Raw genomic sequence first — 52941 nt, 5'->3', positions numbered from 1 at the left:
TTCACCCTATGACATGTTTCCATCTTTAAGTGCTCATATTTAATGATATCCACAAAGTTAGCATCCAGTGCCTGTATGATCTCACTTTGTAATGTCATATCAGTGGACAAATGGCAGGGTATGAAGGGGTTAAAGAAAAAAACGAAAGGGGTTATCAGAAAGATCATCCCATATTATTAAGATAAATTACACACAAGTCATTGCCACAAGAGGGAAGCAAAACACTAGGAAACATTGAGCTTACAATTTCAAGTCCAGGCACTGCAGCAGGTGGAAAATCTCTTTATTTACCATCCAATATTAGAATGAGGTAACAAAAACAAAGCAAAAAAAAACAACAAAAAAAAAAATAACAACAACAAAAAAAAGCTTAATATGGCATCAAATGATTTTTTTTCTTAATCCTCAAATTTAGACTTAGTCAAATCAGGTAAATCTGGTTTTATTTTTAGTATACAGTGTGTCAGTGTAGTGAAGTAAAGTGGTAACTTTCCCTTTACTAAACAATTCAACCCAGCTAATTTAGATCATTTTACACTTTTACTAATCCGGAACCACTAATCTCTCCCAGTGCAGCCAGTATCATTTGTGCATCCGCCCTTTTAAGAAGTCTTTCTATTACAATGGATGTAGCTGTTGATGAGTTCAAATTATTGTTGTTGAATAATATATTGTATCTCGGGTAATAAAAATGAAAGTGTCCTCAGAGAGGAAGTTTTCTTTGGTATTTCTAATGGATCTGTACAGATTATGTACATAATAATAATTTAAAAAAAAAAAAAAAAAAACACGCACTTGTATTCTGTGTCAGAGAGGTGCAAAGTGTCAGATTAGATTCCTCATATCCCCTATAAAATACTATAGTCAGCCCTATCTACTGTACTGCAGAGTTTGGTTCCAACTCTAATCTAATTCACCTGATACTGAGAATCAGATCCTGGGAACACTGGGTGCTGGTTGGGAACGCACCCTGGACACCAGCCCATCACAGGGCACCATGAACAAACACATTCACACCTAGGGGAAAGTTAGAGTAGCCTGCTGTGTAGCAACACTGCCTGCTATGCCACTGTGCCACCCCAGCGCAATCGAATGCTTTGTAATCATATGTATATGTATTGGTTAATGGAATTCACTGTTCACTAATGAAATATTCACTCTTTAGAAGCCTTTATTTGTCACATATACACTACAGTACAGTAAAAGTCTTTTCTTTGCATATCCCAGTTTGTTAGGAAGTTGGGGTGAGAATGCCGGGTCAGCCATGATACGACAAACTCTGGAGCAGAAAGGATTAGGGGCCTTGTTCAAGGCTGGTACAGTGATAGTAATCACACCCATACATGCTTATTGAACATCCCATTCCAGATTTAGTCCCTATTTGCTCTTACAATAGCCTCCCGTCTTCTGAGAAGGCTTTCCACTAGATTTTGGAGCGGTCGAATTTGCCCATTCAGCCACAAGAGCATTAATGAAGCCGAGCACTGGTGTTGGACGAGAAGACCTGGCATGTAGTCAGTGCTCCAATTCATCCATAAGGTGTGGAGTCTATGTAAGTTTTTCCACACCAGTCTTGGAATACCATGTGTTTAAGGACCTTGCTTTATGTTTGGGCCCCTTAGTTCCAGTGAAGGGAAATCTTAAAACTACTCTATACAAAGACATTCTATACAATTGTGTGCTTCCAACTTTATGGCAACAGTTTGGGAAAGAACCACATATGGGTATGATGGTCAGGTGTCCACATTCTTTTGGACACCTGCAACAACATGAAATATAGTAATACCAGAGGTATAAACATGCCAAGGCAGCACTGTAAGTATAAAAAACATGCCATAAGACAGCACTGTAAGTATAAACATGCCATAAGACAGCATTGTATGTAAGTGATAGGTAATGTTGAAGACCTACCCGTCTGTTCAGAGATGATTGTTCCAGACACTTGTCACACACCTAATCTGAATCACACAATGTTTACAGAGAGCATATTTCCCAACCAGTACAACAGATGTGTCAAGACATCTATGTTAACAGAGTAGGTGAAAAAAATAATTAGCTAAGCTGCATGTTTAACACAATTTAATTCCATCATTCCAGCTGGATTTGGTTGTGGGTTTGCTGTTGATGGAGGCAATATGGAAAATAATTAGAAATGGCTCATTTGTGCTACTGTTACTAGTGACTCATTGGTGAGTTGAGTGGTGAGTACACTCATAGGAAAAAGCTTTCCTTTTTGTGTGGTTAATGGTTCTTGCTCTCTAAATAATGAGTCTTTATTGGTCACATGTACAGTAGAGCACAGTGAAATTGTTTTCTTCTCATACCCCAGCCTGTCAGGAAGCTGGGGTCAGAGTGCAGGGTCAGCCATGAGCTCAGCAGTTATAGAAATACTCAAACCAGCCTGTCTGGCACCAACAATCATGCCAAAGTCAAACTCACTGAGATCACAATTTTTCCCCATTCTGATGGTTGATGTGAACATTACCCGAAGCTGTTGGCTCGTACCTGGATGATTTTATGCATTGCACTGCTGCCACACGATTGGCTGATTAGATAATTGTATGAATGAGGAGGTGTAAATAAAGTGTTCAGTGAGTGTATGTTTGGTCAAAAGCAAAAGCAGAACTTCTGGATGGAGTGAATAAAAATGTATTTATTTTCAAGGATGACAATTTCTTTGCATTTATTAAAATATTCTTTAGGAACATCAACATTCTCTGCGTGTATTATTTATTTATTATTTTTTTTATTTTTTGAGAGAGAAAATTATATTTGTTATAGAAAACTGTTTTGACTGGAACATTTAAATGACTTGCGTGCGTGTCCATGTATAAATTTATTCTAGCCTATTCTTTTGAAAGGTGTGGATAATACTGGAGTTAACGGTACTATCCTACAGAATGATGTGCAACACGTAGCATACCAGTAGCCCACTGTGAGATTCTAATAGTAATGAATAAATGTCACTTATATATGTTTCCTCATGCTCTGCTGAGTGCATGTCAGGTAGGCGATGTTCAAACGAATGGGTGCGTCTCGAGACTTGTACGCCTGCGCGCGCGTCTCCAGCACACACACACACACACACACACACACACGGTATGAGGTAATTGTTTGGTCACGTGACTTCTGCAGTAGCTGTCAAAAGTGATACAGCAGCGCATCCCTACCCAGCCCACCGACTCCCAGCTGATTGGACTGCAAGCAGGAGTTAGGGATCCTCCACAAATTACACTGGTCACAGATTGCCAAGACTGAAGAACAGCCACTGGAATTTTAGAAAAATGAAGATAAATGAAACCATGAAGCACAAATTAGCATCAAAATTGTGGAAACATTTTAAAAAGCTAACTCAGGATAAAAATAGTTAATAATACATTCATTGAATTCACCAAAATTATAAACTCAGATATTATGGTTTATTAACTCTGAACATCTTTTACTGGTGAACACTGGCCACAGTTAAATATGGCAAACACTCCACTGCATAACTGCTGAAAAGTGTGTTCTACATTACCACTCTGAATGTCTAGACTGTCACCTGTTTGTTTGAGAGAGTGAACACTGCTAGCACAAGACTTATATAAAATTATTCACAAACTGCATAATCTGAAGGCCATGCAATTACACCCTGTTTAACAACCAGATAAAAAACCTTGATTTGGGAATGGTTAGCACGTTTGCTTCGCACATCTGGGGTTGGGGGTTCAAATCCTGCCTCTGCCCTGTGTGCGCAGAGCTTGCATGTTCTCCCTGTGCTTCAGGAGTTTCCTCCATGTATTCTGGTTTCTTCCCCCAATCCAAACCCATGTGCTGTAGTCTGATTTTCATTTCCAATTTGTCTGTAGTTTGTGAATGCATGTGTGATTTTACCCTGTGATGGGTTGGCCCCCCTGCCTTGTGGCCTGAGTTCCCTGTTATAGGCTCCAGGCTCTCCCATGACCTTGTGTAGGATAAGCAGTATGGAAAATGAATGGATGGACCTTGAACTGATTTTTAAAATTCTGTGAATTACATGAATTACAATGAAACATAACAATGATTCTCTGGTGGACTAGTGGCTAGCATGCGTCACTCTTATCACCATGGCCCAGGTTCAATTCCAGGTCAGGGAACCAATCCCAGCCACTGGAGGGTTGCACAAGCCAGTGTACTCTCTGTTACTTACCTGTCCCAAGCCCGGAAAATGGGGAGTGTTGTGTCAGGAAAGGCATCCATTGTACAACTGTCAGTTACACATAACAATGAACATGCGCAAAATAAATTTTCTTCAAAATGAATGTATTCCAGCTTTTTTTTTCAACCAAGGGATGATTAGAAAAGGGAATAGTATGCAGGAAGACGCAAATCCAAAAAGAATAATGTTTTCTGCTGCTCTAGAGCAAGACATGTACATTCTAGAGAGCATGTCACTGGATAGACACAAGACTAGGATCATAAAAAAACATTGTTCTGGAAGTGATGATGTAAATGATTAAAAGAAAATGTATCCAAAAGATTATTTTGTATTTCTTTTAGATATACTCTCTTATGGGTGTCTATAAAACTAAGGGACAAGTACAAAAAGCTCTGAAACACAAAATTCGTTTTCAGGGGCACTTTAAGCACTGCCCCATTCAGTACGTTTACATGGACAACAATACTCCAATAGTAACCTGATTACGACTATATTCTGATTAAGAAACTACCATGTAAACAGCGATTTCTGATTACCTTAATCCGGCTAAAGTCATACTCGTAATAAACACAAATCGAATTAAGACGTGGAGTTTTCCTGTTTTAGTCGCATTATCAACGTGCGTTACAGACATGTAAACACTTTAATCACACTATTAACATCGTGTGGGAGTTTTCACCGCATTGTGAGACAGGACACGATCACACACGGCAGTGCTCAACTGTTTGATGGCAAACAAGAGAGCACGGCTGCGTCCGAAACCACGTACTTTCCTGCTATATAAGTAGGTGAAATACATGTACTTCGACTACTATATAGTAGGTAAGTACGCGGTTTCGGACGCAGCCCACGGCTTCAAGCAGTTGTCTATTTGCACGTATAGCATGACAAATAATTAACTACACGTGAAGCTTTCGTAAAATTAAGAATGAAACACCCAAAACTGAATACGGTACCATAACGAAGACAAAATGTATGTTGATACCTGAAATTCTGGAGGGAACGTCTGACGGCGTGGGGACATAATGACGTGTGCCGTTAATCTCTCTTCTATAACATGTAAAACGGGAAAATGAAAAGAATATTCTAAAAGCAACTCATGTAAACACCTTAATCACAATATTATCTTATTCAGAATAAGGTCGATAATTAGATTACTGCTGTCCATGTAAACATAGTCAGTGATATTTTTAAGAAGTAGGCTGTCTCTGCTCACAACAGTCTCTGCGTTAAATCTGTTGCGCTCCAAAGTAAGACTTGTACTTTTGCCTCGATCCCTTGATCGGGATTTCTTCCCCCGCCCATGTGTGGAGAGTGAGCTGAGCTCGTGGAGTCAGAAGAGACCGATTTTTATCTTTAGAAAGTAGGCAAAGTGGAACAATAGAGAAGGTGTTGAGAAGCACAGAAAGGGTTGGGGATAGAAGGGGTTTAGAGAGCACAGGGTGTGTGTGACTGGAAAACGCAGAGGGGAGGAGGAGAGACGGCGTGTCAGGTGGTGAGTCAGGCTGGAGCTGCTCTTTAACAGCGAGGGGAAGCGGATCCGGAGCTGAACATGATGATGATGGTGATGATGATGATGATGATGTGCTGTGTGTCATGGCCAGCGGGACCGGTGCGATCATGTTGAAGTGTGTGGTGGTCGGCGACGGCGCCGTCGGCAAAACTTGTCTCTTGATGAGCTACGCCAACGACGCGTTTCCAGAGGAATATGTGCCCACTGTGTTTGATCATTACGCAGGTAAGTTCAGGATCAATGCATGATTTGTAGTAATGCAGTTACATGATGTTTCTTACCATGCACGACCTTCTTTCTGTCTGTGCGTAAAAAATGCTGAAAAGAATCAGTGTATGCGCGCGCTCTCGCGCGTGTGTGGTGTGGTGTATTGTGGCTTCTCATTGTCTCGTGCTTCCTCTGATCGAAACCACCTGTGGGCTTCAGGGAAGGCAGCTGATGTGTTTAGCCACACTTCCTCCCTCACATGCCAGTCACATCATTAAACCTCATGACACATTACAGTATGTGGATCATCACATGTTGTAGTAAAGTAACTGTTGCATGTTTTGATTTTGCAGTGAGTGTGACAGTTGGGGGAAAGCAGTACCTTCTTGGGCTGTATGACACTGCTGGTCAGGTATGAACAAAATCCATCTCCCTGTCTCATTATTTTATCTTCTTCTCTGGTTACATTTAAATAAGAACAATACACTGTTATGCACATCTGTGTGTTTAAACCTGGCACCTTATACTTTGTTAAAATGGTGCAGTCATGAGTCACTCAACAGCTGATGCAACTTTATTTATACAGTCAAATTATTTTCAACAAATCGGTCATGGAATCTTTTCCTTAAAATATAATCTCATGAATTCTGGTGTTTGGTTTCTTTCTCTCCTCCTCGTCATCCTCCTGTATAGGCTTAGTTGCATAGTTGTTAAGCTGTTGCTTTTTCTAGTCAATTGAATAGAATAAAATTAATTTAAACATGAGTAATTTGGGAAAAGGTTAATAGGTAATGTGAATCTAACTGCAATTTGAATAAAACTAGCTATACACAATGTAATGTGAGGTAGGGTTGGTTCAAGAATAAAAAATTTTTAAAATCTGGTGGCTCTTATTCCTAAATGTGATTGTGTAACCAACACCAATCAGCCGTAACATTAAAACCACCTGCCTTATATTGTGTAGGTTCTCCTTGTGCCACCAAAATAGCTCTGACCTGGCGAGGCATGGACTCCACAAGACCTCTGAAGGTGTGCTGTGGTATCTGGCACTAAGACCTTAGCAGTAGATCCTTTAAGTCCTGTAAGTTTTGCGGTGGGGCCTTCATGGATCGGACTTGTTTGTCCAGCACATCCCACAGATGCTTGATCAGATTGAGATCTGGGGAATTTGGATGCCAAGTCAACACCTTCAACTCTTTGTCATGTTTCTCAAACCATTCCTGAGCATTTTTTGCAGTGTGGCAGAGCGTATTATACTGCTGATGGAGGCCATTGCCATTAGATAATACCATTGCTATGAAGGTGTGTACTTGGTCTACAACAATGTTTATGTAGGTAGTACATGTCAAAGTAATATCCTTATGAAAGCCAGGATTCAAGGTTTCCCAGCAGGACATTTCCCAGAGCATCACACTGCCTTTGCCAGCTGGTCTTCTTCCCATAGTGCATCTCGGTGCCACCTTTTCTCCGGGTAAGTGACACACGCACCCAGCTGTCCGCACGATGTACAAGAAAATATGATTCATCAGACCAGGCTACCTTCTTCACTGTTCCATGGTCCAGTTCTGATTGTCAGCTTCCCATTGTGTGTTCTGACACCTTTCTATCATAGCCAGCATGGACCTTTTAAGCAGTTTGTGCTGCAGTAGCTCTTATGTGAGATCAGACCAGAGAGGCTAGCCTTTGCCCCACATGCGCATCGATGAGACTTGGGCGCCTATGACCCTGTCACCGGTTCAGCACAAGTGTCCTTCCTTGGACAACATTTGGTAGGTACTAACCATTATATACCGGGAACACCCCACAAGACCTCTAATTTTAGAGGTGCTCTCACCCAGTAATCTAGCCATCACAATTTAGCCTTTGTCAAAGTTGCTCAGATCCTTACGCATGCCCATTTTTCCTGCTTCCAACACACCAGCTTCATGAACTGACTGTTGACCTTCTGCCTGATATATCCCACTCATTTACAGGTGCCACTGTAATGTGACAATCAATGTTATTAATTTCACCTGTCAGTAGTTTTAAGGTTATGGCTGATTGGTGTATATTTGCATGTGGATAATATTCATACAGTAAATCTGTGGAGTGATCATAAGGAGGTCTGGAAGGATTTGCTTTCATGTGTGTTTTGGCGAACTAATTCAGTCACATTGGAAAAACAAATATAATTAGTCTTTGAGTGTGAATCTAGAAAGTTAATACGCTTATGGTGTCTTACTGGATTGAAAGCAAAAGAGCAACCATGTGATCCAAAATGAGGATCTAAAGGAGTGAAACAGTTGAGCGCACTAATCATGAGCGCCTGCTCTCAGAGTTAGAGAGGAAGCTTTTTTCCGTTCTTAGAAGGTGGTCTGCTTCAGAGAAACGGATCTCTGTGGGTCTGACCCTCTAATGAGATGGCTGAGGAAGCATGAGCTGTGTGAATAGAAGCAGATCTGCTGCGTTGTGCTGAGAGTGCACTATAAGAGGAGCTCTGAGACCCAGGCTTTTCTCCAGAGCAAAGCCGAAAGCTGGATCCGACATGGCTGCTATTTTTCATTCAGAGCACTTTAAAGGGTGCTGGAAATGAAGGAATGAAAATGTGAGGAGTGGGCCAGATGTTGCAGAAGGGTCAGGAAGGGCCAAATGCTGGGGTTTGATTTCAAAGCAGGCGAAATTTAAAGTCTTCCCTGTGCGCGCACAGCTGGGTTTGGTTTAAAAACACTACAGACTTTGTGATTGATCAGAGCTCTTGTTTAGATGAGAAATGAGAGGGTGTGTCTGCAAACCTGGCCGTGTAACTCTGATTGAAAGAGAGCAAAGGAAATTCTTTGTGTTAATGTATTTTTGAGTATATGTAACTGTCTAGTGTGTTTACACAGAGAAATTCAAACAAATATAGTAAGCTAAAAGATGGATTATGGACTGTATTTGACAAATAAATGAATGGTGGAGCAACAGAGTGCTGCAAAAATGAGTCCTAAAGTCCGGAAATTAGTTATTATTTTGGCACTTCCGGTTCCGTCGTTCCGAAGTCAATGGGGTTTTTAAATGGGATGTTGGTTAAATGCCTGAAATAAGGTCTGTCGTTAACACAAGCTCAAGATATTTTCACGTTTTATTCTATGACAACAAATACATCAGTAATACCCAACTCGTGATTTTTGGCTGTTGGCTTTTTGTCAAGGGAACCGGGGTGATGCTAACTTCTTGGTTGGCCTACTAAAAAAAAACATAATTTTTGCAGCAGTTATAATTATAGCAATTATAAAGCAGTTTTAGTTAACAATGACAGTGGTAGAAAGTTTCCACAGAAATGTTACACTTCCATAAAAAAATGCATGTAGTACACCACCTTACGTTGTAGGTCAAGTTAGCTAGGTAACATCAGCTAGCAGTAAATGTGGTCTGGTAAGATCAGTCTTATGCTCACATGATCAGCTTCTCATATCGACTGTCAGTGTTGACATGCGTCTCTGCACAAAAATTGTTAGCATTTCAGGAATACTAGCTCACTAATAGCTTGGCTAGCAACAGAGCTGCCTCACTATGTGCATCAATGAGTTTGTTTTTCAGCTCCGCTATTGGTGAGCTTTTTCAGTATGGAGGTGGTAGTGAAGCTGCTTTGTAAATTAAGTAGCTTGTTTTTTCTTGTTATTTAAAGTATTTTATGGACTGAGAAGCTCTAATGAATGCTACTATATTTACATTGTATATTTTAATTCAACTTAATTCAACATCTTGAGAAAATGACTTGCTGAAGTTAATGGCTGCTAACAAGACCAAATTGTTTGTCAGCTTCTTATGATTAGCTTTTGTTTATTAGCAGAAGATTAGACAAAAATTATCGATGTACCTCCGTTTACCTTATAATAAATTGTAGCTTTCACCAACTGCGTGAAATCAACCAATCTTTCTTTCATATAGATTTTATTCCTTACAACCCACTTTGCTTGACATTTAAAATGTCTGGAAAAAAATGAGACTTTATGGTCCATTTATAAAAAAAAGTTCTATGCCAGCTAACGTTAGCTAATTCTTATAATATATTCTTCTCCAACCTAGCTACCTACAACATTTCAGAGATCAACATTTTGTGTGAGATTTGTTTGAGATTAGTTGTATATATACTTTGTGGTGTGTGTGGAAACTTCTTGAGCTTTAAAAAAAATTCCATTGCAGTGACATTATTATTAAAATGGTAAGCATTCAAATTTATACCACAGCACTGTCGATTTCTCAATTCTGATTGGTCAGAAACTTTCTGTAGCGCTGATGGCAAATCAAACTCGTTCTAATACGTTATCAAATACTTCTAATACACTATAATGTGTATTATTATATTATAATAATCATTTATATTTCACAGTGATTTTGTATGGTGGGAAAAATGTAAGCCTTACAATAAAACGAATTTAAACGTGAAAAAAAGTGTTATTTACTAAACTGAAATATATACTGTTTGCGACAGGGAGGCTTTCTGTAATGAAGCATCTATTTAACATTTATGGAAGGAGAGTTGCTCCTTAATAAATAAAAATTAAATTGCAGTGGTTGTAATGAATAAAATACTTCACACCAGCCTGTTGTTGATCATTTTCCCATAACAGCAAAGTGTTTTATTCCTTACTTAAGAAACGTCTCTTGTATAAACTGACTTTAGAATGTTCTGTATACTTATCTAGAAGATGAATGTGATGTATATACTTGTAAGTTGGGTCAGAGTACATGGTTTGACTCAGCTGCAGAGTTTGCTCGTGGAGTGATCAAAGCAGCTGGAGGTTTTGGCTTGGGCAGTGTAATGCAACTCGCTCTCTCACTCATACACATGCTCGCACACACATACAGACTTCTTGCACACATCAGGACACAGGATAAATATCTTACACAATGGTGCTTTATTTTGTTTGGCTCAATCTTTCCAAGTTTATATTTTAGTTGCCAAACTTTTCTTTATTCATTTCCATCAAAAGCAGCTTGGAGTGAGTATGCTGCCCAGAACAGTGTTTGAAAAATGTATTTTATGGTTCCTAATGCGTTTTTAATTGCTACTGATTTCACTGTACAATGTTTTTCTACATGAAAGTGCCTGGGAAATCATATTGGGGGGTGGGGGGGGTTAAATTTGTGATGCAACTTGTGGATTTTTTAAAAAAAAAAATTTTGTGGAAAACTACTTGAATTAGCAAAATTGCAAATGCACAAAATTGTTTTGCAAGGCCTTTGCCAGTGTTATTTTTTTTCTTCTGGTAAACGAGACCTTTTAGTTGTACTCCTGTTCGACACACGTGAATCGAAGAGGGCTTTGTCTGAATGATCACACATGACACGTCTTGGCCCAAATCTGCGGAAAATTGCAAGTCCGTCCCAATACTGCGGAGTTGGCTTAATTTTGCATAATTTTTAACTTTTTATTATATGTTTTAGAATTTGCATTTCTGTGATCGCAAAGTCACGAAATCCTGGAGGGACTGTATAAACAGCTGTATTACTGTATACAGGGGTTCCCCTGTGCACTCCTGTCTCGTCCCCCAGTCTAAAGCATTGTAGGCTGAATTGGCATTTCTAAATTGTCCGTAGTGTGTGAATGTGTGTGTGATTGTGCCAGGCTGTCCCCTGTCTTGTGCCCCGAGTTCCCTGGGATAGGTTCCAAGCTCCCCTGTGACCCTGTGTAGGATAAACGGTATGGAAAATGGATGGATGGATGGATGGATGGATAGATATTCTACTATTAGTCTGATACTCAGCTCAGGATACTGTCTGTGCAGGATTATTCTCCCCGTGTCCCTCCAGGTTCTTTGTTTTCCTCCTACCTCCTAAAAACATGCCATGGATGGATTGGCTATGCTAAATAACCCCTTAGGTATGAATGCGTGTGAGCATGGTGACCTGCAGTGCCCTCCATCCAGGATGCATTCCCGCTTCATGTCCAGTGTTCCCAGAATAGGCTCTTGATACCGATGATAAATGAATGAATGATATTTTCATTAAAAAAATGATCAATTCTATGAAAAATGCCTGTACTTGGTTGTGGGTATAGTGTTTGTATCCTTTTAATCCTGTCTAGAATAATGATTGCTTATGTTCCTTCACCATAAATACAAATTATGCCAGTTATCAATCGATTTGTTGGGAGTGTGGTGTACTCTGTACTCGTGGGCGTGCATTGCATTAGCGTCCAATTAAATGCTTTCTTGAGGGCTTATGTTCTGTCTTTATAAATATACTGTAAGTTATGATGGTTAGTAGTTGATATGGCAATAGTTCAAGCTCCTCAACATGCCTCCAACCCAGGGGTATAGGAGCGATTTTGAACCTAAGGGTGGATGCTGAAATGCTAGGGGGTTTCGGGAGCATTCTCCCTCGAAATGTTTTTGTTTGTTTTTTTTCCAAATAAAGCACTTAAATTTCTCATTTCTAATGACTTTTGGGAGCAGAATGTACTAATTTGTGTGGTTGGAAGAGGGTATTTGCAGTGATAGAAGATTGAGAATACTCAGATTAGGGAGGGGAGATTATAAAGACTCGGGTGCACAGTCAGAGAGATGGACTATAATATAACTAGAATGAAAACTACTATATACCATAAACTGCATAATATCCTTTATTTTATTAAGGACGTTTTCCAGAATCACGACAGAAAATGAAAACACACAGTCTCCAACTCGTAGCTCCAACTCACCAACAGTGGGAGCACTCCTCACACGATGGCGCCCCCATCCCAAACATCCAACATGGCTAACTGGTAGCTATCCATACAATTTACAAGCTCGTCCTCCTCAGTCTTTTCTACTCCTGTGACCTTCTGTTTATCCTCTGCTGTCCTCTTCCTCTTCAAATATTGTAGGATGCTCATCTCTTTACGAACATTCTGACTAACATTACCATTAAATTGTTTATGGACACGTACCAATAGCACATACACACAATTTTGGTGTGCTAGCTAGCTTACAAACATATGCATATTTGACAGTTTCATAGGATAAATAAGCATTTTGACAACAAAATTGTTGATCAAAACCAGCAAATAATCAGCAATTTCATGGGCTGGAAAAGCTACGATATCCTACCTCAAATACAAAGTGGTAAATCTTTCATCTGTACGTTAGTGTGCTCAAGAGCATCTGATTGCTGTGTCGTAACCGCCCTCACCTCATGACGAGAGTTTTTTTCCACGGATGGTCACGGAATATTCTCATCATCTCTAAATGAATCCATCCCTCTTTCATCGCATAAGAGTAGCCACCTCTCTGAAAGTCCATACCAGGTTTCGCTTGTTACCTTGCAGTGATGGACACTTTGCCCTCGTCAAGCTAGGCAAACGGTTCAGCGAGCCCTAGCTACTCGAGTCTCAACCCTGTGCATATTATAGCGGAGGTTTTTGTTAACTTTTTTTTATTGAATTATGTTTCAGAATGGATTCATTTGGAGACAGTCCAACTCAGAAATCCTCAGAGACAGGCAGGAAATGCGAAATAAAATTTGAGATTAGGGGGGAAAAAAAGGGTGGGGTGGGGGACACGACAAAACCTAGATTTTGAAACGTGGCAGGCAATGTGAGCCATTATACATGCCCCCCCCCGTGTATAATCATTCCCATGACCATGCTTCAACATAGCCCTACTGTTTCAAATGAAAATACACCAGCATGTGGAATCAAATCAGCACTCTCAATCAAGTCTGTGTTGACCAAATGCCTCTGATATGGTAGCAGACACTTATAGTGCTACATTTGCTGAAAATTTCATACAAGAAACCTCATGATTTTTGCAGTATTGAGTGATGTGTGTAGTAGATCTAAGCGTTTTTATCTGTGCTGTGTGTTTCTATGGTGCTCATTTTCAGTATGCATGTCTCTGCTTCTGGGCTTGTTGTTCCTGTTAGGTGGTGATGGATGAACTGTGCTATTCTCTGCACTCCATCATATTCCCACAGCCAGCTGATTAAAAAACCTCAGACAGACCTCATTTTATCTCACAAACTCTGCACTGCTGTGCTGAACCCAATGAAACTGTCTGTTACGTGCTGAACAGAGCTCTGGAGCTAAAGGAAAACACAAACTGATGATTATCTAAGCAGCGATAGTCCAGCTGGCTGGGATCATGTTAGAAACATCATGTCTTGCTCATCATTTCTTGTGTGGATGGAAACAGAGCTTCACATAGCTCGTTAGACTTGTGGATGTACGACTTCATGTACACTGCCTGATTGGTTGTGACATGTAGAGCGCTCCAGCAGCGAGCGTGCTGAGAAATGAGGGAGGTGAATCCTCTCTTTAACTCAGAAGAACAGAAGAATGAACTCCAAATTATTAGTGGCGACAGTGTTCATAGTGTCCTGATTTCAATTTCTGCCTTCACTTTCTCACGCTCTGTCTCTGTTAGCGTACTGAGATCTGAGCAGGCTTACCGTCACTGCGCATTCAAGCTTCGCTCTCTTCTTTGGAAAGTGCATTTTAAATGTAGTTGTTTTTAAAGATTTAGAATTTGGTGTATTATTTTATGCTTCTGTAATAGTAATAGTTATACTATGTACTTGTATTGCATAAAGATGAAAGATTTGGCTTTCTTCACCAAAGCATATCGCAAGGATTATCACAATATTATAATTTTATCATCCACTTGATTTGTTTTATCACACCTATATAGCTAGATGATGCATTTCTTAGACTACTCCAGAACTGAAAAATCCCCCATCTTTAACTGTTATTTAAACTTCCTTCAAATCCCAAATGGCTTCCTAGTGACTATATATGCTCACTACATAGGATTTAAGATTCAGCCACATAAAAAGAGTGAGTCAAGTAAAAAAAAAAAAAAAATTAGTTTGCTTCCAATTACTCATGAAAGTCAGGACATTTGGGGGGAAAACATATGTTGATTTCTTTTTATGATGGTAATTGCCTTATTTGCATACTTTAATAAATATATATTAAAAAAAAAAACTATAATATAAAAAAACTGTTCTCTGTTAAAAGGTTAAGTTTCACTTTGGTATTAGTAAAGGAAAAAATATCCCATTAAGGTTGTGGTTTATCTGTACATTCAAGTCCTCATGGGAAGTTCGTATTTATGAGTTGGGAAGTCGTAATTACAACATCAGATGCGTTCAAGTCACTTTGGTCAGAGCAAAATGGAGGTGTACCTTCTCTTAATTAAATACAAAAAAATACAGCAAAGTTTTAAAAACTCTACTTTTAGAAAATGAAGAACAAAGAATGCTCACTAGGTGTTTAGCTTTTTTATGTTTTAAATCAATTTATGAGCCACTGCAAACTTTACCGTTACATATTATATCAGAATTGTACAGTGCTGTCATATTTTGTGCAGGCAATTAGCTTTCAATAAATATACCGTCAACTACAGACGTTGCATCAATTGTTTCCACCATGTTCTCTTACTGTCATGCCCCCAACTTGGAAACTGGGCTCACAGAAAAAGAGTTTCCAACTAGTATTTGTGATATTGTGGTGCCATTCGTGTGCTTAAATACGATCTTTCCGACATGACTCGAACCCACCATATGGCCTTAATTAAAAAATAAAAAAAATAAAAAATCCCTGATACTTGGTTCTATAAAAAAAAATGAAATACTGTTGCATGGCATAAATAACATGCTTTTATTCAGTGCTTTTTCTTACATCAAGTGACAAGCTTCTTATGACAAAACTTTTAGGAAAGCTTTTTCAATAGACGTACATTAAGCGACTAAAAATATAATAAAATAATAATAATAATAATAATATCTAAATAGGTAAATAAATTAATAATAATAATAATAATAATAATAATAATAATAATAATAATAATAAGCACATTCGCCTCACACCTCCAGGGTTGGGGGTTTGCTTCCTGCCGTGGCCCTGTGTGTATGGAGTTTGCATGTTCTCTCCGTGATGATCACCTTCCGAGAACGCAGATCACTCTCACAGCCTTTAGAGTTTGCAAATGTCCAGATTTCCAGACTGCTTATTTATTTCTTCCTTAATCTCTTCCTGTTTGCTCCCTCTCTTTCTCTCTGAGCTGCTCTGCACTCGATTTCTTGAAGGGATGAAAATCTACTTTGGCTACCTTGGAAGAAAAGAAGGACGATTATTGATATTTTTTTTGTCTCTTACACAGAAACTTTCCTTAAATCCTCAGTCATTGAAGACAGGGCAGATGAGTCAGACCACAGCTGATCGTTCTGTGTGTATGTGTGTGTGTGTGTGTGTGTGTGTGTGTGTGTGTGTGTTGTGTGTGTGTGTGTGTGTGTGGCCTGGTTGGGGTTTGAGCAGCACATGGAGATGTTAGCACATGTAGAGTGTGTGTAATCCCAGGTGCAGGAGGCCTGGAGCATCACGCCATGGCACCCACTCGCTTCCAAAGAATATAGTGGGAAAGCCTTATCTAGGATGAGCGTGTGTGCTGTGTGTGCATGCTGAAGTGCCAGCAAGCCTCAATTAATCTGCACGGGCTGAGTAAATACAGGCATGAATTATTCTCTTTGGATAACAGCTCCCACGCCCACCCATCTTTCTTCTACTGCTTACCATCTCCATAGCATTTCATCTTTCGCCTTGACTATTTTTTTTCTTTGCTTGTTTGCCGGAGCAGGGGTGTAAATATAACTGTCTTATATAAGGAACTAAGTGTTGTCAGTAATGAAAGACTGAGCGGAAAGTTGACCCATTTACAACATCAAATGACAGATTTACAGCAGTGCGTACTGATAAACAAAACGAACAGTGACTGCACAATTTTCTTTAAGGGATTGACTGACCAGACAGAGGCAGAAAACACAACTAGATGCATGCATACACTGATTCACATTTACAAGCAGGGCTGGGTGTGATGCATGGAAATCATGATTTTTATGATTGTTGCAACCAAAAATGCATTGAGGTTGTTTTTTTGGGGGGGGGGGGGTTGTGGCAAAAATACTTTCACAGTGATGTTTGTTGCTAAATGAGACCTTTTAGCTATACTCATGTTCAAAGCAGACAAATCGAAGAGGGCTTTGGCTCAATGCATGTCACATGACACATCTTGACCCGAATCTGTGGAAAATCGGAATGTTGCGGCATTTGCTTGATTTTGCATTCATTTCTGTGATTGCAAAATCACAAACTCCTGGAGGCACTGCGTAATAACACTCCATGGTTAAAAAGAAAAAAAGATGATCAGATGAACATATCCTTTGTAAAAACTAGCTAGACACCCCGTTTTCAAGTTTATTTGGTTTAATGCATGGACAAGGTTTAAGAAGAACCTGGATGATGCCAACCCAACTGGCCAGAGTAGAAGTGGCTTTATTTATGCCTCCAGCCATCCATCCATCCATTTCCTGTACAGACACGGGGTTGCAAGGGAGCGTGGAGCCTATCCCAGGGAACTCGGGGCACAAGGCAGGGGACACCCTGGACGGGGTGCCAATCCATCGCAGGTCACAATCGTGTGCTCATACACACACACACACACACACACACACACACACACACACACACACACAAAATTTGGAAATGCCAATCAGCCTACGGTGTAGGGGAGGAAATCTGAGTACCCGGAGGAAACCCCTGAAGCACGGGAGAACTTGCAAACTCCACACACACATATAGTTATATAGTGTAGTTGTTAGCAAGAATGTATGGCAGAAAAACTGGCTAATTGGGTTGTGTTTTACTTTTACAAGAGCACCTGTTCCTGTTGGCTTGCACCATTCTGTATCTGTATCGAATAACTGGCTGACATTTGCAACAGAATGGATATTTTGTGTGGGGTTTTTTTTTTTTTTTTGTAAGTAAAACCAAACCAGATGACAGTGTTGTCTCTGTCTAGGAGGAACTAAGTTAGTAGATGTTAACAAAACTCCTGGTGATACCTTCTAAAAAAAAAAAACAACACACAAAAAAAACTCCATGCTTCCTAGTTTCTTAGTTACATACATTAATTCTGATTTGCTGTTATTTCAATTTTCCAGTTTCATGTCGGCTAGTTTTGTTTAGTTTTCACCCTTGTTTTTTTTTTTTTTTTTTTTTACATAAAGGCATACAAAAGTGAGAGCTCAGAACTGAGGAAAACCATTAAAAAAATACTAAACATCAATCACAGACTGCTTTAACCAGCATGCAGAAGTGAGAAAGCTACAAACAGACTGAGATATTAGTCATCCAGAGACCATTGGTGAATGCTTTATGACTACATAGGAAGCATGTCCTTCCCAAAAATTCCCTAAAAATACAGTAATGAAATATTTACCCATATATCTGTATTACAGATCACAGAATTCCACAAAAATATCACTGCAGTATCATCCCGTTTGTTCATTTAATGCAAATTGTTTCTGATGGACAGCACAGATTGCTTAAAAATGTCCACTGAAGCCAGTAACCGTATCACTGATAGAACTCCACTGACACTTTGCTTCAATGGGATCCTGGTCCAGATTCAGGGTCACTGTGTTTTAATGGCACAAAGATAAAAGTTCATTTTACAGCATGCTTTTAACATCAGTTTGGGTCCTGCTAAGATACATGGATTCAGTGGGAGTAAGTGAGTGTATGGGCGGGTGGGTTTTGCACAGGGGAAAAAAAATATAATTGGACGGTACGCTCTTCATAAACGAATTTTTGTCCTGCATGGATGCCCGGCTTCTCCATATGATTGTTGGGGGTTGTCCATAGGCGTTCAACCTCATAATCAACAGCCGGTCAGTGAAAAATTGAACAAGACTGGCAACATTTCAGACTTAAACATATCATCGCCAGTCAGTCAAACATAGACTCGGAGTGCTCGGAGTTGCAGTAGGTCAGTAGCCTAATCCATAACTGTTTTACACTAATACTATAACTTATTTTATGTTTGTTATTTGTAGACATTGTAAATAAATTGCAAATATAAAGTTCTGTTTAATTATTTGTCGTTGTTTCATTTATAATTTATCATTCTAGCTAGGTAGCTAGTTGTCACTAGCATTTTCAGTGAAATTTAGGTAGCTTAAGTAGCAGCTGATCTGCTGTCTTGCAGACACTGTTAATGTTATTGAACGTTTGGAGTTTGGAAAAGTCTTTTCAGACTCTTACTTACAAGGAGACTGAGAATTAAACAGGAGGGCAGACAAATACCTAAAACTGATTTAATTCAGAATTCATGGCGCAGAAACAGCTCTTTTAAGATCTCTTGGTACAGTAAAGTAGACTGGCTGACCGGTAGTGATGTAACAAAGTGGACGTACCGCATGGCCTTGTCTCCTGACAGACTGACGTGCTTCCCCTATTTTTAAAAACCACTGCCGCAAACGTATGCTTGTACTTCAGTGGGTAATCTATGCTTTTTTGGCATTACATCAGTACTTCTTTGTTGTTTAATAACTGATCTAAAGCAAATGCCCAGTGCAGTGAATCTTTAAAAGTAGCATTAATAGCCTTGTTTGTTCATATCACCAGGCTCAGTTAGAATGAGAGTCTACATCCAGAGGCTGTATACATGTACATACCTGTTCTACTGTTACAACCTCCAGCGCAAAAACTCGAACTCTGCCTTGGCATTGATTGATTTTATTATACCACTTAAAATTTCACTCATGGGATTCACACAGCAAATTGCTTTAGTGGTATTGGATGTCAAACCTGCTTCTTCTTTTTTTTTTTTTTTTCAATTGGAGAAAAGAATGATTTCTGGAATTAATAAAGCAGTAAATGTGAGATTATAATCTTGTAATTACTATCTTGTTTTTAATCATCACTGTTTTTGCATTAATTAGGTTAATACATTTATAGGCTGACTTGCTAGCCACCCACTATGGTGCGTCTCATCATCCTATTTAAAAATTTTCTCCACTTCAACCACGGCTTATTGTAAATCCTGTGAGTTCAGCCGCAGTGACGGACGTATGCTCTGAGCAGTGGCCCGTGAGCTGAATGTTTTATCGGACCAGTTGCATGAAACACACTCTCTACGTCTTTCCCTCATTACCAGCCTGCGTTTCGGTCGGTATCGTGCTCAAGCTCAGCACGAGCTTTGCAGATGGCAAGCCGACGTAAAAGCCAAGGGTAGAGGTGGGAGAGGACGGTAGGGGAGGCGTTGATTTGTGTGCGTGTTTGTGGATAATGTGCGTGTGGAAACAGAAACTGATCTCTCAGGAGCTGTAGAGGCAGGAAAAGTAACGCACTCCTACTTATCCTACATAGACATTCAATTCCATGTCCATATAAGACATCACTGTAGGTGTACGTGTCTGTGTGATAGCGATTGTTCAGGAGCAATTGAGAGCGCTCGATTCCTGTACATTAGAGATAGCTTCTTGGATGTATTTCTGCACAAAATGTCATAACTGGATTATACCAAAAGCTTGATAAACATTTCTGTTGGGAAATAAGTGTGACTGGAAATACATTAAGCATGTGTTTTAATAGCCCTGGGAAAACCATAATGCAAACTATAGAAATAATTTTGTTTTTAAAAAGCATAAAATCTTGGCACCCTGGATTGAAATGACCACTACTGTACCCAGCACGGAAACGTCTGCATGAGTGGGAGTGTGGTTTACAAACGACGCTATTGTGGAGAAAGCGAGCTTTGAGAGTGCTGGTATGTGTGCTGATCTGTGTGAGCTTTGCACGCTGTGAGCTGTGTGAGGCAAGCTGCAGTTGCTGAAGTGAGAGAGAGAGAGAGAGAGAGCTTTATGGCAATGCTTAAGCCACAGAGGGAAGGGTGTTTCCAGGTTCGCTGCATTAGACTGCTGTCTTTCTTTGTTCCAGTACATTTCCCTCAGCTTTTAAAAGAGCCAGCTGAGCACACACACACACACACGTACACATACAGCCTCTGAAATGTCTTATACTTCATTATTAACGAGATCCAGATTGTTGCCACTGGTAACCTGCTACAGGGCGTAACCAGTGCGTTGAGATGCCCATCTAATAGCCTATTAAATCAGTGATATTTAAATCTGTGTGTCGGAATACATCTGAACTTTACTATCAATGAGCTAATGAATTTAATAACCCTCACAGATCACGCACTGCATCACAAACCTGAGTTCTAGTAAACGATCCAGAGAGATCTGGTGGGTGGCTGATTAGTTTGTCTGGGTAGAGGCCAGCTGTAACTAATACCTCACTCTCCCTCCCTCCAGAATGTTTCAACAGGCCAAAGGAACAGTTGAGTGGTATATTTATAACACCACTGGTCCACAGAGACATGCGTACATGTGTGGTCACACCACAAAAGCACCTGCTCTGTGCTGTGTATCTCGGTTGTGTTCCAATAAATATGATAAGATTATGAACAGGACAATACTTTGCTCAGATGAAAAAAAAAATACATCAGTTTGTAGTATTCTACCCCTTTTAGAATGACTGTAGTAGAGATCTGCACAGGTCTGCTCTATGTAGAATAAATGAGACTCGTCTGTCTTTGACCTTTTGACGATGTGACTCGGTGCAGGGAGCCAGTGTCGCCGAGGCTCGATGATCACACCCTTTTGTTTTGAAGAAGCAGAAGCAGAAGGGCAGCATTGCTCAAAAAAGGGACGACGGTAACAAGTGTGATTGTCGGCTGTTTCGAGGTGGAGTCACCAATTATGTGAAGATGATGTATTGTTTTCACAGAAGCAGTGCAGAGCTTCAGTTCTTTTAAATGAGGCGCAGTCTCAGCTTTATGCCTCAGAGCAGTGCTGGGCCGGTGCTGACAAGCGTCTGTCACTTATAGAAACGTTTCTACAGCCACGTCTGCATGGCCAGAGGCACACACTGATACAGCGGAGATGCTCAGACTTGAAATAAGAACCATGAATAACTCCCATAAACGCACACACACACACACACACACAGATACAAATGGTCCCAAAAATATCAGTCACATGTTCCCTGTAAATCCAGGCTTCAGTTGTAGTGTCAGGTTTCCAAAGCACACTTTGCTCTTGCACGCTTTCTGCAGCCTGTTCGATCCCACAAATGAATGCAAATTATTAAACCACAAATATCTGGGTCATAATTTTTAATCTAAATCAGATTAACGTCTGCTCTATGGTCAGGCCCATGTAAAACCAGGCTCCCTCTTAGGCTTAAAGGAATCGTCCGGCTTTTTTCAACTTAATCGCTCGGATAGATAAAGATTATCACAGACAAGAATTTCAGCGCACTTCCATGCACTGAGGAGAAACAACAACAAGCAAAAATACATTCTTTTCTCAGTCTCATTTATAATGGATGTCTAAGGGCAATGAATTCTGTCAGTAAAGATCTCAAGAGGTACACCTGTTACACTCTTACATTAAGGTCTTCAGATGAGAAAGACATACTTATTGAGTTTTATCCAACCTTCCCAACACTGGAGTAATGGTAATTCAGATTACATGCACTCTCTCAAAAGTTTTATGTTATCCATGTACCTTCAGACCCACACTACGAACATAACCAAATGCTTCGCTCTGTAAACGTAGTTTCGTCTCTGAAATAATGACACGTTTAAGATGTATGTTTTAATGAAAAGCTTCTACAAAATACAACTGCTCTTACACTTCCATTGTAAGCGAGTATGGAGTAAACACATTTCTTATAGATTTCTCAGTAAAGGGAAAGAATAAAAAATTATTGTCTGGGGTAATCACACCTACGCAACAGATGTGGTAGATATTACAGAAATTATGTTGGAAAACACTGGAGTATTCCTTTAATGATTTATTAGAGTGGGTTTGTAAGCCTTTACACAGTAAAAAAAAAAGAAAAAAGAAATGACCACTTTTGTCTCCAAACCAATTCGAATTGCCCCCAAACCTGCTCATGTGCTCGTTCTGTATTCTTTCCCCATAGGAGGACTATGATCGTCTCCGTCCCCTGTCTTACCCCATGACGGATGTCTTCCTGATTTGCTTCTCGGTAGTGAATCCGGCCAGTTTCCAGAACGTGAGGGAGGAGTGGGTCCCTGAGCTGCAGGAGTATGCACCCAACGTCCCCTACCTGCTCATTGGCACTCAGGTATTCTCCTTCACTTTTCAAAGTGTCCACTTGAGGTGTTTGAGATCCATCAGTCTGCATTGCCATGACATGCTCCATGCATCTGGTTATGGCTGTTTTTGAGGAAATCATGTAAACAATATCCAACCATATTGAGAATGGAATTTGACACCACTGTTTGACATCAATTTGATACTATTGCTATTGTGTAGTTTCATTTAATGGGTCAAAGCATAAAAATAAATGGTACATTTTTGGCAGAATCTGTTTTACTGAATCTTATAAAACAGTGCTTTTGAATACTCCATTCTGATTGGTTAGAAGGTGTTTTATAACAGTATGGCTTAACAGTAGATCTGGCTGCAAAGCTAATCACAGGTTTATATTAATGCACTCTTTTTAATGTGCTATTCTTTCTATAGTAACAGCTCATGCACATATAGAGCAGATGCTCCAGATACACAGATAATAACAGAGGAACAATATTGATATTGATTAACATTGTTGATAAGGTTTCTGTGAGGAAACATCTATGACCACGTTTACATGGACAGCAATAATCTAATTATTGATCTTACTCTGAATAAGACAATATTGTGATTAAGGTGTTTACATGAGACTCTTTTAGAATACTCCTTTCATGTTCCCGTTTTACATGTCATAGAAGATGGATCGATTAAGGGCACACGTCATTACGTCACCGTGCCACGCCCTCCGACGTTCCCTCCAGAATTTCACGTATCAACATACAGTTTGTTCACGTTATGGTACCGTATACAGTTTTGGGTGTTTTTATTTTTAATTTTACGAACGCTTCAAGTGCAGTTAATTATTTGTCATGCTAAACGTGCAAATAGACGACTGCTTGAAGCTGTGGGCTGCGTCCGAAACCCCATAATTACCTACTATATAGTAGAGGAAACACATGCACTTCACCTACTATATAGCAGGTAAATATGTGGTTTCGGACGCAGCCGTGCTCTCTTGCTTACCGTCAAACGGTTGAGCACTGCCGTGTGTGTACGTGTCCTGTCGCACGATGTGGTGAAAGCTCCCACATTTACATTTACATTTACATTTATTCACTTAGCAGACACTTTTATCCAAAGCGACTTACAAATGAGAAAAATACAAGCAAAATGATGTCAATAGTGTGATTAAGGTGTTTACATGTCTGTAATACACGTCAATAATGCGACTAAAACAGGAATACTCCACGTCTTAATTCAGTTTGTGTTTACTTCAAGTATGACTTTAATCGGATTAAGGTAATAAAAAAATTGCTGTTTACATGGTAGTTTCTTAATCAGAATATTGTGGTAATCGGGTTAATATTGGATTATTGTTGTCTGTGTAAACATACTGTATTTGGCATTGTTGTAAGGAGTCTCCAGTGTCAGCTTCAGTGGTTAGGCTGTTCTTGTAAGGTTTTAGATGTGGGAAATTCTTCAGGTCGAAGGGCTTTTGAGTGTCTTGGTAAAATGTCAAGCAGCATGCTGGTAAGGGAATGGCTGTGTGATCACAGGAACTAACTTATTTTTTAAAAACAGACATTCCACACCATTAAATAACTATAAATGGATAAAATGAGCAATGTGTTATTCTTTTAATACTTCAAAAATTGTGATTGTTTGCAAACTGTGGTGGTAGAAAACACTTCAAGGAATGCTGTTGTAGGGATATAATCAGCTTTAGGGGGGTAACAATAACTCTGCTTCATCGGGCTGTATTGCACCAACACATCGTTGACTACTTTCCTTTAATTCCTATAAATGTTGTAATCACATTTGTTATTTCAGATAATACAAGGAGTGTTTAGAAGTTAAGTAAAATCTTTCTGCTTTAAAGTGATCTCCTGCATCAGTTGACATGAAATTGAGCTCTACTAATCTTTTGCCAGATTTCATCTCACCATGATATCAAGTGAACAAACAGTACTGTGCAAAAGTTGTAGGCACCCTGTCTCGGTTTTTTTTTTTTTTTTTTTAAACAAACTTCGTTATAGATTGTTATTTTATGACTTCTACATGATCGAGTCAGTACAAAAACAGATTTCCAAACATTAGTTTTCCAGCACAAAATTCAATGTTACAGGAAAATGTTTGTATGTCAGTAAAGAAAGCAACATATTGAGTGGTAAGAGACACTTTTCAGACAAAAAACACAATGAAGGTTGCTGGATTTTGTTGCAAAAATACGAAGCAAGTGCGACAGTCAAAGTCTCCCGAAGACCGTGGCTGGTTCTGCAAGATGCTCAATAACACTTACAGCTCATTTCCTTATAAAACTGCACTAATTCTACCGGAGACGACTTTAAAAAAAAAATAATAATAATAATTTTAAGCAAAGGGTCGTGACGCCAAATATTGACTTTGTTTCATTTATTATTGTTTACTGCTCTTTATTTGTAAAATGGAGGTTTTTTTTAATGGAGAAACATTTAATTTCATTATTTCTGGAGGCATCTTTGCTCTACAGACTTTTGCACAGAACTGTATGTAGAAAAAAACAGAGTGGTAAGGGATTGTGGGTCAGGACTGTCATGTCATGTATTTCCTTGTACACAGTAGCTGTCTCCCATAGCTGTTGCATTGCTTCTCAGATCATTTCTCTGAAGTATAGTCTATACACTAAATATCGATCATATACATCACACATGATTTTGTGTAACTCTGTGCACAAAGCGAGCTCTGTGAAGACATGGTTTGCCAAGGTTGAAGTGGAAGAACTCGAGGGACTTGCACAGACCTGATCCCTGAGCCTCAACCTCACTGAACACCTTTGGGATTAATTGATATGCAGACTGCGCATCAGACCTCCTCCCCCGACATCAGTACCTGACCTCACTTCTGGCTGAATGGTCAAATCCTCACAGCGAAGCTCCAAAATCTATTGGAAAGCCTTCCCAGAAGAGTGGAGGTTATTAAAACAGCAAAAGGGGACTAAATCTGGAATGAGATTTTCAACATGCACATATCAGTGTAATGGTCAGGAGTCTACATAGCTATATATTTTATATTAGAGGCAGTTTATAGCTTAATACCTCTCGGCCTTGGGCAAAAATTCAGTGAGGTTGCATTTTGTTTTGAAAACATTAGTCACTTTTTACATCCATGGAACACTTTTTGACATTTTATATACCATACAAGTACTTTAGTTGAGATCTTGACGATCCATACAATCAAAAACAATAATCATATAATATACAATATATCTGTTTACAATTAACCCAGACACTGTCTCTTTTAGAAAGTTTCCTTTTGTCCAATTTCCCGATCTTTCATGGTTGAGGACCACTAAATACTTTTAATGTTATTTAAAAAAAAAAAAAGTACAAGACAATTTAGAGATAAATTCAGTGTAATTATCAGCTTAGGGACATGACTATGCAGTGAAGGACATGACTGTACATCAGGGTGTGTAATTATACTAGACATATGTAAATGTAAGCAGTTTGATGATTCATACACAGAAAAAATGCTCTTTCCAGCACTTCAATCACCACTTGTTTTTGTAGTCAGTGTGTGTATGCATTAGTGTATATGCTTTCCATTGACACTTCTTTTCAGGTCTTGGTTATTAGTGAAACTGTGTAAAATGTCTCATTGAGGGGACACGTAGATCAAAAAAGGCTGTTACTATTACTGTGTCATTTTCAGAACTGGAAAATGTCTTTTATAGATATATTTAAAAAGATGATGCGCCAAATAAGCAGCGCTATGAAAACCAAACTGAGCAGTGGGTCGATTTTAATTAAAGCCAAGATACAAAGAGATTGAGAACCTTCCAGTCAACTGTAAGGGAGTTTTTTAGGGCAAAGGGCAATGTGTGCAGATGAACGCCAGCATCTGGCTTTGGGTCAGATATCCTGGAGCCTTCTGCTCTAAAAACAAACCCTGACATATGGAATCCCATCCACCGCCCTGAGAATAAAGATGCATAGACCACATGTGTGTGCATAGTTAACCGCTCACATGCCTCCAAGAAAAGTTTTGAACTTGTTTAAATGTGTTCTAAAGTTTGAGACTGAAAATTGCAGTCGACATATTCCCTCCCCTCACATGTTGTTTTTTTTCTCCTATGCTACAGATTGATCTGAGAGATGACCCCAAGACCATCACAAAGTTGAATGATGTGAAGGAGAAGCCCATAATGACAGAACAGGGGCAGAAGTTGGCAAAGGAGGTAAGGCACAAAAAGGACACACTCCCAATATGTTGGTGGATCTAAACTACAGTCATTTCCATTAGATTTACTATAGTTACTGAATAATTACAGAGCTTGTATTCCTCATTATTTCTTTCTTTATATTTCTCTCCTCTGATAAGAACTTGGTTTAGTATGAAGTTAGAAGTTTAAGGAGTTACCTACATAAGGAATAAAACATAATGGGTCATGCAGTTATAGGACAATAATCAACAGGGACATGTGACAAAAAGCAGAAGGCAGTTACAATCACGCAGTTGATTATTTTCCAATAACATCACGTATTATTCCCGTTAAACCACAGCAATATGCCAATAATTACAATTTTATATTATATTATATTTAGCTTCATTTAATGCTATGCAGTGTCTGCAAAAACAACTTCGTTCCCAATATCACTTGTTATAACAACTATATAGACGTTCCCCAACCCGCCTCTTTTTTCCCCGCTTGAACCTAAATAAGAGAAGAAGAAAAAGAAAGAAGAAAAAATGCAGCTTGTCGTTTTACTGAGAAACCGCAGAGCACGAACTCCTCTGTCCTGAGAACTTCCTCTTAAAGGAACAGCTTTCTTTCTCACCGTTACAAAGCACTGACACCAATGATAAAGCACTTATGTTTATTTTTTTTCTTTAGATTATGTAGCGCATCCAGCATACGAGTCTCCATCAGTTAGCTGTTACTATAGGAATGGTAACAGATTAGAACAAACACATTAATATGAACATTTGTCTTGCAAAGTAGTGTCAGAGCCATGCTGTTCTTGAAAATTCTACCAAAATGATCAGAAATCAAGAATTTATTAGCACTATGGTGTAGCAAGAAGTAACGTATTACTTAATTATTCATTAAATACAGTGGGGTCCAGAGACCACATTGATTTTTTTTTTTTTCATTTAAAATTGGAAATAAACGGAAAGTTTTAGAAGTTTGAAATAACAAATAAAGTAAATGTTCGACATCTTGAATATTTAATATTCAAGATTCTGCACTGTTTCTCTGTCCCTATTTAAATGTAAGCAAATTTTGTGATGGTGACCATGTTAACTCCTCATGCGTAATCTCTTCTATTGAAGCATGTGTTCAGACGACAGTACTATGGATTTAAACTAAAATGGATTATAAGGTTTGTGTTGCCCATGCCAGCTCGAGTGCACACTGCCATTAAAGTAAAAACAGGACATACCAAATACTCTGAAATTCATGTTTTATATATTTCAAATATACTACTTTTCACTCAAGTTGTTGTCAGTAATATAATTTGTAATGAAACGTTTTTGTATGAAGTTAGAAAATAATGAAAAATAGAAGCAGTTTCACTAGTGGTCTCAGACTTTTGGACCGCACTGTATATAAAGAGATTAAAAAGCATGATATGCCATTCTTAAATAAATAATAATGGTTACTTTTGGTAAAATGTTGTTGTATAGGAGGAGTAAAACACTTTAGGGTGGTAACAGTATCTCCACTCCACCACATCAAACCACTTCATCACTGATTCATTTCCTTACTAATGTAACGCCTTACTGGTAACAGTTAATGGGGGGGGGGGGGGGGGAGAGAGATATTTTTAGGGAAGAAATCCAGTATGTAACGCATGGCGTGAAGCTGTTCTGAATTATAACCATTTTGTGCATGTGTGTATAGATTGGTGCCTGCTGTTACGTGGAGTGCTCAGCCCTGACACAGAAAGGCTTGAAGACAGTGTTCGATGAGGCTATTATCGCCATTTTGGCTCCCAAGAAAGGTGTGCTGAAGCGGCGTCTCGGCCCACGGTGCATCAACTGCTGCCTTATCACGTGAGCATCCTGTCACACACCAGCTCAGGGACAATTCGGTGTCAGAGCTACAACACGTCCCACGAAATAAAAAGAGGGCGATTTTAAAAATCAACCAGAGCGCAACCTTGCCATAAACAGATGGCGAAACAAATTGAAACACATTCTGGAGTAGGTGGGGGGGGGGACACAGGTATGAAATTCTTTACTGCTTAGAAAATAGGAGCAACTGTAACTCTGGGAAGGAAGGGAGTGAATGAATGAGAACAACAAAAAGCATGCGTCTGCGAACTAGTGACCAAGGAGGACACTAAACATGAACAAGACGACACCAGATTAAATCACACAGAAGCACAGAAAATTTTAACTTGCAAGGGCAAGACAATGAATGGCACACTACAACAATCCTGATGATTGAAAACACTGACTGTATTTCTAGTTTTGCTTCTGCAGGCATGTGTGTTCTGGAGAGAAAATGCAGACAGCCTAAAGAGCACAACCAAACACCCCAGAAATTTACAGAAGCAAGACTTTATTTCTCAAAAAAAAAAAGGGAACCTGCATCTGGCAACATGGGGTTGCAAAATGAATGCATTTTACAGAGCATTTCTCTTTCCAGTCTGGGGTTTTTCCAGGAAAGATGAGACCGGAATGATCGAGTATACATGTATAAAGCCACTGCAACATTTGAAGGAACAAATAATTTAAAATATATTTTCTGTTGCTGCATTTGACCTCACAGGACCTTTAAAAGAGCTGGTGCAAGCATGAGGAACTTGTAGGGTGATGATTTACAACACAGCCCTTGGTGGACACTCGTGCAGAGTGTGGCCTGTGCCTATAAATGCCTGTCCCTCATTTGAGTTTGTAGGTGAGCTGCTTGCGATGCCAACGGATCCAGATCGGAGCAGCTAGAAGTCCTGTCAGAAATCCTCCTGTCGCCCCAAGGGAACAGGAAATTGGCCACACCTAGAGGGAGGAGCCACAGAAAAGCTGGAATCAGCAACAACCAATCAGCTCTGTAACTGCACAACTCACTGGCTGCAACCAACAAGATCACTGTGGTGTTTTAATGGTCAACTTTCATACCCAAAGCTTTAAACTGTTCTTTCTTTTCTTTTTTAAATGCACATAGCTTTGATTTGTATGTGTTTTTGAAGCCTCAGCTCAGATTTATTTTGCATTTTCAAACTATATCGAGTACTGAATTGAAGCATCACTAGCTATTTTCAATGGATTTTTATTGCACAGTAAATGCAATCAGTGATTTGAGTGTTTTTGCAGCTTCCAAAATGAAATGATTTTTTTTTTAAATAAACAAAGCTTTATGAATATTGTGGATTAAATACCTAGTGAGTTGCAAATGGGAAACTCCATGAAGTCTACTAAATGGTGCAAATTATTTTCTTAACGTAAAAAAAGTTACAACTCAGTGAATAGTGATTAATACTTTATGTACATTTTATCTGACTTGCCTCAAACTGATGTTTGCTGAACATAAAGTTGTTTTTTTTTTTTTTCATAAACGCTGTCTCTGTTGAATCTTTTCTCTGATCAGAAGGTATAAAAATGTTATTTATTATAAGTATTTACAGATGCAAGCATGATCTCATACAGGGTAAAGCTGTTGTGCTGAAGTGAAAATTTATAATCCTTGCTCATGTTGGTGATGGACATGACATTTCAGTGAGATTTACTAAATGACTAAATCTGTTATGGTCTGCGTATTAAATTGTTGTCCTGAAAACATCTCAAGCAGTGACCTTTAAAGATAAAGGAGCGACGTTTCTGTTCTACGTTTTGATCCGGTCTTTATTGAACTCCGCAACGTTTAGGACCGGTATTTCCACTACAGTCAGAATTTTCCTCTTTGATCTCCTTTTGTCATGTTTGGCAGATTTACGGTAATCGGCTCCAGCTGGCTCATTACAGGAAACACTAGTTGATCCCATGCATGCTCTCCTCTGCTTTTTCTCCTTTCTTATTAGAGGAAGAAAGTCTACTCCTCTCCCATAAAAACAAGAAGATTTGAAGAGAGGCTCAAAATTAAAAAGTGTCAGCAAGATTGATTTTCCCAATTATATCCTGAGCTGTGCTTGTGACATGGGCTTCATTACAGTGGTGGATCAAAGTGCTGAGAATAGCGGTTGTACAGTATGAGTCAGAGCTCTCTACTGAAGAAGATCCTCCACTGAGCTGTTTTCTTGTTAGTTAAAGCCCACTACATCATACCTTACACTGATGAGGACCATAGTGTTCCAGTTTAACTGCATACAATTCCACTTTTAGTGCTAATTCTGGACAGGTGTGTGTGAGTGAGTGAGAAAGAAAGAACAAATGGGAGACTTCAGTATGACATTTTGAGGGCAAACACCAGCTGCTTTTCTGATCGATGTCTCTGTGCCATGCATCAATAATTTAAGCTGCAGTGCAGCTCTTTAACGCTCTGAGAACTTTTAATTTTTCATGAACATCACTTCATTCTTGACAAAAGTTCCCTCCCTGGAGGCTATGACAGACTTGTTGGTCATTTTGTGTCCGATAATATTTGCCCCCAAAGTTGTTTGCTGCCTGACTGTGGTTCCTACAAGGAAACATTACATACTATGACCGGATTACTCTGAAACTTGAGTCTCTGACATTGATATTGCATCTTCAGCCACTTGGCCTGAATAGGACCTGAGCTAAATGTGAAAGATTTTAAATCCTCTCTAATGTTTTTGGAGTGAGTCCTGGAATCAGGTCATTTACAGGCCTTATGGGAATGTTCCTACTGTAAAGAAAGTTGCTGAAACTGCTGAAGAGGTTAAAACCAGAAGCTTGTTTAGCATAAATCCCTCAAATCACAGAAACAACCTTGCAAGGTTGTCATACCCAAGTTACTTTCAACTTTCTAATGGTGGAAACCACCTCCCACAGGGACACTTCTCTCTTACGTTCCTGATTTTGAAGTTTCCTCTTTTCTCTGCACAATAGGCAGAGTTCAGTGACACGTAACTAAATATTTCGTGACATCAAAAGTGAAAACGCTCTACATCAGCATATCTGCGCCACTCTATATATTCGGTCGGAGTAAAGTGTACACAGCCTTGTTGTCCATTACTTTTAAATGGGCATTACAGTATGATATTAATGTGTGTATGCTATCTGATTCTATACTGACCTGCCAGGGTCTGTCCCAGTCAAGAGGAATGGGGAAAGCTCCAAGCCAGGCTCCAACTACGCTGCAGCCAGTAGTAATCTGAAGTGAGGTGTCCCACACGGACATTGCCCTGCAACAGACATGCGCTTTTTACTCAACACTGCAATCAAAAGCCATCGGGCACAACGTACAGTATATTAATTTCTAGGAATTGTTTTAGAATCTCTCATCCAGGTTGCATTCCTGGGATAGGCTCCGGATACAGTGTGTTCCTGATCAGGTTAATGCGTTTGCTGACGAATGAATGAATGAAAGGTGTGCATTGGGAGTGGGATCCCACTGGGATTTAAAAAAAAAAAAAAAAAAGGAAAAAAAAAAAACAGCAGGAGCAGGTGGATTTTACTCTCATGTGGACAGTGTGGGCAGTCAGATATGGAGTTTGTGAACAAAGAAAGGTCATATAATGCTGCATCACATGTTTTCCACATCTGGTCTAAACTGGATGTTAGTTATTCATACATTCACCCTCAGTAACTGCTTTATCTTGATCAGGGTTACTGTACTTTAATTGACATTTATTATGTTCTGGGAAATATAGCAAATCCAACTAACTTCTTTAGAAAATATCGAAGGCAAGTACAAAAAACATCAGAAACTGATTTTTTGAAAAATAAATAATAAATGTGTGTGTGTGTGCACCTTTATAATGAATAAATTATTAAATGACTAGCCAATTTTGAAATTAACACATTATGAATAACATTTGTTTAAGGCCCTTTAGTCATTGATACATGCCTTATCTAATTATGAAAAACTCTGGTGCGTTAATCCCGTTTCTTATTTATTTATTTCAAGATAATACTGTAATAGTGATGGGTCAAATCAGAGAATACAGTACATCTGATCTGATGCGATCCCGAGTTTCAGGTCAATATTAGCTCTGGTATTGATGCTCAATATCAAATTTGTACATCCCTGATCTAAACACAAAAACAATCCTGAAGTGATGGTAAACCTTTATTAATGAATATTTGTTTAAATGTTAATTAAATGCATTTGCATACACGACTGTGGACTTTTTTTTTTCTTCCATTTTTGGCTTAAGTAAGTCCACATACATTTACATAATACAACATATTACTAGATGTTGAAAAAAAAAATGCTGACAATAACTAGCTATTAATGCAGGTGTTCATCATTTGGCTTAACTGGATTATCATTTGCTAAAGATTAATACAAACATTAATTTCTTTATCATGACTCATTGTCTCTCAATGGTAAAATTGATGGATTTTAAATGTTAAAAGCTGTAATTAATGCTAATTAAGGAAAACTTACTTAGTCTACCCATAAATAAAGTGAAATTTCGGTAATGATATGTAATTACCAGATTTCAGTGCAAGTGTGTTAATGTCAGATTGTTTGTGTCCAAAAGAGATAAACTTCCTGCAGTGCATTGGTTGAGATAACACAGCTGTATAAACACAGGGCTTTCTTGAGCTAGGGCCATGTAATGTTCTCTTTTCTCAAAATTATACACAACCTTGACTCAGAAAGAAGACCAAGTCCTACCAATGTCACTTAAAGGATTTTCAGCTTGAGTGACCTGGAATATTTGCAAACACTGACATTTACTTTTAAATCATCAGTACCTGATACTTGATACAGCATGTTTTACTGTTCTCAAATGTATGTATGGGTCAAAGTCTCCACCTAGTGGAATATATCTATGGGGGCTGTCTTTCTTTGATTTCAATGAGAAATGTTTATGAAAAGTTCTGGATCATGGTTGACAAGGTCATATCAGAGAGAAGCTTGAACAGTGGACTGAGAATCTACATACTCAACAGTCATGTGACGACTATCAGAACATATCCTGCAGGACAGGAAAGCAACATACACTGTATTGCCAAAAGTATGCGGACACCCGACCATCATACCCATATGTGGGCCTTCCCCAAACTTCTGCCACAAAGTTGGAAGCACACAATTGTCGAGGATGTCTTAGTATGCTGTAGTATTAATATCTGAGATGAAATGGAACGCTGACTGCACCCCAGGACTTCTCGCTAGACATTAGTGCATGACCTCACTAATGCTCTTGTGGCTGAATGAACAAATCAATGGGACTAAATCTGGAATGGGATGTTCAGAAAGCACATATGAGTGTGATGGTCAGGTGTCCCTAGACTTTTGGCCATATAATGTATATGTGAAGTAACAGCACTCACCCATCTCTACTGAAAACCCGGATCCACGCCTGTACATTTGGACCGAGCATACACAGACACCTCAGTGTAGTGAGAGTGGAGAGAAGTACAGCCAGAGAAAACGTCTCCAGAGCTGACCTGCACAACAACAAACACAGCATTCAATTAAACACTCAATTATCCACACTTACTTATTTACCTGACCTCATAAATTATTTTCTTCTGTGTTGGTTATGGTCTGGGGGGCAAGGCTGGCTTAGTGGCTAGCATGTTTGCCTCGCACTTCCGGGGTTGGGGGTGCAAATCTCTCCTCCACCTTATATGCACGAAGTTTGCATGTTCTCCGTGTGCCTTGGGGGTTTCCTCCGGGTACTCCAGTTTCCTCCCAAAGACATGTATTTCAGGCTGACTGGCATCTCTAAATTGTCCATAGTGTGTGAATGTGCCCTGCAATGGGTTGGCACCCCATCCAGGGTGTGAACGATAGACTCCAGGCTCCCCGTGACCCTGTGTAGGACCCGGTGTTGGATAATCCATGGACAGATAGATGGTTATGGTCAATACGGCCAGCTACTGACTGTGACCTTGAAATGAATGAATGAATGAATGAATGCCTTTTATTGTCACTATACACATGTACAATGAAATTAAGAGCCACTCCTTTTTGTTCCGTGCCAACATGTACATAAAATAAACATGATAGAATAGAATAAAATAAAATAAAATAAATAAGTAAATAAATAAATAGTATGGGGGGGGGGGTACACCTGGTGCACCTGTAACGTCTCCCTGAGGGCAACAGATTAAACAGATGGATACAATTATGTTTATTTGCTTTAATTAATAATTTACCACTTTTGAATCACTGTACCACATCACACTACCACTGTGGTGTGAACTGTTTTGATAAACTTTTATTTACTTATTTAGTTTTAACGCCATGTCAGCAACCAGGCTATTCGCATGGAAAACAAAGGTTCAATAAATATTTACAATATTAAATAATAGACTTAAAATTTATACAAGATAAAAACTGTAAAATTGTTCAGATGGTACTTTTTTTTTTTTTTTTTTAAATATCTTTTAAACAAGTCTCTGTATAAAAGCATCGTCTGATAGTTCCAAATGTTTTACAATTCAGTAAAATGTGCTTGATGGTCATAGGGGTTTGGCAAGGTGTACATATGGGACAATCTTCACCAGTCAGTAAAAACGCATGTGTTAGTCTTGAATGGCCCAGTCGGCATCTGGTAAACACTATTTGGTCATGATTAGATTTAAAATTTTGAGAGTAATTTCTTTGGATGCTGGGGTTTATTTTGTATAATTTATCACTGTTGCACCCATTCCCATTCTGATGGGAACCCACTTATTGGTGATAAAGGAGTTTTTTTTAATGGCCTGAGGTCAGAGGATGGTATCAGACTTTCCAAGATCTCCAAGTTGAATGCCCCTTTTGCAGCCATATCTGCTTTTTCATTTCCCGCCAGACCAATATGTATGTCCCGGCACCCAACAGAGGATAATGTTGAAATCCTTCTTCTGTAATCGATGTATTTTAGTCAAAATGTTTATGATTATGGGATGATCTGTCTCCATGGATCCAAGTGCTTGAAGGAAAGCACTTTGAGTATGAAATGATTATAAAGTTTTGTCCTCGACCCTGCTCAAAGTTTCACCATAAACTTTTCAGGATTTTAAAACACTACTGCTTTACAATATGTGCTCCTTTAGACAATACAAATCCTTTCTTTAAAATAAAATAAAAAAACACAAATTAAAAATGACACTTTCAAAATTTCCAGAGACACTGTTAGGTTGTCTAAGTAAAGAAACTGAATCGGATATAGAATGGGTTATTTATTCCTGCTGTCTAAACATGGCCATATTTACACATATACTATATGACCAAAAGTATGTGGACACCTGACCTCCACACCTCTATAACACACCCATAAATTGGGAGCACCTAACTGTCTACAATGTCTTTGTATGCTGTAACTTAAATATTTCCCTTCACTTGAATTAAGTAGCCTAGACAAACCTGTTCCAGCATGTCAATGCCCCTGTACACAATGTAAGGCTTATAAACACATGGTTTGTCAAGATTGGTATGTAAAAACTTGAGTAGCTTGAACAGAGTCCTGACCTCAACACCAATGATCACTTTTGGGATGAACTTGAACTCTGACTGCATACCAGGCCTCCTCGCCCGACATTAGTGCCCGTTCTCACTAATACTCTTGTGACCGAATTGGCATGCTCCAGAATGATAATGAGTCTTTATTGATTACATATTCATATGTACAGTGAAATTATTTTCTTCGCATACCTTTGCATTTCTGTACATCAGAGCAGGGTGAGCCATGATACAGCGCCCCTGGAAAAGAGAGGGTTAAGGGCCTTGCTCAAGTGCCCAGCAGTGGCAGCTTGGCAGCTGGCTTGAACCCCCAACCTTCTTATCAGTAACCCAGAGCCTTAACCGAGAAGCCACCACTGCCTTCTAGTGAATCTAGTGGAAAGCCTTCCCAGAAGAGTGGAGGAAATCACAGCCACAAAGGGGGACTAAATCTGGAATGGGATGTTCAACAAGCGCATATGGGTGTGATGGTCAGGTGTCCACATACTTTAGGCAAAGTACTGTAATACTCACTCCAACAGAGGTGCCCCATACAGAACAACCACAGTGTGGAAGAAGAGGCAAGACAGTAGAAAATACAGACAGGATCTAATCAGTCGAGACAACTGAAACAAAAGAAAGAGATATACAATACGATTAAAATGGATATAACGCACAATTATTATTTCTTTTTGAAGGTGTTGGAGTTATAAATATAAATGTTGGACTTGGAATATCTGTACCTTATAACTTAGTGTGTTTTTCTTTGTTGGTGGACTGATACCAAGAAGCCAAAACACAGCAATGTTGACTACAGCAATACAAGCCGAAACAGAATAGAGCCACACCAAGTGTGTCCCGTACACTGAGAAGTTCTCCACAGTGAGAGCAGGCATCAGGCTTCCCACCAACACAGAGCCGGCAAGGAGGGCATGAGCTGATGCCATGCCTCTGATCTCCACCTCCCACATGACTCAGACAGGTCTGGTTTAAAGAAAACATACATTCATTATTGACAGATTGATTGATAGGCTGGATAAATGAATGAGTGCTCTGATATGCAAGAATATCAACATTAGGAGAGAAAGAAAAAAAAAACCCTTGCATGGTAACATTCCTATTATTACTTAATCAAATTCTCACAAAACATATCTCAGCACATATATTAAGTTATTGCATATGATGAACAAGTAAAATCATTTCGTGCAGATAAATAATATACGTATAACATTATGTGTATGAAATAATATTTGCAGTGTATAAACCACACAGGGAAACCTTATGAATGAAGATACTCACCAATCACAGGGGAGAGAAAGAAACACCTGGTTTATTCCTCAGCTTAATTTTAAACCTGCAAACAGGGCTCTTGCTCTTTGTAGCCGATTTAAATGATCATCGGAGTCGAACGACACAAATCACAGAAGACCTTATTCATAATAATATTAATTATTTTTGTTGTTGTTGTTGTTGTTATTAATACAGGAACAATCCCAGAAAGACGGCACGAGCGATATAATTTAGGTCGAGTTCTTCCGGCATCATAATGTCACGTGACCTACAATGGCGACGACAAGGTCAAAACTCTTCAGAAGCAAAATAAAGGGTTTGCACCAACCTTTTACAGGGTGCAAAGAAATACGTATTAACGATGAAATGTTAAGATTTAAGTTCAGTTTAACACAAATACCACATGTGGAAATCATTAACCCATCCTGGATCAAAATACTTTGAACGATGCTTTGCTTTTGCTGGTCTTTGAGTTTGTGATCTCTTGGCCCATTGCTCTTCTTGTTGGTTTTGTGACTGTACATCATTCCCTTCAAATGCTATTGAGCTTTACAAAATGGTATATTTTGTGTTTGGGCCCATTCTGCGGTGAAATTCATGTCTAATTTAAATGGTATTTAATAGTTTATTTTCATAAATATCAAAAATCTAAAAGGTGTTTCTCATACCTGACATCTAGATGAACACTTTCCAGTTGGTTGTGTGATTGTACATCATTCCCTTCAAATGCTATTGAGCTTTACACAATGGTATATTTTGTGTATGAGCCCATGCAGTAAATAAAATACATGACAATATTTATATATGATTTAATAGTATATTTTGATAAATATCAAAAAATCTAAGAGGTGTGCATTATAGCTGACACCTACATGAACACTTTACAGTTGGTTATTTGACTGTAAATCATTCCTTTCGAATGCTATTGAAGTTAGAATCGTGTTTAACAATGTGGTATGTAACTTTAGAGACGGTCCCTTAATTTCCGCATTTCCGAATATCGAACGTCAAACGTCACACCAACTTTATTCCAGTTTTCAAACTAACATTTTTAATCAGATATATATATCTCCACTTGTAATCCAGCTTGTTTTGAAAGAGGTACATAATGAATTCTGTTTAATTTTGTTGATTTGTAGTGTTTGCGCGCAGTTAGGACTTTTATTTTAAAAGCTGAGAGTGTGTTGTGTCGTCTTCAGCTTCAGTCCATAGTCTGTGTTTTCACGGTCTTGTTTCTTTATTTTCTTTTTTTTTAAGGCCTTCGGCTTTGTTTTACAGCTTTGCACAATGGTTTGTGAGAAATGTACGTATCTCTCTCTCTCTCTCTCTTTAGTATTGAATTCCACAATGTAAATAAGTTTGGGTAACATGTCTTAATATTAGTTGTTTCTGAGTGTGTTTTAGCTGTAGGTGGCTGTCTAGTTAAGGTTGGTGTGAGGTCCTGTTAGCTGGACAGTGTTGATGTCTCCGTTAGTTTATTTTTTTTTTATTTGAGTCTTAGGTAACATGACTGCGATTTGGAAAAGCGAGCTAAATTACTCAGAATAACAAGAAGTAGCTTAAATTTATTCGATTATCGTATCTTAACTTATTTTTCGGTTAGTCTTTCTCCTCTCATCACCTAAACAAATCTGTTTACTCGAGATTGTTCACGTGCCTAGGGTCATGAGGACTGTTATACTTTTCCTAAACTGATATGGCTCGCTTTAAAATAACTTTACACCTTTTGTTAATGTAGCTAGCTTGCTAGCATTACAGCTGTTTAGCTAAGTAAGCTGTACAGTTTATCAAATGTAACACCAAACTTGCATCTTCACATATACAGTAGGCCATGTTGTGCCACATTGCTATTATACGTTAGTCTGTTGTTCTGCTGCCATATGAAGACCACTGCTCACATACACTACATGAACAACAGTAGGTTTCTACACCTGACTGTCACACCTACACATGAGCCTTCCCTGCTGGGGGAAAGAAATAGAAACCATCACAGACATTCTAATGGTTTCCACTACAAATACCATTACAAACCATTGGCTAACCATTAACATTATTGGCCCTTAATGATGTACACTAGACATAACATGCCATCAATAGAAGGCAACAAATTACCAGTAGAGACCCAATGGGACATTACAGTATCCATTTAAACCATTACCATTCCCATTTAAACCATTACAAATTTTGAGGGTTTCTACAGTATTAGGTTTGGATGTTTTTTCCAGCAGGGTTCCCAAAACTGATGCCACAAAGGTGGATGCACATTAATTGTATAGGATGTCTCTATGCTGTAGTATTAGTTTCAACAATTACATGCTGTGAAAAAGTATTTGCCTGATTTCTTTTGTTTTTCTGTATATCTCATACTAAATTGTTTCAGAACTTAAAACAAAATCTAAGATAAAGCAAAGATTGCCTGAGTAAACACGTAATACAGTTTTTAAAGGATAATGTTATTTATTTAAGCAAAAAAGTCCAATAGAATACTAAGTGGGCCTGTGTGAAAATGTATTTGCCCCCCTGCATACAATACAGGCATTCTTATGCCTGTATTTTATGTATGCACTTATAGTTTATATTTTTTAGGGTACTATATTTCACTTTATCATATGCTATTGTGAGGAATGAGAATAAGGGTGCTTTAAACACACTATTTGGAGCCTTAAGGTGTTGTTTATCCATCTTGTTGTGCTTGTGTGTTGTATTATAAAGTTATCATTTCATGTTCTCTGTAGTAATTGAATGTTCTTCCTCTAGGTGAGAAGAAACTTGGTCGAGTTATCACTCCTGATACCTGGAAAGATGGTGCAAGAAATACAACAGGTTATGAACTTTATCTGTTGTTGGATATTATCTGTAGTCATTGTGTCAACACTACACATATCTAGGCACCAAGACTCATGCTGAGCCTAAGGGTGCATGTTTTGACCATATCCCAGCAGATTCCTAGCAAAAGACAGATTCTGAAGATCATCTGAAATCAAAGCTTATGTCTACGAAATGCCATAATGTGTGTAATGTGTTTTACAGAGAGTGGCGGACGGAAGATCAACGAAAATAAAATGTTGACCTCAAAAAAGGCCAGGTATGTTTATTCTGAAATGAACCTCATTTTGCATATGCAAATCATTTTTCAATGCGTGCAATATTCACACTCCTGTGTCTGTATTAGGTTCGACCCCTATGGGAAGTCAGGGTTTTCCACGTGCAGAATATGCAAAAGCTCTGTCCACCAGTTTGGGTCACACTACTGTCAGGGATGTGCTTACAAGAAAGGTAAACTTACATACATACATACATACATACATACATACATACATACATACATAAAAAAGGCAGAGGTTTTTGATCATTTAAGGCCCCATGAAATCAAACTGGAAGTTTTGTGGCTTTTAGTATGAATTTTAGCCTCAAGGTTATCTATAAGCTAGTGTGCTCCAAAACAGTGACAAAAATTCACATTTAGATTAGAAGATATATGCATTCAAAATTTACCGTCTCACTCTACCACCAATACGGAGCAACAATTTTGATGACATCATTCTGCACTTCAGCTTCTTGTCAGATTTTCTGTCCAATCAAATGCTCTCAAGAATCTGATGTGTCCCGTCCGCAACATTATTTATGTATGGTATGTCCAACTGTAATGTACGGCTATGCCCGGGCTGTGAGATAAGCTAAACACTATTGGCTCTTTAAAAAAGGGAGGAGCCACTCAGTATGTCCCGCCTGGACTTCCTGTTTCAGTGGAAATTGAGTCAACACATCGAATAACGCTGCACGTTTCAAGGCACTTCATGGGGACATTAATGTTTAAGTGGTATTTGACATAACTGATTACATAACCTGCTTTAATAGTAGGTTTTTAACATTTTACACCCTGAATATTTTTCCCGTTTTCTGTTTTGCTAGGGATCTGTGCTATGTGTGGCAAGAAGGTTCTGGACACCAAGAACTACAAACAGACCTCAGTGTGACTGACACATTTGGATATATCAAATCTTTCAGAGAGTTTAGAGAGGGTTGTGTAGAAAAACTCCTCTTTATACCAGACAGTTGATTTAGTGGCCTATCAGTTTCTGGTGGTGTTTGTGTTATTGTTCAGCCCAGTAGTGCAGTTTTATATGACTGTACCAAAGCTGGATATATGTTGTTGATGTTTTTTCCTCAATAGATTACTTTAAAGCAATATAGCAACTTGCACTGTTTGGATAAAATTAGATGCCTTTCCTAAATGAAAAGGACTAAATAACTGTTTTACCCCTGTTTTCTGAACAGACATCATTTAGACGTGGATTTAATTGCAAACCTCATTCTCTCTCTCTCTCTCTCTCTCTCATATATATATATTTATATATATATACACACACACGTATCATACTGTAGCCAGTGCCTGCTATTTTATTACCAGGTATTCACCGACATTCAACCTGAGGTTCCAATGTTGACATTTAAAGATCATCTTTTGCTAGAGGCAGTTTACTTTTCCCATTTGTGCGACTACATGAATTGTGTAAGGTTGTGTGTTGATATAAACTGTTTAATGTACACTGCACCTAATAATTTTGATCATGAATATTGTTTTTATTATTATTATTATTGTCATCTTTTCTGCTTCTCATAATTTCATGGCTGTAAATGTTTTTGCAATAATAAAATGCTTGAGTAAGCCATGAAGATGTACAGTTGTTTTTGAAACGTGAAGGTAACAGATGAAAAGCATGTTATGTTATAATAATACATTTTATTGTTTTGAGAGTATATTACAGGGTTTTTCGTTTTGAATAAATTATGATAGAAAGTTAGATATTCAATGATGCATTTGTAATTTAATGGGCCTCAAAATGTGATCTTGGTTTTAGTAATACTACTAACAGCTTACAGTGTCATAATGCCATTGAGCAAATCATAAATTATCATACCCTTCAATTATCCTGCTATTAAACAAGCAAGCACAACCAAAGGGAAATTTTGGTTGAAAATTAAAATTGGATGATTGGAGTGTTTCTGTCAGTCCAGCTGTGTTTGACAGGTCACATCTTTTAAATATTTCTGTTCAAAGCATTGCCATTTCACAGCTCTGTTTCACAGGTTCTCCCCTGTTACCCTGGGTTCTCTAGACTACTCAAATTATCCCTAGGTGTCAAGAGGTGTGTGCGTGTGTACGCATGTGTCTTAATCCCAGTGTTTCTGGGAGAGGCACCAGATCGAGATCAATTAATTGTGGGCTTACCAAAAAAAAAAAAAAAAACCTCAGCTGTTCAGGAAATGCAATTAAGTGTTCATAAGCTGGGTTTTTTTTTTTACAATTATATTTTACAAGAAAACATGTCAACTGATCAGACACTTATTCTCGTAAAAAAAAAAAAAAACGTGAATGTGGACCTGTGTACATTTACAGATCCAATAAATATTCATACAAGAAAGATTGATCAGACCCACTCAAATATCTCTGATTGCATGAAATTTGTCATAATAATAACAGGAGCAGATGTCGAATAATTAGACATGCTTGTCATTTAGATATTAAAAAATACTGTCAGTAAAATCACTTTGTTAAAATACTACTAAAGCAAAATTAGATCTTTATCTGTTTTTCAAGCGGCAATAATTAGAATTAGTTGTATATAGCAACTTGTTGCAAATCAAGATTATGTTAATAAATTTAAGTAAATAATAACAAAAATAATTTCTTATTTTATAATTTATGACTGGGTTGATTTATGAGGGTATAACATCATTTTATCAAGCAGATGGCTGGAGCACCATGTACATGAATATTAACAAGAGAAGAGTCCTGAAGTTGTAAAAAAAAATACAGTATACTCCAAATGACACTCATACTCTGCTAAAAATATATAGATTATTCAGTAACTTGCAAAGTGTTGCCCTAATAGCAAGCACATTTAGGTTGTGTGGATGCCAAAAGAAGTGAATGTTATGGATCAGGTAGATGTGAAACCACTTTGCTGGTGTTTCATGTTGAGATGAGACTTTTATGAAGGAGCAGTGGGACAGCTCCTTCAGCTCTTGGTCAGGGCCAGAAACTCTTCACGGGTCTTCGGATCCTCTCTGAATACTCCCAGCATGGTACTGGTCACAGTACGGCTGTTAATCTTCTGCACGCCACGCATGACCATGCACATGTGACTGCAACGAAACGTGAAATATGTACAGTTTAAAAGGGGGAAAGTAGGACTGTGACTGTATGCTAGTGATGTGTTAGTAGCGTTAATAGAGGTGTAATGCTGTGAAATATTCACATAATATGCATGTAGCTCAATATTGCTATAAGGTTACACGAAAATGACAAAACTATATTTGAATTATAATAATGTATATCAATTATTCAGCCAGTTTAGGACAAATTCGTTTTTTACTTTATTATTTTAAATGAACACAAAATAGACTTACTTTTCACAGTATAAGGCTGCATTGCTTTAAATGGTTATATCAGACACCAAGTGATACCAGTCAAAGTAACATTAAAATTCAAACAACAAAGTTATAATTATTAAAACAAATAAGTCAGTTAATATGCCACCACATCATGCAGGCAGTTAAAACAGATAAATAGGGAGACTATACTAAACCATACTATTAAACTATACATTTATGAGCACTGATTTTCACCGTTCTGTTATTAGTGTGGAATTGACAAACATCTTTGTGTCACATAGATTAGTACGGAGATGCATTCTGACAGTGAGAATAAAATAAGCCCCACCCCCACATTGCACTGAGGTCATGGTCCTGGACTCAAGGTCAACCCCCAACCTTTTTGTAAAATATGAACATCCTGCAGAGCACCATTAAATCCATTATTAAAAATGGAAAGAATATGGCACAACCGTGACACTGTCTAGAGGAGGCCATCCACCAATGTCAGTGACCAAGTAAGGAAGCCATTACTCAGAGAAGTTACCAAAAGGTCAAGGGTAACTGGAGAGATCCACAGTTCAGGTGGAAGAAGCTGTTCCAGGACAGCCACAGTCTGGACACTCCACAAAGCTGGGCTTTATGGAAGAGTATCAAAAAGAAAACTATTAAACAAAAAAAGCCAAATTAAATCCCATTTGGAATTTGCCGAAATGTATAAAAGGCTCAGCAAACATGTGGAAAAAGGTTCTCTGCTCTGATGAAACCAAAACCCAATTGTTGGCTTTGGCACAAAGTGTTGTTTTTGGTAAACACCTGGCACTCTTCAACACTCTTAGAACACCATCCCCACATTGGAGCATGGTGGTGGTAGCTGTGGGATGCTTTTCATCAGGGACTACAAATCTGGTCAGAATTGTGTTAAGATGGAGCCAAATACAGAACAATCCTAGAACAAAGCCTGTTCCAGTCTGCAAGACACTTGAGACTGGGGCAGAGGTAGACCATACACATACTGCCAAAGTTACCCTGGAGTGGTTCAAAACCAACAACCTGATTATATTTGTTTGGCCCCATTCAAAACCTAGACCTAGATCAGATTTGAGAATTGCTTTTCACCAATGGTCTCCATTCAGGGCATGACAGAGCTTGAACAATTTTGCCGAGAAGAATGGGCAAAAATATCAGCATGTCCTTGCAAAGCTGAAAGAGACATATCCTGGAGGATCTGCATTTGTAATTGCAGCCAAAAATGGTTCTACCATGTATTGCCCTCAGTAAAAGCACAACCAACAACTAACAAATATCTGCTTATTTTTTGTTTAATTACCCTTTGTGCCACAAGAAAACAATGTGTTTTGGACCTTCAAATGTTAGAAGTATAGTGTAAATCAAATGATTAAAAATCCAAAATGAGTGTATTTCAATTCCAGATTGTAATACTACAAAATGTGGATAAATTCAGTGTGGTTAAATACTTGTGCCAGTCATTGTATATATCTGTGTGTGACTGATTAAACTAAGGGAACTCACGCTGCTTCAATTATTACTGCTACTCCTGCAGGCTGCAGGGCTTCAGCGATGGCCATGGCAATTTGCTTCGTCAGACGCTCTTGAACTGGAAGGCAATTTGGAGGAAGTAACACATTCAGTATAGAAAGCATGTTATCTATATTAAGATTTATTCATGAAACATGCACCAACATTCACTTCATCAGTTGTGATTACCTTGCAGTCTGCGGCTATAGATTTCTACAATCCTGTGGGGTGACAATATTAGGACAGGAAGTTAAATATATCACAACTGACACCCTAATACAGTCAGTTATGTCTAAAATCACTTATTTAAAGAATTATGGTCATGGCTTTGGATGACATAAAGGGTTTTCGTTTTTAGTTTGCACTTCTATGGGTTGCATGTAAACCAGCCTACAGCCTGATTAGTAGCCTGCAGTAATCATTAATCTTTTGATCAATATCCTTTTTTAAGCAGGTCTGGCCTCATCTAGCCTCTGGACTCAAGTCCTGCAGTGATCAAATATAGACATCAGGAAATGCTCTGTCAATCATTCACGTCTCTCTATCTGTACATAAATGTATCAATGATTATCACTGTGATTTGATTTAACCCACTGGTGCACGCTCAGGACTGAAGAACCATAGCCCCAGGTCTGCAGTTGATTAGTGATGTACTCTGGCTCCACATTACTAATGCAGAATCAGCACTGAATGGCTTCTTGCTAAATGTAGTGACAATAGCATGGGTTTCCAGAGGCTGGTTCGAGGGACGAGTTGAGGCTGATGGGGATTTCCTCAGCGCCAGAAGCGTGTTCGGCTCTTTGTTTTCAGATCGAATAGGATGCATTGTCAGGATTTGCATCTAAGCCTCAAGTCAATGGGCTATAATAACGGAAGAACTCGGTGGCCTGTGACTAATGTGTCCCCACAGTCTCTAGACTGCCACTCTGATGAGATACCACATGCTTTTACAAACTGCTATGCACTGCATACTCACCTTGCAAGTTTACTAAGGCCAACCACTTTCTTTCTTGGCAAATATCCTATGTGGACCTAAGGATCAGAGAACACGTGAGAATAGTGTTCAGTCCAGTCTGGTCAATTTGTTTTTGTCTGCTTTCTATCTTACAGAACATGAACCTTTAACCTTGATTTCTCATCAATACTCTCTCTCTCTCTCACTGTCTCTCTCTCACTCTCACTCTCTCTCCCTCTCTCACTCTCTCTCTCTCACTCTCTCTTACTCTCTCTCTCTCTCTCTCTCTCTCACACACACACACACATATAAACCCTCTGGATAGCTAAATGAAAAGCTAAATATCAAGCAAGATTACATTTGTTTGATAAAATTTACCTTGCCAAAGAATGGTACTAGATGATGTTCACAAAGCGAGAACATGTCAATGTCTTTCACTATAACTATCTCATCATGATCTTCTTCGAAAATGGCATTATTAAGAACATCTGTAAACAGAAATGAATCATTAGTTTAGTTACTGGCAGTTGTGTACCATGCTGCATTTGACCAAAAGGATTTTTTTTGTTATTCATGCTTGCATGCATTGTGTGCAGATTATACAGTTGATAATCCAAACACTCAGTGTTCCTGACAATTTCAAGATTTAGCAAACACTGCCAGTTGTAAGTTACATTACACAGTTTTAAGCTACAAGTTGTAACCCTATACAAGACTGAACTGGGAGGGTGAGCTTAGGGTTTCCTTTTCTACCTCTGGTCATGTGAAATTGATGGAACACTTTGTTCTTACTCATCCATGATTGCACAATTTATAAGTCTAAACCACACACATGGCAGAAAACAAACACAGAATTACATTTTAGTTGAGTCATCAGATTTTTGGTCCCATGTGTCTAATAAAAATCAAAACAGCCTTCTGGAATTTTTAAGGAAAATCTAGAACTTTAAATGGTTCCTTGTTTCATCCCGGACCAAAAAAATCTATTGGTTGTAGGTTGCTGTTGCATAGTCTGTCTCTAGGTCAGGGTTCCTATATCCAGTTCTGGAGTGCCAGCCCAGTTTTGATTACTCTACTATACCTAGTCATTTAATGATGAACTGAACTAGTTAAGAAGGAAGATCTTCAAACTGTACTGCATTTGGCACTCCAAGATTGGAATTGGGATCCCTATACACTCTCAAAGTAGTACTGTAACCTATCTTTCACAGGGTCATGCAGAAGCCCTTTTTCTAAATTATGTAAAAGTGCCCCTCTCAACAATAATTAATAAACAGTTATATTATGTAAAAAGCATTTGAATTCAAATTAACATGCGAGCATGGCCAAAACAGTAGCAACTTAATCACAAGAAAGTCTGAGAATTTTCCTATTTATTTGTGCAGCTCGAGTCTGCAGTCAGCTAGTCTCGATGTCATGACGCAATCGCGATGCGTCTCGCTTCGACAGGTAGACAGGTATGCTGAGCCCACTACCTCTTCTACTAACCTACTAACAGCATTTTACAGCTATGCTTATCACTGGTTTTCATATTTATTGAGAGGGAAGGTTTTGGTAAGTACTGCTCAAGTTTGTTACATTTCCAGAGATGCAAGAAACCTTGTTATATTAGGCCTATATGTATGTTACATACAATAGTCAGAAAGGCACGGTGCCATACAGACAGTGTCCTGAAGTGATATGAAAAAAACATTGTGATATAAGATCATTATAATCTCAATTGATCTTTTTAAAATGAAATTTAGAAGGCAAAAATGACAAACTGAGACTAAAAAGCCAGTTCAGCAAGCAGTGCTAGAGTTTTATGGAAATCAAAGTGCTGCTGCCAGATGGAAATGTAACTGTGACATGAGTAGTTTTACTGAATTTTACAGTAAGTGATGGTAATACTGTAGTTCTGTAGGACTATATATATTGTAAGACCCAACAACAGGCACAAAAATTTAAGTGGGAAGTGTCTGTAACTCCATAAAGTATACGATAAAGGGATGCCATTTATAAAAAATAAATAAATTTTAAAAAAACTTGTCCGTACAACCCTTGATTGTATACCTTATTCAGATGTAAATGTAACTGTGACATGAGTAGTTTTAATGACTTTTACAGTAACTGATGGTAATACTGTAGTTCTGTAGGTTTATATATATATATATATATATATATATATATATATATATATATATATATATATATATATACACACACACACACACACACACACACACACACACACACATATTTACTTTTTATGATTCTTTGGACTCATCTCTCCACTAAAGTTTCCTTATTGTTGTAATTATTTCTATGAATGTAAAAAAATAAAATACCATTATTGTGACCACACACAATCTGTTTACAGTGTCTTCCAGGGTGATAATATGTAGTGAAATTAAAGTTAATAAAGCAGTTAAAGCAGTAGTCAAATCAGCTCTTTGGTGATATAGCCTTTTTTGACATTTGAGCCCTTGCCCCTGATGAACTCTCTGCACGTCCCTGAACTTTCTCTTGGAACCGCAGATATGGTGTAGAGCACATAAATGGACAATAGTTAACAGAGTAAAGCTTTTTAAAGTAAAGCTATGTGATAATAGTGTGAAATACTGAGGACTCACAGTAACCAAGTGCAGGTGATATAATGCGCAGAACTGCTTCCTTACCGTAGATGGTTTGGTGGTAGCCCTTGGTGAGGAACTGCATGGCCTTGGCGGCTCGGAGAGGAGTTTTGAGCAGTCCCTCACGTTCGGTGTCCTCTCCGAGAGCGCGCAGGATGTTGGAGTAGGCTGACTCCATGGACGCCGCTCGCCGCTCCTCCAACTTTACGCGAGACGCTTCACCCCTTTTCATCTGCTGCACGGAGCTGTCGCCGTTATGATACAGCAACTCTGTCACACCGTTCATTTCCACGCCGTTGTGGTACTCCATCATGCACAGTTACGTATACTGAGCTGCACTGAACTGGGGTTGACTGAAGTAGATGATGAAGCGTCCTGCTGTGGTCGGAGGAGTTCTGTGCGTCGTGCGTTAGGAGGCACCTGTGCCTCTGCTCCTTTTTATACCGCCCTAATTATCCACCTTACCTATTGCCCAACGCTGTTACTCGTATGAAAAAATGCGTTTCTACTCAGTGGACTGGTGAATGGACGTCTAATTGAGATCATAGTAGGTTACACTAAGGACTTTTCTTTTTCCTGTAAGACCTCACGTGCTCCAGACTCATACATTATATAAGTATATAAGTACCTTTGATCCTTCTTTGTTTCACAGGTTCAGCTGTGAAACTACAACCCCAATTCCAAAAAAAAAGTTGGGACGCTGTGTAAAAAGACAAAACCAGAATGCATTGAGTTGCAATTCTCATGAACCCATATGTTATTCACAATGGAACATAGAAAACATATCTCATAATGTTTAAACTGAGGAAATGTACCCTTTTAAGGAAAATGTACAGTAAGCTCATTTTGAATTTGATGGCCGCAACATGTCTCAAAAAAAGTTCTATGTTTTATCTTGAATAACTCTCACTCGGGAAGGCTAGGGTCCAGTTACAGAGGGAGGTGATGAAAGCTAGAAGGTCCAGATTTTCAATCAGCTGCTGGAGGATGATTGTGCTGAATGCTGAACTGAAGTCTCTGAACAGAACTCTGAACAGTATTCTTGTCAAGGTGGGTTAGGGCCAGGTGAAGAGCATGTGAGTTTGAGGAATGGTTGGGGAAATATTAAAACTTCATTGGGGGTCTGGTCCTGTGGTTTAAGCGGCTGGTCATGAGTCACTTCATGATGATTTGAATGAATTGATTTAAATTGGCTTAAATGAAATAGATTAAGTAAGTTCAACTCATTTTTTAGCTAAACAGATACGCATTTTTTGAGTTGGTCTAACTTTTTTTCCCCCATTGACCTGAAAGGTTTTTTGGTCAACTTACTTAAAGATCTTTCATGTTGAATCTACACTGAAAAACAAACAAACAATTTGTTGGATTTACTTCAAGGCAGTGTTTTGCATGCTGCTTTTTTCAGTGGGGTTCAGTAGGTGTTCCACTTCATCCCAAAGGGTTTCAGGTATTTTGTGCTTCATAATTTGCTTACTTTGCATCTGTGGTTAGATTAGACGATTGCCTTACCTGTTTCATATCACCTTCTTATTTCAACTTGTCACATCACTATTAGTCCTAAATTGCCCCCATCCCAACTGTTTTGGAACATGTTACTTGCATCAATTTCAAAATAAATGTTAATCTTCAAAAAACTATGCAGTTGATTAGGTAAAGCATCAAATACCTTGTCTTAATACATTTTTCTTAAGTCAAAGTACATTTACAAATCACTCCTCTTTGTTTTTATTACCATTAACTGTCCCAACGTTTTCAGAATTAGGGTTGTAAGTCACACATTTCAAGATGTCTAAATGTAAGGCTGCAGAATATACAGTTTAATGATGTGCATCTACCAGTTTGTATCACTGCTCATAATTATTCGATTTATCAAATGTCTAAAGTGTAATAGGATTATCTTTTAGCACAAGGAGTATAATAGTCATATGGGATTTTTACAGTATACTGTAAGAATACTGTTCATGCAAGTAAATACATCCAATAACAAGTCAAATCATTCTTCCTTGCATGTCTGCTTCTGATCTTCTGTTTCTTATTTTCTCCATTCAAGGCAAATCTGAAATATGATGGGTTTTCTGTGACTAATGACTGCACTGCCTGTTGTCTTTTGAGGACATTACATAGTTCAAAATTGGATTGATTGCAAAATATATTTTTTAATGGTGGTCCTTGTAATACTGGTGCCTTAGAAGATGGCCTTACAGATGGCCATTAAAAGTTGAATTGTTGAATGGCTATATAATACTTATAACTAATGATATAGCAATATCAGATCAATGATTAGAATGTTTCACTCCCCTTAGAGAGACTGAACTAATTTCATTTATCTCTTCAGCAAAATCATCAAGTTGTATACTAGATCCCTTACCTACATGTTTCTTCAAACAGATTATTCCGGGAGTAATCGAACCCCTTCTAAAAATAATCAGTTCTTCCCTTAGCACTGGCTATGTACATAAATCATTTAAACTAGCAGGTATTAAACCCCTGGTTAAAAAACTTGACCATGACCCCATCAACTGTCCAGTTATAAGCCAATATCAAATCTCCCCTTTATCTTCAAGATCTTAGAAAAGGTTGTAGCACAGCAGCTATGCTCGTACCTACATAGGAATAACATTCAGGAAATGTATAGGTCAGGATTTAGGCCTCATCATAGCACAGAGACAGCACTGGTTAAAGTGGTAAATGACTTACTTCTGGCCTCTGATCAGGGTTGTGTCTCCTTGCTTGTGTTACTTGACCTTAGTGCAGCTTTTAGACAATGTCCATTGTTAAAAGCGCTATACAAATAAAATTGAATTGAATTGAATTGGAGTTGTCTGCAGTATAGGGCCAAAGCTCTTTTCTCCAAATAGGTAAGTAGTAGCCCAGTACCTGAGAATTAATCTCTTTGTGGATGCATCACATTTGAAGTGAGCCTACGATCTTTCAGTAGTCCCACTATATATGCATTGACATTCTCTGAAATGCATCAACTGCAAAGCTAACCATGATCTTTATCTTGAAGTTGTTGTCAAATCTAATGTCTTAGCATGTGCAACATATATGGCTATAGCAGATGTGTATGAATTGAGTTGGGATAAAAAAATTATTTAGCAAGCTATTTCTGGCATCAGCCACTCTTCTATTTCTGTGTGCTATTGACCTAAACACACCCCCAAAATACATCTTTGTTTGGTAATTATTCATTTATACACTCTGTTAAGACAATCCATTGTACTAAAACAGCATGGCATATTGCATCAGTATATTGCATCACTAGTCCTTTTCTGTGCTCCTCCAAAGGTTATAATAGACCCTGGAGTACTGAGGAAAGACATACAGATTTGGCTGTCCTTTTCATGATGACTCAGGGCCATGAATGGAAACAGAGTGAAAGATGTGATCAGATATGAAGCAGGTGTGTAATGTGAGTAGAGATGAGGAATCAGCACATGCTGGCATGGGCTATTGTAGAGCCCCTCTGGCATAGCAGAAGTGGGTTGTGGTCTTCTGCTTTGCGCCAGGTCTGACATCATCAGTGGATGATAGGGTTAGGCGATCAGAGTGTGGCATGAAACACGGCTGCCCTGCAGTCAGATCACGTCAGCCATATTGCCATGAAGCGCAGGTGACCAGACTGCATCGCTTAAGGCTAGGGGAGGGGGTTGGTTAACCATGTGTTTAAATGTTAAAGTGGAGAGTAAAGCATCATGATTTCAAGTAATACTTATCTGAAAAAGTAATAATTATGTAAGTACATTTCCCCACATTTTGATCTGATTAAATGTACAATGTCCTTTAAGCTCAAAACACCACACATTTATAGGCTTATAGCTCAAAGTAGCTTACTATGAATACCCAAATACATATGTCCTTGCAAGACATAATAACCTGGAATCAAATCTGTCTTAA

The 52941-nt window shown here is 38.6% G+C and overlaps 4 protein-coding genes across 5 annotated transcripts; 2 read left to right on the top strand and 2 right to left on the bottom strand.

The window, feature by feature from the left end:
• Positions 1–5475: 5475 nt before the first annotated feature.
• Positions 5476–30325, top strand: rhoq (ras homolog family member Q). The gene is made up of 6 exons (XM_047159256.2): positions 5476–5915; positions 6251–6309; positions 22672–22836; positions 26905–27000; positions 28669–28820; positions 29671–30325. Exons 1-6 carry the CDS (start codon positions 5774–5776, stop codon positions 29672–29674), a joined length of 618 nt encoding a protein of 205 aa, XP_047015212.1. The 5' UTR covers positions 5476–5773; the 3' UTR covers positions 29675–30325.
• On the bottom strand, positions 29269–38383 carry pigf (phosphatidylinositol glycan anchor biosynthesis, class F). Of its 2 annotated transcripts, none has more exons than XM_053684820.1 (6): positions 38229–38383; positions 37014–37254; positions 36805–36896; positions 34173–34289; positions 31963–32071; positions 29269–29768 (listed from the first exon to the last, which is right to left on the bottom strand). In XM_053684820.1, exons 2-6 carry the CDS (start codon positions 37239–37241, stop codon positions 29655–29657), a joined length of 660 nt encoding a protein of 219 aa, XP_053540795.1. In that variant the 5' UTR covers positions 37242–37254; positions 38229–38383; the 3' UTR covers positions 29269–29654.
• A 442-nt stretch (positions 38384–38825) lies between these two features.
• On the top strand, positions 38826–41692 carry cript (cysteine-rich PDZ-binding protein). The gene is given in 5 exon segments (NM_001245948.1): positions 38826–38863; positions 40318–40383; positions 40591–40645; positions 40733–40836; positions 41473–41692. Coding segments are annotated over 5 exon segments (306 nt in total). The 5' UTR covers positions 38826–38847; the 3' UTR covers positions 41538–41692.
• A 592-nt stretch (positions 41693–42284) lies between these two features.
• gch2 (GTP cyclohydrolase 2) lies at positions 42285–50973 on the bottom strand. Its single transcript, XM_017484358.3, has 6 exons — positions 49090–50973; positions 46811–46920; positions 46454–46509; positions 45667–45698; positions 45472–45556; positions 42285–43710 (listed from the first exon to the last, which is right to left on the bottom strand). The coding sequence occupies exons 1-6, from the start codon at positions 49355–49357 to the stop codon at positions 43584–43586; spliced, it is 678 nt and encodes a 225-aa protein (XP_017339847.1). The 5' UTR covers positions 49358–50973; the 3' UTR covers positions 42285–43583.
• Between the last annotated feature and the right edge of the window lie 1968 nt (positions 50974–52941).

The sequence above is a fragment of the Ictalurus punctatus genome, chromosome 13, assembly GCF_001660625.3.
Source record: "Ictalurus punctatus breed USDA103 chromosome 13, Coco_2.0, whole genome shotgun sequence".
Classification (NCBI taxonomy): Eukaryota; Metazoa; Chordata; class Actinopteri; order Siluriformes; family Ictaluridae; genus Ictalurus; species Ictalurus punctatus.
The sequence above is the reverse complement of the archived record's forward strand: the minus strand, read 5'-3'. Positions and strand labels throughout refer to the sequence as shown.

Coding starts and splice junctions, on each gene's coding strand:
- rhoq (XM_047159256.2), top strand. CDS start 5,774: ATGGCCAGCGGGACCGGTGCGATCATGTTGAAGTGTGTGGTGGTCGGC. Junction 22,837..26,904: donor ACCTGCTCATTGGCACTCAG/GTATTCTCCTTC, acceptor CCTATGCTACAG/ATTGATCTGAGAGATGACCC. Junction 27,001..28,668: donor GGCAGAAGTTGGCAAAGGAG/GTAAGGCACAAA, acceptor ATGTGTGTATAG/ATTGGTGCCTGCTGTTACGT.
- pigf (XM_053684820.1), bottom strand. CDS start 37,241: ATGTGGGAGGTGGAGATCAGAGGCATGGCATCAGCTCATGCCCTCCTT. Junction 34,290..36,804: donor TATGGGGCACCTCTGTTGGA/GTGAGTATTACA, acceptor GTTGTTGTGCAG/GTCAGCTCTGGAGACGTTTT. Junction 29,769..31,962: donor ACTGGGACAGACCCTGGCAG/GTCAGTATAGAA, acceptor TCCTCCCTCTAG/GTGTGGCCAATTTCCTGTTC.
- gch2 (XM_017484358.3), bottom strand. CDS start 49,357: ATGATGGAGTACCACAACGGCGTGGAAATGAACGGTGTGACAGAGTTG. Junction 46,921..49,089: donor CTACCACCAAACCATCTACG/GTAAGGAAGCAG, acceptor TTCTGTTTACAG/ATGTTCTTAATAATGCCATT. Junction 45,699..46,453: donor GGCCTTAGTAAACTTGCAAG/GTGAGTATGCAG, acceptor GTCACCCCACAG/GATTGTAGAAATCTATAGCC.